The sequence below is a fragment of the Rhododendron vialii genome, chromosome 8a, assembly GCF_030253575.1.
Source record: "Rhododendron vialii isolate Sample 1 chromosome 8a, ASM3025357v1".
Lineage (NCBI taxonomy): Eukaryota > Viridiplantae > Streptophyta > Magnoliopsida > Ericales > Ericaceae > Rhododendron > Rhododendron vialii.
Window position 1 is genome coordinate 12,653,796 of NC_080564.1, and position 61,150 is coordinate 12,714,945.

Genomic DNA, 61,150 nt, shown 5'->3' on the forward strand with positions numbered 1-61,150 from the left:
AATCATTAACCTTAACAAGAGCGTCCTCAAATACTCCACGTGGCACCTTAATGGATCTATCAGCTAATTGCAAGGTAACCAACGTGGGCTTCAACTCCCCAAGCCCCAATTGTTCATATACCGAGTACGGAATCAAGTTGACACTAGTCCCTAAGTCTAAAAGTGCGCGCTCTATGGTAGGTCTCCCAATGACTATATCAATAGTCGGGGTACCAGGATCTTGCATCTTAAGGGGAGCATCCGACTGAAAAACAGAGCTCACTTGCTTGGTGAAAAGGACCTTTTTAGACACATTGGTTCGGCTTTTTTTCTTTTGAGTGCAAAGGTCCTTTAGAAATTTCGCATAAGTTGGGACTTGTTTAATGGCATCTAGGAGTGAGATGTTAACTTTCACTTGCTTGAATACCTCATGCATATCCTCCATAGATGCTCCCCTCTTAGGAAAGGGAGATAGTGCATTCAAACATGATGGGAACGGAGCTTTAGGCACATAGGGTGGCACCTTAGGGCCCGCTGACACGGAAGTGGGTGATGCAAGTGTGACTGGAGGGGTTCCCTCCTTACTCTGTGAACTCTCCTCCCTAAGGTCATTGGGGTCTAAGGGAGCCAAATGCTCCTTCGGTTTAGCTTTCTCTGGTCGGGTGTCGACCTCTTTCTCATTACGCAATGTCATGACTACCTTAGCATCAGCAGGGGGTTGGACAGGCTGACTAGGCAACCTACCTTCTTCCCCACGACTCAGCGCATTGGCTATTTGGCCCACTTGGGTCTCTAACCTGGCGATGGATTGTGTGTTGGTGCGCACTTGCTGTTGGGTGTCATTTAGTTTGTCAAGTGCTTGTAGCACCTTTTCCTCAAAGGATGGATCCCGTGAGGATTGGGGAGGTGCTTGCTGTTGGGTCTGTGAGAGATAGGCCGCAAGGTTAAACTGAGTGTTAAATGGCCTAGGCTGTTGGGCAAAACTATTGCCATTTTGTTTCGTCTTCCATGAGAAATTAGGATGTTTGGCCCAACCCGCATTGTAAGTACTAGAATATGAATCATTACCCGGTTAGGAGAAACCCTGTGCATTAGAGTACCCTTGTACGGCGTTAACTTGCTCCTCCACAAAAATGAAAAATTGTGGGGCCGCAGGACAATCAGCAATAAAATGGGCCGGGCTAGCACATAAAGAACATGCCTCTTGATAAGGTGGAGGCTGTGAGGTGGCTAGTCCCATGCAAAGAAACTTTTCAAACCTTTTTAGTCAATATTTGTACGTTAGAATGAAGGTCAGGAGATGGTTTAATCTCGTACATACCTCGTGGCTTATCAGAACCAGCAGTGACTGACTTGCCTCTCCTCTCAAAAGAAACATTTTGTAGGGACCCTTCGCTCATAATTTCGAACAACTGCCAGGCATCCTCTTCATTCTTAACCATCACAGAGCCTCCACATGAGGCATCAACCATCACACGATGCGGTAGAAGCAGTCCGGAATAAAAACTCTATACTAATTGCCACTTAGGTATGTCATGGTGTGGACACATACAAATGAGATCCCCATAGCGCTCCAAAGCCTCATAGAACTGTTCATTCTCAGCTTGTTGGAAGTGGTGATCTCCTGCTGAAGTCGGAGTGTTTTTCCTATGGGGAAGAATTTCTTAAGGAATGCCGCACTTATTTGCGCCCAAGATGTTATAGAATTAGCTGGCAAAGTACTAAGCCCCTGTTTGGCGTTTCCTATCAAAGTGAATTGAAACAAAATCAATCTCAATGCATCCGTCGAAAAATTATGAATTAAAAGCGTGGAACTGAGGGCTTCAAATTCGGTGATGTGTTGATATGGATCCTCTTGAGATTGCCCTTGAAACTTAAGGAGCATTTGGAGTGTATTGGGCTTAATCTCATAGTTGTTAGCCGTGATCGTGGGTAGTCGTACACATGATGGTGTAGTGTATGCTGCGGGGCGAAGTGTGAGTTGAGAGGGAGGGGGTCAAGTACAACTAAGTCCCTCTGCTCATTAGCCATTGTGACTTAATTGGTCTTTTTGTGAACTTTGCGTCTACTTTCTAAGTCTAGATTAAGAGGAATAAGTTCGGGTTCCAAAGATCGAAGACCAAGCATGCAAGTTCAATACCCCTCAATTGTAAAAAAAAAAACGGGGTACTCCAGACACAGACACTAATTTGCCAAAAATTAGAACAAAACTCACAGTGGGTCAACGAAATCGCTTTATATCACGGCGCTGTTTCTCCTCAGTGATCTTTGCTCGTTTTTTGCCTTGTAACCTGTAGCTAAGAGTACCAAAACTAACAAATAAAATTAAAATAAATAACAATGAACTAAAATAAAAACTAATCGAATTAATGCAACCATGCAAAATGTCCTCGACAACAGTGCCAAAATTTGACCGCGTCATTCCGAGTCAAAAATAAATTTATAAAAGTCAAGAATTAACTACTACTTTGTAGAACAATAGTTAAGACCGAGTATTGTTCCAACGGGGACTGAATGGATAAGTTACGACAAATTCGATTAATTTGTAGATTAGTTCGGAAAGAAAAGATTTGATTGATTTGGTTTATTTGGAATAACCGAATTAAATTAAAACAATGAATTAAAAGTTTGTAAACTATGGAGGAAATATCTAGGGTTTGGAATCCACTCCGACCGCGTAACAACAATATGCATAGGTTAGGTTTATTTATTCGAATCAAAAGGGATTATCGCTAGGGCTTGCAAATCCTAACGATAATCGTCAAGAAAATAATCGAGTTGTTAAAAGGCATAGACTATCCCATAGCACGGACCGTCTCTCAGTAGGATGATTTGGCCATCTAACGGCACGATTTGTCTTACGAGTATAATCTATCTCAGAACTCCAACCACAATAAGTGAAAACCATTGCAAAACTAGATATTTGAATCTATAATACAAATATTCAATCGATAGAAAGAATTAAAATTAATTCATTCAATTGAAACGAAAAGGATTCTGAGTTTTACAATCGATCCAAAAAATAAGCCAAAACCCATGCATAAAAGAGGTTACTTGGCGCGAAGTTTCATCTTTCCCCTAGACAAGGGGTTTAGCCGGCCATGGGAATGGAAACTATAGAGGTATGAATTGATGAAGTCATGATCGGAATGCTAGAAAATCCACCGATGCAAGTCGAGAGCCCCATGTCCAAGAATTACCGCCTGATCACGTCCAAGAATAAATCCGCCCGATCACGTCCAAGAATAATTCTGCCTGATCACATTAGCATCATACTTTATACACTTTATAGTGTAGGGTTTTAACTTTTAAGCCCTGAATTACATTAAGCCCTTTTGGACTTTGGGTAATAATAGATTAATCATGCAACTTTTAGACAATTTGCACTATGACCCCAAGCTTTTTTTAATCTTCTTATTACTCAACCCAATTTGCATATTTTTGCACCCATCAGTCTTTGAGGCCTGCAAACACCATAAAACTCTAAAACGCATCAAGTAACAAGGTAAACGGATAAACAAGGCGTAAATTAGAGGGAGTAAATGGGTGTTTTTCAGCACCTATCAGTATGCCAGGGTTTTATGGAGTACCCTAAGATTTTAAGGTTTTAGGGTACCCTATGGTTTTAGGGTACCTTAAGATTGTAGGGTTTATGATACCCTAGAGTTTAGGTTTAGGCACTTTCTAGGGGTTTTAGGATGCACTTTTCTATTATATAGGGTTTTAGCGGTTTTGGCACTTTCATAGAGTACCTTAGGGGTTTAGGCATTTTTATAGGGTACACTAGAGTTTAGGCATTTTTATAGGGTACACTAGAGTTTAGGCACTTTCATAGGGTGCCCTAGGGGTTAGGCACTTTCAGTGTTTAGAATTTTAGGCACTTTTATACGGTTTTAGTGTTTCGTTAATTAGAGATCCGATGGGAATTACTTTATATTTTTTGGACCCAGAGGTAAAATGCCCGAAGATGGATAATATGACTCTCTCCTCACCATTAACGAGGGGTCCACGTGGATCTATGTGCGTACAGACTTTCATGCACAAATCTTTCGTGCACAAATCTATACACATTTGTATTTGCATCTATCCAATGCATGTGGGTTCAACCCAATAATGAGGCTTTCACCACGATCCAGACACATCTGTGTAATCTACGAACATAAACCTTTCAACATCACAGTCCCTATTAAATTGTTAGCTTTGGTGGCTTCTCCTGCAAAAGAGTGTGAAATGCAAATTTTTTTTTCCTGTCTTTTCTGCGTTTGGTGTTCTACAAGCGTTCTTTTTCACAACCAGTAGATCCAAAATTTGAGCAAATCCAAAGCCATGGGGAAGGCGTGATGAACTAGGTTTGTTAACATGACAAATGTTTTTTCAAAGAGGAGAGTTGTTTTTTCGGGTAAATCTTTTCAAAGAGCAGAGTTCTTCATTCATGAGCTTAATGAAGGGATTCTAACCAAGATAGAACATTTAGGGGTATTCTGCTTTCCCATGAGTCAGAATTAAGTGTTGGATTGTGGTGGAGCAATGAATCAAAGAGACTTCGTTTGCCGGTTTTGAGGGGACTCACTGTCCATCCAATTCGAGCACTACTCAGCCCCGGTAGGCATCCTTTACAGGCACCATATATATACAACACGAAGCCATGAAAAGAACCATGAAGCTAGAGAACACGATCAGTTAGATTGTCAAGTGTAGAATGGTTCCATTTATTCCTCCTACAAGTTAATCTATCTTTGATTCAGGTACATAAGGTGCGTTAAGAAGAGAATACTCCTAGTATGGAGGGTTTCAATACATAAGCACGTATTCAAGGGCTTAAGAAGTGTAACCGAAGTATCGGTTGAAGTGTTGTCCTCTATCTTGGTTGTCAAAAAAAGAAAAGAAAAAGCGTGTTGTGTTCTATCACAGAATCTATAAAATTTTCAATTAAAACAAGTAGAAGACATGTCCAATGCGCTTTTAAGAGTGTCTGATGAGTGCCAGTACCCGAGACCACAGGCCGACTCCGTAGATTCATCATGAACTAGTTGAGTGTTGCATCTCAGACATCACTAACCTTACAAGACAGCCACTGCTCATCAATGGCATGAACAAGCAATGAAAATTGCTTATCTGGGATATAAACTTGTGAACATGAACCCTAAAGACGAGCCAGGAATGCCAACCATCACTGCAACTGTTTATGGTCTGTAATACCGGGAGACACTCGTGGCCAATGGCCGGCACCACCAGATCCTTTGTCCTGATGCCATGTCTTTTACCAAAGGGAGGAGGCAGCGTAGAGCTAGGATGTACAGGAAAGACTCCAGTTACAGCAACCCAGAAAAAGGCTAATTACCTGTCAAATTGAACAAATTATTTTGGATATGCGGTGAAGCATTTTCTAAAAAAAAATCAATGGATGTGTTTATGGACAACATTGAATATCAAGCATGTGTAGCTACTTCTGTGAAGAGTAGCATGGTCTATTATATGTATATTTTCTGTCATTCTGCCCAACACGATACTAGTTTGTTAGTATAACAATAGCAGTCAGACATTACCAGTCATTGAGATATTGCACCCACGGTTCTCTCAACAATTAGGTCTCTTGACAATGACAAGTATTCGGAGGCTCGGATCAAAATAAAAAGACAAGTATTCGGAGGTCTGGTTGTCGGTCGTAATTGAAACAGCCTAAAGAAATATTAAGCAGGCCTCGTATAGGATACTGAGGCAGCTTTGACATCAAGACGGAGATCCAAAATCAATTAATATTAACGAGGCCGCAGTTTAACATCTACTCAATGCTGCACAAACATGGAAGCACTTAAACCTGGATCAGTAAGAAGTGTGGAAAAATCAGACAGTGACTTTTCCCTAAGCAACATACTACAAACAAAAAAAAACGTTGAAATTACAATGTCTAATGCACAGCACCATCAAACATGAGCAAAGCAACATCATTGTTTTTTGTAGGGAATATTATACATCTACTTTTAAGTACCAGAAATTCTGCTTACCCATAAGAAAATAAACCAGAGTTTCCACGTGCCTACACTCTACTTCATCCCCCAGTTTTTTTATTTTTATGAACATATCATACGATCAGATGTCAGGAATCAAAATGGGAGCTTTGAAAAACCCTGCAATTCTCCCAGGTCCTGCACTGACACGAAACACTTTACAATATCAAGAGTAGCTGAAGAAGACTCAGTGACCAATTGTTGAAATGTCAACTTAAGAGGATTTCTAAACTTGGTTATGAAACTCAATCAGTGTACCTGTTCTCTGCATTCTTTTGCTCTACTCCAATGGCTGCATTTGCACTCTTATATCTCCTATTTTTTTTACTATTTCAAGTTTCTACAGTTCATAGGCCAACATTTGATACACACACACACACTCAGAGAGAGAGAGAGAGAGAGAGAGAGAGAGAGAGAGAGAGAGAGAGAGAGAGAGAGAGAGAGTCTACCAGATAATGTAATATTTTATTAAAGCAATAAACGAGAATGTCCATCAAGTACCATATATACGTATCAAGAAAGCAAGAAAAGAAGAGAAAGTGCATCAAACATTGGAACCTACAAAATGATTTTTCCCATAATTTGCTTCTACAAAATTACCCCAAGCTAATTACCAAAATTGAAGCCTGAAAAAGGGTTAGGGACAAGAGGAAATAGAGAAACTCCGAGAACATCCTTCGTGATGGAGACTCTTTAAAATTTCAACCCAGAATGAATGGCCACCACCCCTCCAACAAGATTTTCATATTCAACCTTCTGAAATCCAGCATCTGCAATCATTGAAGCAAACATATCCTGCAATCGTCAACCACACAAATTATACATGGTTAGTGCAAGATTTGAAACTCCATAATAATTAAGGAGAAAATATCGGTCTCTCACTGTTTCTGCAAATTATCAGTTAAGTAGTTGAAGTAATAATGGAGCCAGATTCTACCCGAGCATACATAGTTCAGGCATTTTACACGGAAGGCAAACTTTCCTTAGGGTTTTAGACATAGCCACATAGGACCGTTATGTCCCGTTACTTAGATGCGCTTAAGCAAGCTCACCTAGGTCTGTCTAACACAGTGACGAGTGTACCAGGAGTGGTCAGAATATAGACTTGACATTCCACAACTTATAGATGAATCATTGCTCTCAATAGTACACTCAGGCTCTTGTACACAGGAAACAAAGCACAGCCCAACCAAACAAAACCGAGCCTTAACTCCCAATCAATTGGGTTCAGTTACATGAATTCACTTTCTCCATTGAGTTCTGTCAAGGCCATCTTGTTCCAGATTTCATAGTCCGATTCATTTCATAAGGATAGACACTTATGGGTTTATCTCCAGTAAATATTAAGGGGTGAATCACATTTGGTACTGCGAGTGTACTGCGAGTCTAGGACGCAATACCCTTGCGTACCAGCTAATACATGCAATTTTAGCAAAAACCAACACACTAATACTCAGCTCTGTTGAATCTAAGTTTTCATCCAGCCTCGAATAATTTGGGAACTATGAAGCACCAACACAACGAACTAGTTGCTAAATCTGTTGTACACATGACATACTGTGGAGTCAGGACCATTGAATTTTCTCAGTACTTTTTAGTTGGACACTTCTCTGACACGCATGATTTATAGAGATACAACGAGGGACCTGAACAGGTATGTTTTAGCTCGGTGATCTAGGAGGATTAAATAAAACCATTGAACCTTAGGAATCCGGACTGAATAAAAATCCACTTCTAGGAGGAAAGTAAAGGCATCCACACCAATACTAAAGGAAAACCAATTCATTCCATTTCTTAAATTAATTCAAAGTTCAAACAATATCTAGAGTCGTTTAAATAGGCTCCTCCAGACCATAACAAGATAAAGATAAGACCAATCTAGCTATGTCTCCTAAAAGATAAATCCTAGAGTAACAAATAAATCTACCAAATCATTTTCTACAATAAAGGAAACTGTCTGAACAGATGAATCCTAGTGTAACAACTAACTATCCACCGGGATCAAGCACGAATAGCATGTGGGGGTGATCCTTCTTGTTCCTTATCATATATTATACGCTTTATAGAAGAACTCAACTGTGACAAGTAAGAATAGTGGTCCAGCTCTAAAATCAAGAATATCCAAAGTCTGAATAATGACAGAAAAGAAAATTGTGACGAAACGTCTATTGATGCAGGCTGAGAGTCAATCACAGCAGTTCGAAATCCTGCTTATAACAAAAGAGGACTAAGCTCCGCCGGGTAGGAAACATTCTCCAACAGAAAATTGAGATCGATACCCTATATCCGATGAGAAATCAAGTAAGCATGCTGTTGAAGAATGTCCTTATTTGCTTCATTTATTTCTTAACTCTATTTATTTTATTTAGGGTATTCTTGTAATTCCCTTCCTATTTTGATATAAATATATTGTGGAGTGTAGATGCTAGTTAACGCTTCTACCTCTCTTACGTTCTTTTCTCTCTCTTCCTCCTTCCATTCTTTTCTACAAACCCTAAATTCATATGATATCATTCAACTTGGTATCAGAGCGCCCGATCCAAACCTAAAAAAATAATACGCAGCTTCAGTACATCGTTGTAACTTGTAACATAGCCAGAAGTGCTGATGTCGTCATCTGTACAATGACGTCAGCGTGACGACATCATACTGTATGGACTCGATCGTCGCAAATCACATGGGTTGAATCATCTCCCTCGTGGTAATAATGGTGATTTTTCCAGAATTTTTTGACCTCATATGACAGTCCTACGAATTTTTGAATGTTTTTCGAGTTTTTTGAACCCTATTTTGCGATCTGTGATTTGGTGCATCTCCTGTTACTTCTGAAGTTCGAAATCACTCCTATGGGTGCCGAAATTGATAGCCCAGCATCTAGCTATGGCTGTTACATGTTTTTCCTCCATTTTTAAGCTCGGTTTTGTGGAAAATTGAGGTTGGCAGCCCATATTTTATATCCAGCAGGGGTTTTTTTTGGTTCCCTTGCTGTTGTGGCTCTCTTGCTATTGTGGTAGATATCAGTTGCTTTCTGGTTTGATTTTGGCTGCCGGAACTTATTGGTTGTTATAGATGGTGTTTCGAGAGTTGTTACTTTTCTGATATTTGAATCCTACCCACTTGGAGTTCGTTTGACATGTCTGGAACTGATAGTAAAACAGTGACTGATAGTAAAATAGTGACACAAAGCAGAACTATTGTGACTCCTGATTTGCCCAGATCCATTCCCTCCAAGAAGCTTGATGGTCTGAATTATTTGTCTTGGGCACATGCGGTGAAAGTTTATTTGCACGGCAAGCACCAATTGAAGTTTATTACTGACCTCCCGCCTCCAAAAGGTGATGCCTCATTACCTGAGTGGGAAGAAGAAGATTCAGATCTCATGTGTCAGTTGTGGCATAGTTTGGAACCTCATATTGGGACCACCGTTGAGTTTTGCGATATATCAAAACAAATTTGGGATGCTCTTGCTGAATCCTTACGGAATAATGTTTCTAGAGTTTTTTAGCTTTATGAGAAGATTTGGGAAGCTTATTTATCTTACTGTTACTCGTCCAGATATTACTTATGCTGTGAGTGTCGTTAGTCAATATACGCATGCTCCTCGCCACCCCCATTTTGAGGCTGTGTGTCGCATCCTCCGTTATTTAAAGTGTGCCCCCGGCTGTGGGTTGTTGTATTGCCCCTCTCCTACCTTGTCTGTGATTGGCTTTAGTGATGCTGATTGGGCTGGGAGTCATTTCGATCAGCGTTCTACTTCTGGGTATTGCACCTTCGTTGGCGACAATCTTGTCACTTGGCGTAATAAAAAACAGCATGTTGTTGCCCGTTCTAGTGCTAAAGCAGAGTACCGTGCTATGGCTCATACTGCTTCCGAAATGATGTGGGTTCATTCTCTTCTTGCTGACTTTGGGATCACTGTTCCTAGTCCTATGCAGATGTTTTGTGATAATCAGGCTACCATCTTTATTGCTAGCAACCCCGTTTTCCATGAGGGAAGCAAGCATATAGAGGTTGACTGTCACTTTATTCGGGATTTAATACTGTAGAAGCACATTGTCACTCCGTATGTTCGCTTTGAAGACCAACTAGGTGATATTCTTTCGAAGCCTTTATCTCGTTCTTGTTTCGGACAATTGATCATCAAGCTGGGCATGTTCGACATCTATGCTCCAGCTTGAGGGGGAGTGTTGAAGAATGTCCTTATTTGCTTCATTTATTTCTTAACTCTATTTATTTTATTTAGGGTATTCTTGTAATTCTCTTCCTATTTTGATATAAGTATATTGTGGAGTGTGGATGCTAGTTAACGCTTCTACCTCTTTTGCGTTCTTTTCTCTCTCTTCCTCCTCCTTCCATTCTTTTCTACAAACCCTAAATTCATATTATATCATTCAACTCATGCATTAAGGTCCAATATATTGGAAACACAAACATATTGGCTGTTTGAGGGGCAATACGATTTTTCCTTGAAGAGGTAGCCCAATGAGGACAGGAACAAGGCAAGAGCGGGACTAGCACAATGACAATCTTTTCGTAAAGATTCATACCTAAAGAACCCAAAAATCCACATCTAGGAGAGGTAATATCATTCTATTTCATAAGCTAATCCAAATAATATCCATAGTCCTACAAATAGGTTCCTCTAAACCACAACAATAAAACAAAGATAAGAACAACCTAACTATTTTCTGAATCCATAAAGTCTTGGGTAAGAAATAAATCTAACAATCACTAAATAATATATTTTCTACCGGTAAAATAACATATTGGTGACTATATATGTAACTTCATCGTATAATTAATAAAAACAAGTGTGTTTATACAAAAAGATGGTTTGAAAATTAAACACTTCAAAAAATAGATCAAACAAATATCCGCATAAAGCTAACTGATGGTATGGAACTGGGGGATGGAGATGTCTGCTAGGGATCAGGAGTAGTATTTAATAAGATTTAGGAGGCAAGGGATGAGGGGGAGGGAACTTTCCCTCCAAAATGAAGGGTAAATGTGACATAAAACATTTAATTTGAATGGACGTAGCAAAGTTCCATCCAAAATGCGGACGGAAGGGTGTCAAGTGATACCAATTGATAGATGAGGGGGTGTGGTTGATCGGTTTTAAAGATAAAGGGTTTTAAGTGATAGCGAGTACAAGATGAGGGGGTCTAAGTGATTTTTACCCTAATTTCAATGTTTAGTAGCCTTGTTTGGTTGTTGGTATTATATTAACAATTTATCTTTTGTCCTATGTCATGCAATTTGTCTTTTGTAATTGTAGTGTTAGAACCTACTAGTTTTGGTTGTTTTGGGTACAATATTAATAAGAATTACAACTAAAAACACGTAAAAGTAATACCTATATCTTTTCTTCCTTGTCCATGTCCCTGCTTCTTAGTTTCGGATGTATGGGGAATCGGGGTATAACTTTTGATTTCAAAAGGTTTTCCATCAGTACGCGGAGGCTACACTGCTACAGATGAGTGAGGTCATCAACATGAGAACTGGTGAATGTTGCGGATGACGTAGGAGCCAACTCGTTGATCATACTCTTGTGAACCATACACTTGAGAGATCAAGGCAAATGATGGCCTGCTGGTTTGTCTTCACCCTTTATCGCCTTTCACAATGGCCCACAGATGAAAACCAAAGAAGTTGTAAGAGAAATGTGGAATAGGAAGACCGGCAAGAGGACGGACTCTACTACCCCCTCTTCAGCTTCACAAACTGGCACCAGACCAACAACGGAAATCCAACATCTTCAGCCTCACAACCTCACACAGTGGGGACGATGGAAACCCAAAAGAGTGAAAAGTTCATGGAAATGTGGACTTTTCATTGTACTTCCACATAGAGGTAAAAGTCACTTGCTTAATATATGCTAATTATATCAGAAGGACTAGATAGAGTCACGAGGAACATTAATACTGTCTTATTGTCAACTGTTATCTTTTACCATCCATTCTGTAGGTGGAAGACGACAGAAACCCAAACTGCCTCGCATCACCCATAATCCTTTATAAGTTCTTCAAACCAACATAAGCAGAAATCCAAAGGAGTGGTTGGCTTTGGGATACCAGAATACAAGGTTCTTTCACCAGAAATTGCGATCTCATTGTTCGAGGAACAATATCCTAAGCCTGGTTGACAATAACGGTGTTCGATAAACAGTGCCAGAGGAGATAAAAGATAAGATTCTATGGCATTGTGTGGGTTTATTTGGAACTCCTATTGATAAGAGAGAGGATGCATATCCAGCTTTAAGATCAGCAGTGGAATATAGAGTTTCCAATTCTACGAGGGAATCCCTAATAAAACCTGTTACTGAAATCAAGGCTGCCATATGGTCCATTAAAAGGGATAAAGCACCAGGTCCAAATGGATACAATTTTAGTAATTTTAGGAAGAATTGGGATATTGTTGGTCCTCTCTCTCCAAGAAGTTTGGGGATGCAGTAGTTCACAATATTGGTAGATCCTTGAATGTCAAAGTTGAATCTTTTATTTATCATTGGAATTGGAAAGAGCCAAGGTATAGAAGTGTCATCACGAGGGAAATTATCCCTCAGACTTTAAGCCTAACTCCTCATAACAAGATAGTGTGACTGCTAAATCAGCTTGGCAAGCTTTAAGGACTGTTTTTTCTAGTATTCCCTTGAGCAAGTGCATCTGGTTTCCTCAGCATATTCCAAGATGGGCTTTCATTGAAAGGCTGGTATAGTGGTATTTCTGGGAAGATTAGGGACAAAAGACAGAGTTCTTTGTTGGGGACTGATCACAGATGTAAAGTGTGTTGTGTGATGATGGAGATGAATCCCATCAGCACCTCTTGTTGGAACATTTTAATAAAAATAAAATAAAATACTTATTACCTATCATTATTTTTCTGTTAGAATATTAGTGCATAATTGTTATCTGTTACAAAAACATAAAAGTGATTTATTCCTATCATTATATACAACAATGAATGAGACTTAAATATAAAGACCTCTATATATAGGGTTTTGGACATGGGTGGAACGTGTGTGAAATGAGAGAAGATGTATATACCCTACGAGAGAGCGAAAAAGGTGAAGGAGTTTTATAAACTAATTTCTATACTTTGGGCAACTCGGTTTGTGACTCGTTCAAACCTACCGATGGTCGTGATCATCAGATTAGGAAAGCTAGTGAGCGCTTGGGTTGAATCTTGGGACTAGTAGACTCCGGTTGTACCTTCACGAGGGGAGGAATATTAGCCTTAAGGTAGTGCCTAGCACGCCTCTATATCTCACAGGCTAGCTCTTTCCTACTCTTAATATTTTCGAATTGTCTTATTTCTAGCTTGTTGAATTTTCGTATTTTACGTGCTCTAATAATCTTTGAGATGAATGATATTTGTGAATAAAAGCTCTAACATAAACACCTCTTTTTTATTGCAGACATTCTAATCTGGTTTGGGGTAGCATTTTGTGGAAGATTGCGTTGGCAGACCACTGCTGCATTTGTGACAGAAATTGAATGCATTTGTGCTCACAGGCCAGGGAATTTTCTTGCTCTAATATTGTTTAGAAGCTGTCACTAGCTGCTACCAATTGTTGGCTGTGGAAGGAAACGAATAGCAGGCAGTTCCAGAGGAAAGAGATAACAACAGAGGCCTTGAGTTTTCTGATTGAGGATGAGATTAGAGCTAGCATTTGCTCTGGAAGGTGAAGCTGACAGATGATAATAGACATTTGGTTAGAAAGTGGAGGCTATTGTGCATACTGATGCTCTGGACTATCAATGAAGGAAGCATGGTAATGTGCACAGAAATTAAATTGGGTTTCTAAGCCTGCCCTCTCTGATGTTATTTGGCTTTGATTAGTGGGCATGGTTCCACAGCAAAACAGGTATAGGAGGGCCATTGTTTCAGTGGTATTCTGAGAGCAGTCACTTTGTGCATATTGTCAAAGGTTATGTCTGTCTCCAATCCTCCCCCGCCCATACCCCCAATGATTGGGGACAATATGGGTTCTGTTGTTGTTAGAAAATGGAGGCTACCAGGCAGAATTTTAATAGTTTGATTTCCTTATTCCAGTCATGGTTGGTTTTCTTTTGCTCTGGTGCAGCAATGTCGCTTGCTGTTTTGTCTGAAGTGTAGACTTGGTTAGTTGTATTGTATGGGCTCTGACCCCTGGATTCTAGTTTATTTGCTTATAAGAAATTAATTTACCAAAAAAAAAAAAGAAGACCAACGATAAGCATGTATGTCAGTGGCAAGTGTGTAAGTTTAGTAACAGCAAGATGAGGGCTAAAGCCCTTGGCAATCCAGAAAGAACAAGAACAAAAAGGATTGGAAGAGTAAAAAAATTGTCACGGATCCCAAGAATCATTACCTGAGGGGGAAAGCGACGAATACTCTCAACTAAATATTGGTAAGACTCCCGGTCACCTGCAACGAGCTCCCCAAGGGCTGGAATTACCAAGAATGAGTAGTAATCATACCTGCAGAAAGATGTGTAAGCGTAACACATACAATTAACAGGAAAACAGAAAACCTAAAGAGACAATGAAATTGCATAATGGATAAGAAACTCTGGTCCAGTAAGAACAGGCAATAACTATTGAATTGAATATGACACTGACTGGATAAAATTCATGAGGACTTTTGGGAGATCCCTAGCATGTAACAAATGTACTTGGATCCTTTGGGCCCCTAAGAGCATAGAAGAACACAATGACAATGATAAGATAGAAAACATGATCAATTGCCAATAATTAGAAGGAATACATCATTCGGCAGTTCTTGCGTATAAGCATCACCAAAGTGTAAAAGATACTCACAACTGCTTGAAACCTGGTGCTTCTACATGACTCAGTTCGAGGCAAAGAAACCTCCCTCCGGGTTTAAGTACCCTAAAAATGGACCAGAAGCAGTCAATACTGAACATCATATGTGAATTAAACTGGAACAAGTATGACCTAATAATGTACTATATAATAAGATTAACAAGGAACATATTTCAAGAGGCAAATAAAATTATAATGTATGAAGAAACGTAACTGTGCATGCATGTATTAAATACTGTCATCACTAATAAAAAATAATAGTTATTGACTTATGGTGAAGTAGTATTAGAAGTGCCCAATTTTTGTCTGGACCCACACGTTCTCATGAATCATACATGTTGCTCAAAAATAAAAGCTCTGTGTCAGTTACCAAGAATGCCTTTTGTTGTTTCTCTATTCTAAGTCTCTTCCTTCCCAGTCGTTAAAAAAGAAAACTGACACAGATGCCATGCTGCCTGCACTACCTTTCATTGTGCAGCATTCAGTGTAATAGACCTGGAAGTGCTGCATATCTGTCCCTCTCTCCCCCTATGAGAGCTTGGTTGACAATTTGGGTACACATCATGAAGCATCTTTGGAATAAACATGATCAAGTCAAAAGTTTATAATCCACATTGCAAAAGTTCAGTGGAACCAAACAGAGTAAAAAAAAATTAAGGTGCTCAGGTCAGTGAGTAGCCAACAAATGGAGCAATACAAGTTGAAGTTGGGTTAGCACACCAATTTTTGTGATTTGGTAGTTACCCAAACTTCGGCAGAAGTTCTTCCCCATTTACAAGGGTTCGCACATGGTTTTTTTTTCACCATCCACCAGACAGAAGTCGAGCAAATCTGATAAAGACAAAGGTCTCTCTCTCCCTCTACACACGCATGTGTGATTGGAAACAAATCCGCACCTTTGTGGACTCATCTTCTTTGTCAATGTGAATATCAAACCCCTCATCTCTAACGAAGTCTTCCTCAATCTGCAGTTTAGCGCTCTCTACACACGCATGTGTGATTGGAAACAAATCCACATCTTTGTGGACTCATCTGCTTTGTCAATGTCAATATCAAACCCCTAATCTCTAACGAAGTCTTCCTCAATCTGCATCGGACTCATCTGCAACCATCAACCCCCTTGCTTCAGCCATGTCTTAGAGAGGGGAGTCCAATGCAACACAGATCCCAAACCACACCGGTGCCCGTGTCATGTTGTCCCTGATACTTCCATATCACAGAGATTACCACTACGTCCACTATGATCCATGCAGAGTGGCGGAGCTAGGATATTTTGTCCGCTGGGGACAACTTTTTTCCCCCAAAATGACAATTCATAGAAGTAAATATTTCAAAGTGCTAAGAAAACGAATACTTAACTAACTGATACTTTTTGAATTGGAAACCACCCGCTGGATCATGGAACATGGATTGCATAGAATAGAAAGGACAAACATGGTCTGCCGCATGCTCTACAATGTGGCGGTCATGGATCGCAATATAAGAACTTATGGTAACAACAGGAGCAATTTTATCTTCATATCTAGATATCAAAAAAAAAATAGCATCACCAAAACTAATCATGTTAAAAACACATTTCTAGGGGCATATGGAAATTTTTCATCGTTGTGAAGCTTCACTCTCCCTTGATTCAGTTAATTATAACATTTCCCGACCAAAGGAATTTTTTAGAGAACTTAACCAAAAGCGATCTCTTAAATAGTTGAATTTAGGGTTTTAGAATGTTAGTAATTCATGTTCAGAAGGTGATGTAAACATAAGGGTAACATCACTTTCTGGTAATACCTGTGAAAACCATGAGAAAATAATCAATTTTCATGAAGTGTCAAAATCTCTTACACCTGAAGGCTGGAAAGTGTTTTGAAAGAAAAAGTTAGGGCTCAAAAGCATCAAATGAATCAGATTGATATAACAATGCAACAGAAACAAGCGTCTCATCGTTTACCATTTCACCTAATTCAATCAATTATTGAGCTCTTGAAGTTACATGTCTATGACTCTTGAATAACTTGTAGCCATGGTGATGAGAGTTTGTCACTTCTTGAGATCTAGCCCTGATAGGGATTTCTATGAAGTATATCCATTGGATCACATACTCCAGCCATAGCAACTAATTTCCCATGTTGCAAAAGCCTGTTAGAGACGACATTTTCTACCATAAAGATTGTGGAGCACGGATTTCACGATATTATGGCTAGTTACTGGACGAATGATAGCGTGGTTATGCATGTCGAGAAACACAATTTAAATAGGATACGAAATTATCATGCATCATTTTTTAAATCAAACAAAACGGTCGAGTCATTTATAATAAAAAATACATCTTCTGACCTGAAAAAATTTTCTTCTTCAGGTTATCGATCAAGAAAACAGGTTGGGTGTTGTTCTAGGTTAGGTTTTACCCGCATTCATAGAACAAACTCATCTGTGCGACTGTGTATTATGCAATTATAAAGATAAATACATACAGTTGCACGCAAGAAGGAAGATTCAAGCACAGAATCATTACTTCCTGAGGCATGACCCGGGTCATGTTATCTACCATACGAAACAAAATCAACCTCATAACTGTTCAAATGTCTCAAGACTTCAGTTACTGTAAGCAATGAAAGTAATGTTGCTCGGTGGATGTAACAAGAAGATGTACTTCAAGTCAGATAGCCAAAACTTACCGACTCATAATCAGCAGGTTTCTTTTACTATTTCTAAGTTTTTTCTAACCAATTCTGTGCAACTAACTCTTAGAGTACTTAGTAGTTTCCAAATAGACGAAGTTATTATTGAATATTGATTACCCTTTATAAATTAGAAGTCAAGATTAGGTATAAAAAACATAAGAAGAACAATCGCCCATCGATGTACCCATCTGCCAGCTCAGTTAAAAGTTGTATGCCGGTGGATTTCCATTTGATGAACGCAAAATCCAAAACAACCGAATAACATGTAAATTAGCAGTCTTCCAGCAAACCACCTTGTTAGGTTCATATGTCATGTATATTCATTATCTATAATTAAAGGTAGAGAAACCTACTTAAGTTTAAACATCTAAAACCTAAACACCTATTATCTATTACGCTCTTAGTCCCAATTGCATAACACATGCAGACATGCAGTGCACATTCCAACCAAGGTCAGAGCCACTCTAGCAAGTGGGTTCGCTCAACCCCACTGACTTGCCAAATTCTCAATAAGAGGTATAGATTGTAATCGTATTTACACTTATGACCCCATTGATATTAAAAACCTGCCCCAAGGAACTCCAATAAAATTAGGTCCTTTGCCCTGTTTTTAATGTATCGCCAAACACGCATATCCAATTTTTTCTTACTATAAATAAAGCTTAGCATATGACGTGGACCCCACTGCCCAAAATTCTTGGCTCTGCACCTGATTCCAAGCTTGTCCACACACTACAAAACCAATCACCAAAACAAAAGTAACCAGCAAAGAAAATTTTACATTTTCTTTTTCTCCTTTTAAATTATCCAAAATTGACCATATGTACATAGGGGCCAACATTCTAATCTCTGAACCATGATGAACCCCTAGATGATCGTAAAAGAGCATGCATGGTGGATCAAGACCTCAATCATTTTGCGAGAAGGTACAAAGTTTCAGCCTTCAAGTGTCACTATAAACCACTCTAACCCTAGCCAGATAGCCATGCAAAAGACTGACAAAGCGAGCCATTCCATTTATCTAGCTTCACAATTTATTTAATGGTTCTCTACGTTGTAGCTATATAATCAATGTACTGATTTTAAGCTGCTACAGCAAATAACAACTAGGTCAAGAAGTAGGTGTTACCTGTAGGCTTCAGCAAGAACTTTTTCTATGTGTGTAACATTCCTAATACCAAAGGCAATTGTGTAACCATCCATTGAAGCATCTTCAAAGCATAGAGCTTCTGCATCTCCTTCCACCCATCTGAGGGATCGGAGATCTTCAAGACCTAAGACATCAAAACAAAATGTCGTTCTGAATAGAAACAGGATATATCATCCAGAAGATTAGTCTCGCTCCTGAGGAGAGTAATATATGACCCTCTTAATGCCAACTTCATTTCAAATATTTACCTCTCTCTTGAGCCCGTTTTTTGCCAACATTCAACATATTGGTGTTAATGTCACATATGTATATCTGAGTTTCTTCCTGTAGATTATCTTGAAGAACATCTTGCACCGCTCTACGAGAGACACTATTTAGACTTTCCAGGATCCTAAAAGCAACATCCCCTGTAAAGTAAGAGTATTTTTAACCAAGCTAGAAAAGTGCAATGCAGATAGAGAGGTTTCAAAAGAAGGCAAAACAAAATTAGTTTGTGATAATTTATGTTACATCTTTCAAGATGAATAAACTGATTTGATATGCAAGCTTAGCTGTATATGATACAATCCTGAGATGAAGGATAGCATCACCTACATATTCCAAGACATGTTGTATCTTATCTATTGTTTAATTGGGACCTAAACTTTCACCTATATTCACAGAAATAGATATGTGAACATAAATTGTTCAGCGTATCCCCAACATGTCTCTGTCCTACTTTGTAGACATACCTTCATGACATGTCGTATAGATAAGTCTTGCAAAGTAGATAAAATATACAGGTAAGGGTGAAAATGAAAATGATGTCTTGAAATTTAAATTGAAGTACAATCATTATATGTCTCCTTAACAAATTAAAAATCCCACAAGGAAGCAACACTAAGCAACGGAGGGAGTAATACTTAGGCAACTTGAGTATCAACAACCCATTATGCTAGGTGATGCCATATATTCTGGTACTCGCAACAATAACCATTAAGCATCCAACAGCACACTTCATAAGGTACACAAACTGTTAAGACTTTAGAGTCACCAAATTTGTAAAAGCACAGTGACATCCTTGGAACTACTATTCCCACAACTAAATTTCAATGTCCTATAAATAGCTAGGGTCTAGTCAGGCGATAAACGCCGACTAGTCGCCTGCCTAATCTAGGCGTCGGCCACCGCATAGCGCCTAGGCGGGCCGCCTTTAGAACACTACTAAATTTGATTCATTTCTTGAAATACGAGAACATCAATATTGAATCCTCGTAAACCTTTGGTTAGGATGCATCCTAAAGAAATGAAACCACAAGCCTTCCCATGGAAAAGCCGTTAACAATTTCTATTGTGTACCACTGCCTTCTACAAAATTTCTTACATCCCAACCTAAAGTCTAGAAATAAAAACCTTTTCCCTTTTCCCCATTACCTCACTTCGCTAGACAAATTTTGAGCATTATATATACATAGTTTTGATTTTTGGAAGTACGGAAGGCATATATATGACCAGTAAAATATTCTCTCTTTTTGTACAGGGAAACTAAAATAGACTTGAAATGCTATATTAAATTGAGGTTGGTCTTCACGTCCCTCTAAGAATGCAAAACTAAAATTTTATTGTCCATTTACATGTTTTCAAAAACCAATCAAAGCACTGTCAAAGATTATTTCACATCCAAGTCCCTCTTCTCCCCTTTGTAGATGTACCCTACTACATAAGATACCATAATAAAAACCAAACGACATTGCATGTGCGAACAGAAGAGCTTACCTGTGCCACCAGCCACATCAAGATGCCTCATTCCAGGAAATGGATTTAGTTTGGAAACCAGTCTGGGAAAAGTTCAAGCATAATAAATGCATTGCAGAAAATCGAGGGGTAACATGGTACAAACAGTAAAACTGCCAAGATGCATCACCACAAAGTCTGACCTATCCTTCCATAAACGATGTAATCCACCACTCATCACATCATTCATGAGGTCATAGTTTGAAGCAACGCTGCTGAAAACATTGCCAACCATTTGGCTTTTTTCTTCTTCCCGCACTTCTTTAAAACCTGAAAGTGTAACTTGGGATGTGACCTTGTAACTTGTTGCACTAGAAAAAATTGATTCATCATTCATTTATTCAACTAAAACAAAAAAAAAACAAAAAAAAGGATGACTTTTGAGCATATAAAACTAATGTGAACCAATACCCCGGCATCGATAAGTAAAATCCCCAAACTTGCGTCAATTTTGTTTGTATTTTACCTGGTTAATAAATATAGATGCCCGAAAAAGCACGGCCACCCCACTGAGTAGATACTTTCATGCATAACACAGTCTTACACATGTTCAATTTGTGTCCAGGCAACACCAACACTTGTATGTTTGAGACACCTGTAGAGTCTTGATACAAGCTCGAGAAAACTAAATGGAAGCCAGAGAATTAACCAAAAAAGAGAAGTGGGAATATAGTTATTTCTCGTTTGAGCTTTTTCTATCTGAAATCCTAAATCTTTATGCTTCTTAATCACTTACGAATACCTAAGATTTATAAGTAAGATATTAAGGCTTTTTATCTCACTTCGATACATAAATACAAACATCAAGTAAATTATTTTGTCCGATATTCATCGCAGGAGGTGAAATTAATAACAGCAGTAATTTAGCAATGATCCAGACCTAATTAAGGAATAGATGACAAAACCTATTAATGAGCAAATTACACGTGGCAACAATCCACTGAAGTGCCGCCAAGGATGTTGCCTCATTATTCCACCAGCACCAACCATCCAAGTGGAGGATTACTCGCCATGGCTAGTGTAAGTGAAGATATGCCCTATCCGTAATGGATATCCAAGCAAACAACCAGACAGCAAGGAGCATCCAACCAGGAGAGTTCACAGGAGGTTTAACAGCCAAGGAATGATTGTGTCATGTCTTGTCAACTAATCGGCGAGGAGGCTTGCAGCAGAACAGACACCTGAATAGAACCAAATCTACACACTAAGAAGAAATGACTAAGCCTAACCAAGGTTAATTGATGGGTAACCCATATTTGGTTACCTCTTTATCCATGGCTTCAAGTATCAACAGCCAGGCAGGCAGGTGGAGGGGTCCCTCCCTCCCTCTCGATTATATACTACATTCCCTTTATGCCCCTGCTCTCGGCACTCTTATGCTCGGCTGAGCTCTACTCACCCAAAGTACATTGCTCCGTTGTTGACTTGGCCATCGAAGGACATTCTGGCAAAACCCCACCAGCTGGCGTGTCCCAGGCAGTTTATTGAATTTTGCAAGAGTGGACTGAGTCAAAGCCAAATCACGGTCAAACCTCGAAGTTAACACATGGCAGCCCTGCCACATTTATAAAATACTGGACACTCTATTTCTTCTACGAAATTTGGTTGGTAGCTCGATGCAGGCTATAAAGAACTAAAAAAAAAAAAGTATAAATGGGGGCCCAAGGAAGTTTTGTTTCTGTTTAACAGATGTTGTTAGTGGTGTGACGCATTTCTAGCATTAGGTGTGAGCCTTGTTCCAAGAGTTACTCTTCGAATATTTGGTAGTGTTTTTCTAATTTTCCTGCCACTTTACAGACCAACCTGATATCTTTCCATTAGGATTTGCAACCATTACATCCTCTTCTACAGCTTTAACCTCATAGCCACTTAGTTCTCCAACCCTAAAACATCAAAACAATCTTTAACTTCATCAAACACTGTCTGCAGATACCATTCACATCGCCCAGAAGAACAACGCCTATTTTGGTCTCGTCTCACCTTTTTAGCTAAACCCTAACAGTAGTCCCTCCATTCACTACCAAATCCCCAATATTTCCTAACTGTCCTGCATCAGTTTGGTACGAGAGCTAAAGTTTTGCTACCATGTTCATACAAAATTGGAATTAGGTTACCTGAAAACAAAAGCATACGGTCCTAGTAGTATTTCATCCAGAAAGTTAATCTTCAACCCCAAAATAATCACGAGTATTAGAAGGCAGCGATTCAAATGGCAGGACAAGAAAATCATAAAATTAAGCGTCTGTCAAAGGCAAACACGACACACGATAAAGAATAAGCAAAAACCAGGAGCAAGTTTGAGAGAGAGAGAGAGATACCAAAGCTTGTCGCATGAGAATGTAACATAGAAGCAGGAGTGAACCGAGGCAACAGTTTGCTTCTCAAACTCTTCGTTATCATTCTTAATGCCATAGTTGCTCCTAAACACAATGAGAGTACTTCGTGTTACATGGAGCAAAAGATAAGAGGCAATTTAAGTGTTTAGGAGGTGTTGGGTGGGGATTAAGGTGATCAGGTGTTCCACTGGTGGGTTTTTCACTACGAGAAAAGCCTTTTAAGCATAAATATTAGCAACGAATTACGGGGGGGGGTGGGGGGAATAAAATGTCATTTGGAGTTTCCAAACAATTAGGAAAACAATAGTAAGGGAAGAACAAATCAATGCGATAAACAACAACGATCAAATTGAATAAACAAAAATGCTACGTGCACAACGAAAGAACAGAACACCAGTCACAACGTGCTGATGTCAGCATGATAGATGTCGTTTCGCTTAAAAAAAGAAACAGCAACAGGACTATCAAAATACAGAGAAAATAGAAGAGAGAGATAGGGGCTCCCACCACCACCACCTCCGGCGACCACAATTCCACTTCCCACCACCACACAACCCAACCCCGGTGCTCCCCCACCTCTGCTGACCGCCGCCACCTCCGCCAGCGGCCATCGACAATTACCACCTGAAACCGCCCAGTCACAAAAATCCCAAATCACACCCACCACCGCCAAACATCCACCACCAAAGAACCACCGCTACACAGCCACAAAGCCGAATTCATACCCCCAAAACCCTCCAATTTCAAATTTCAGAACCCAAGGCCAGAAACCCCTGAATTCAAAATTAAAGCCCTAACCTGAATACCCTAATCCAAAGCAAGGAAATTGGAAACTCTTACCTCTAAAACAGTCCACCGCCCGCAGCCGTTGCCAATGAATCACCACCTCCACCGCCCGGGGGGGGGGGGGGGGGGGGGGGTGGGGATTTCGGATTCTCCAAACGCAAAACCCAAAATCACAAGAGGTCAACGTGAAAGAGTGAGACGAGAGAGAGAGAGAGGTGGCCGGAGTTGGTGTGAATGAGAATGATCAGATAAAGAGGGGAGAGGGGTGTTCGGTCGGGTGGGGGGAGGGAGCGGAACGACGTCGTTTTGTGCTGACGTCAACACATTGTTTTATGATTATGTCAACACATTGTGGCTGGTGTTTGTGTTATAAGTGAATTCATGATTGGTTGCATTCAACACTTTCCTCCTTCACCACTACCCTCCACACAACCGCCACTATTATTGTCGTCACCACCACTCTACCACTATGTCCACCACCACTCTAGCCGTCACTAACCATTGCTCCTATATATACCCCCACCCACACTCCGCCACTACCACCACCATCACCGACCTACCGTCGTTTCCACTACCTTCACCACTATAACAAACACTCCACCACCGCCGCTACCACCACCACTATCATTACCACCATTACTTCACCACCAATACCACTCCCACCACCACTACTCCACCCAATTCACCACTACCACCTCTATCAAACCCACTCCACCACCATTCCACCGCCACACTACCACAACCAGCACTCTACCACTACCATAAATACATAGTGACCATTAGTTTAATTAAAAGAAATTCATGAGTGATTTTATTCAACTCTTTCCTCCTCCACCACTACCCTCCACACTGCCGCCACTATCATTGTTGTCACCAACACCACTCTACCACCAACACCGCCATGTTCACCACCACTCTAGCTGTCATTACCGCCATTGCTACCATATATACCCCCACCAACACTCCGCCACTACTACCACTGGTACCACCACCATCACCCCTACCGCCGTTAGCGCGTTGTGACAGGTGTTGTGTTACGAATGAATTCATGAATGGTTGCATTCAACCCTTTCCTCCTCCGCCACTACCCTCCACACTACCCCCACTATCATTGGCGTCACCACCACGACTGCCACTCTAGCCGTCATTACCACCATTGCTACTATATATACCCCCACCAACACTCCGTTGCTACCACCACCACTATCACCCCTACCGTCGTCAACGCGTTGTGACTGGCGTTGTGTTATGACTAAATTCATGAATAGTTGCATTCCGCCCTTTCCTCCACCACTACCCTCCACATTGCCCCTACTATCATTGTCGTCACAACCACATCCATTCTACCACCAACACCACCATGTCCACCACCACTCTAGCCATCATTAACCATTGCTACTATATATAACCCGACCAACACTCCCCACTACCACCATTATCACCCCTACCGCCGTCGCCACTACCATGACCACTTCACAAATACAACAAACACTCCACCGCCGCCGCCACTACCACCACCACTATCACTACCACCATTACTCCACCACCAATACCACTCCCACCACCACCACTCCACCCCATTCATCACCACCACCTCTACCACACCCACTCCACCACCACTCCATCGTCGCACTATCACAACAACCACTCCACCACTACCATAAATACATAGTGATCGTTAATTAAATTAAAAGAAATTCATGAGTGATTTTATTCAACCCTTTCCTCTTCCACCACTACCCTCCACACTTTCGCCACTATCATTGTCTTCACCACCACCGCTCTACCACCACCACCACCATGTCCACCACCACTCTAGCCGTAACTACGACCATTGCTACTATATATATACCCCCACCAACACTCTACCACTACCACCACCACCCCCACTACCGTCGTCACCACTACCATCACCATTTCACCACTCCAACAAACACTCCACCACCACCACTACCACCCCACCACCACCACCAGCACCACCACCATAACCACCTCTACCACACCCACTCCCCCACCACTATCACTCTACCACCACTCCATTGCCGCGCTACCACAACAACCACTCCACCACTATCATAAATACATAGTGACCGTTAGTTAAACTAAAAGAAAATCACAATAATTAACGAAAGTAACATTAATTCATTATCCATACTATAAAGTATTGCAATGGGTGTTTTTGTAAGGAATGTTCTGAGTGTGACTAGTGACAAGAATTCATTGGGTTGTGATACAAGCTTTGAAGTAAGGCGTGTGAGAACTTTATCTCATTTGGCATAATCCATAAGTCTTTGTTTAAAATTTAAAGTTCCATATCTTGCTATATCTCATAAATCTATAAAATTCTGAGAACACTTACCGACATAGTACACTCTCCGTCCATTTTTTTATGCTCCAGTATTTCACTTTAGCCTGTCCCTTAATAAGTGTCTATTTTAAAAAGTTAGTGAGTAAAAGTTAGTGCATTTTTCATTTTGCCCTAAAAAGTAGATTCTATTTTGAAAAGTTAGTAGGTAAAAGTGTAATGATGATGCCTTTACAGGGGTAAATATATAAAGTTATAATCGCTCTGTCCCTTTTTAAGTGTCCGCTACGGTTCTACGCGTCATTTCAATGGTTTATATCTCTCGACGTATATTATATTTAATATTTTTAAAATCATTGTCTTATAAAAATAATTGAGATCTATCAAACAAGATCCATATTACATATTTTTGAAAATATATATTGAGAGATAAGCAATCGAAAATGGCACGCAGAACCATAGTAGACACTTAAAAAGGGACGGAATGAGTAACTTTTAAAGTGTAATGATGATGTCTCATTAAAAAGTTGAATTTACGAAGTGGAATATTTAAAAAAGGATGAAGGGAGTATTAGTTAACACATTTTTAGTCATTGGCTACTAATAACTTAATTTGAAATATTAGTCCTTGCTAACCATTAGGATAATGAGATTCTAAGTTGAAAGTTTAGTAAAATTCTAGTAAGCAACCAAATAATGTCTAGAGCATCTCTAAGCCAACTAGGTACTTGATCCCATTGGCTTTTATAGCCAGTCAAAACAATTTTTGGAGTTGAGTTTTGTTCACCTCCGCTTAAGAAGGTAACATTACCCTCCTTTCTATTAGTTGAAATGGTGTGGATCCCACCACAAAGTGATATCATGCTTATCAAAAAGTGTAGTGCACGGGTGGGACCAATAAGAGGGAGGGTAATGTTCATTGCACTCCAAATTTTGTGCCTTCCAAGGGGAGAGGCAACCCAAGCGGCAAAATGCCTCCTACCGCTCCTGCACGGCAGTTGTAGAGAGCCAAGTACAACTCAACAAATGGTACCGCTAGATTTTATTTGGGACCTTGTAGAGCAGAAACTTGATTATGAGAGCCCTAGAGCCAAAAAATAATTATGACCCTTTAAGATAAAATGATCAGAAAAATAAAATTGTACCTTTTTTTTACTTTTAGCTAGGTAAAGTAAAGAGTAGGGTTGGAGATGCTCTAACAAGCACTAAATGTTCATTGTAACAAGCAATTTTTGTCGTAATTTTGATACTTACTGTACATACCCATTCGTAACTAACCAGAATAATACGTCATAAAAAGTCATAACTTATCAACCAAAAAGGTATGCGAGAAATCAAACTAAAAAGTGTATAAAGTTCGTATCTAATCGTAATCAGACATAACTTCACTATCTACGGAACACACTTTTGCGTTACTACACCCAAAAATAAGAATCATAGGCGGGAAAATGCATAACATCACTAAGGTATACGCTATATGAATAAGCCCAGTAAAAATTTTATTCTGAATATTCAGAGGTAGTGGGAGACTTCATCGGCAGTAACTCCACCCTTTTTTCTTAGCTTCTTTATTGCTAACTTTGTTTGTAATTTTAGGAGAAGAAATCATTGACATTCAATTGTGGTTCCTTCGTAGAGAAGAAAATGATGGGCCTGTGCTAGATATTTTTTCATATGCTAAAATTAACAGTTTCTATCTCTTATTTTGATTTAATATATTTCTATCAGGATGCGTTGTATCAAAATAAAAAATGATGTTCAATGGTGGGAACTCGGACTTTGTCGGACAAGCCCAAGTTCGGCTCCCTATAACCCCTAATTAGCTCTAAACATACTGCTAACACCACCTAGCTTTGGTCCCGAAGTATGTCTGGTGGGATCCCATACAAATAATGGTGTGGTGTGACGGTTTAGAAGATGTGGCGGAGTACCATATCTATATGCACCTCCAATTCATGTACAAAAAAAATTACTTCCGATTGCCCGCTTAAAATTCCTGTGTGCACGAGTTATTGCTAGTTTGTTTCAATTCAGTGTATGATATGTTTATTAAACAATTTTTCAGCTTAAAAAATTTAGCATTCAACTTTCATTACTTAATTTTTCAACTTTTAATTTCAGTTTTCAGTTTTATCAAACAAAATTATATGAATGAGTTTAAATTCTTTCCACCAGCATACATTCATTGCAGTAATCTAAACTGAACCTTCTAGTAGGGCCGCTGAGTAATCTATCTACCCAAAAAATCAGCTTGTTTGGACATCATTAGGCATATCAAAAATTAAATTTTGGTTTATAAAATATACGGTCATTGACTACTGAAAAAGACTAATATGAAAAAGGAATTCAGATGAAACAATTCCAATTTGGGTCACTCAAAATCTCAACCTTTAAAATCACTTGAATGCAACTCCAGCAATGTCACATACCGTTGAATACATAATCAAACCCATAGATAGGAATCAATACATACACATTACATGTACATCAACGGACCACCACAGCAGCAAGAGCCGCATGGAAATTGAAACGAAGAAATCAAACATGCAAAGTCAAACAAAAAAAACCCTAATATGGGGCGATTCAGAGAGATTTTAACATATTTGAAGAAAGGTCTGACCTTGGAGATTGAAAATCCACGGGGAAGTGGTGAGGGAACTTTTGTATTTGGGGTTACGAGGAGTGAAAGTGTTGGTGATGTCCGAGCCTGCAGTTGGGTCGTCTGAAGAGAGACAGAGAATCACACTTCATTAACCTGCACGATGAACACTGGATAAAAAAAAAATCAGAAAATTGGTCTAAAGTCCAAAACTAGTTGCTTAATAGGCCATTTAGTCTGGGCTAGGTTTTAATACTGTTAAGGGTCCATTGAATTAAAAGTTTTACCGTGTAAGGTCCATGAATGGACAAAAATGCCCACCTTAGCATTTTTAAGGCCCGGTAGAAAAAAAAGGGTTTATAAGTCGTCATTTCAATCTCTCGTTTTGTTCTTCATCGTGATTCTCTCTCTCTCTCTCTCTCTCTCTCTCTCTCTCTCTCTCTGTTGTGCCGATGTGGTGGCGACGTCCGATCGTCAACAGTGGAAGCTCCCGTAGCTGTTCCTGTGGTGGTTTATTTTATGGGCTTCCGATTGCAACCATGGCCGGTGGTGTGCGAGGAAGATTTATGCAATGAGGGGGGCAAGGATTAGATAGGGGAAGAGAACGCTTAGATTCGGAGAAGAAATAGAGCTTCAATGACAATGAGTAAGATAAAGTAGAGGGAGAGTGCCAAAAACCCGTTTTTCACGCACAATGGGCGTGAGGTTGAAGAAAGCCTTGAAATTATCCGGTGTGGTTGAACCTTCAGAGGCTACAGTGCAACATACTAACTTTAGCTTAATTGGGGTCATTGGACTAGTCTTTGACTTCAGATTTGACCCTACCCATCATTTTTCGACATGTAGAATCCATATAGTACATCTATTTTTTCACATTCTACTTTAAGAATTCCGAACTTAAACAAGTAGTATTTTGCTAGCAGTTTATAGAATATATTGGCGCAGATAGCCTTATCTATTGCTATTTTTAGAAGATACAGAGTATAAATTAACGCAAATAATGTTATCTGTTACTTTATTTTGGAGAGAGAAAAAAAAATAGATCGAAAAAGATAACGTTCAGGTACTTTTTTCACATACTATTTTATATATTGCCTTTCTTTTCGAACACACAAATGATCTACCTTGTGAAATAAAAAATAATTTGGAGAGTGCCAAAATCACTTTCTAATATAACTTGTGAGGCTATATAAGATTTCACTATGAGTAACCACTTGGTTGTGAGAGTTTATTTAACTTTCAGACAAATGTGGTTAATTGTGAAATTCTGGATTATGTGGTATGCCAATATCATCAATAGATAACCACAACTACCAAAATATGTTCTCTGAATCTTAATAACATCACACAGATAGCTGTGGTTAACTGTGAAATTTTGCACTATGTTATGCCAACAATATCAATAGATAACCATAACTGTCAAAATATGTCAAAATATGTTCTCAGAATCTTGATAAAAACACAGAAAGATGTGGTTAACTGTGAAATTTTGGACTGTGTGGTATACCAACAACATCAATAGATAACCATAACTGTCAAAATATGTTCTCTCAATCTTGTTAAGAACACAGACAGATGTAGTTAACTGTGAAATTCTGAACTGTGTGATATGCCAACAATATCAATAGATAACCAGAATCGTCAAAATATGTTCTTTGAATCTGTGACTATATCAAAAAATATGTTATTTGAATTTTTTCAAAAGATATAGAGAATATATTAACATAGATAACATTATCCATTGCTTTATTTTGAAGAGAAAAAAATAGCAAATATAACATTATCTGTAACTTTTATTCACATATAACATTATCTATTGTTTTATTTTGAAGAGAGAGAAAAATAAATTAGAAAATAACATTATTTGTGTATATTTATTTGACAAAGTAAAACATATAAGGTTATCTTTTTGATTTTCATGTGGCTTAAAGAAACACTATCTTGTCTAAATACCACAATTTTTGTTCTCTTGGAAAAAATTTCCAAATCTATCAGAAAAAAAAAATGTTAATTTCTGATTGTAGTTAACCTATTCAACCATCTACATATCAAAACATGCTCTGTCAAAGTAAGCAAATTTGAGTTAATATTTCTCAATATTAAAGTGAACCCATAAGAAAACATTCAAGCCCACTGCTACAACCATCCCCTCACGTGACACTCACACTCACACACACTATCACTTTCTGTCTCCCTCCTTTCTCTCTCTCCTCACATTCCTGTATCGTCTCCTCCGACAAAAATCTCAAACTAGCCCAAATTGGGACACTTCCGGCGGAGTTCCTCCTAAATCGATCACTGTCCACGCCGGAAATCCTCCACAATTGACCGCCGCTCACCGGAGACCCTCCTCGTCGATGTCCTGCTGCTGCCCATTCCTCGTGAATACATCCGGCATTGCAGCCAATTCCTCCCAGAAGCTCGTCGACTCCATGCTCACAACACTGGTCACCGCCGGATCTGGGAACGAAGACCAATGAGGGAGGAGAACTTTCAAATTGGTTTTTGAGATATCACCGCCAACGAAGAATTTTTGACGCGATTGCAGAAGGGTATTTTTGTCCCCTATTGCCCAATTGTCCTGGCGACTGTACGGGAAATGTTAATGGACTAATTATGGCATTGAATCCTGTACTATGTCCTCCTCACCGAAGCGCTAAAAATGGGGAGTTTATAAATGTAAGTGCAAATTTATTGCAGGTAACGTTTACTAAACAAAGACACAAAATTTTATAAGAATTTGCTACATACAATCCAACAAATAATCAAAAACTTCCAAAATTACTCTCGGTAATCTCTTTTAACTCTCCCCATCCCCCTTTTCTCTCACGTCGTCATATTGAATTATAGAGTTTGAAATTTTTGCAGCATTTTATGTTTTAGAATATGATATTGTCAGTAAATTTCGAACTCAAGAGTTTAAAATTTTTATAATTTCAAGTTTTAGAATATGATATTGTGTATAGGTTTCAAACTCTAGAAACTCTAGAGTTTGCAAACTCTAGACAATATGGAGGAGTGATAAGTTTCAAACTCTAGAGTTTGCAAATTTGGCATAATTTCAAATTTTAGAATCTGAAAATATCGGGACAGAATCAGTTTAAACATGGAGGAGTGATTATTGTCTACAATATTCAAACTCTAGAGTTTGAAATGTTGGCATAATTTCAAGTTCTATAATCTGACAATGTCGGACCAGCACCAGTTTAAAAATAGAGGACTAATTATTGTCTACAATTTTCAAACTCTAGAGTTTGAAATTTTGTTAGAATTTCGAATTTTAGAATATGACATTGTCGTCAATTTTCAAACTCTAGAGTTTGAAATTTTGATATAATTTTAAGTTTTAGAATCTGACAATGTCGGGAAAGAACCAGATTAAAAATAAAGGAGTGATGAGTTACTTATTGCTGTGATTTCAGCTCTGAAACTACAACATCCATGGCTACATCTTCCTTGTCAACTTCCATTTCCATTGCAATCCCCAATCAAAATGCACATTGCTCTCATATGGTGGGTCAAAGACTTCTTCTCTACCAATAGAGAGAGAAGAAGCAATGGAGGTTTCCATTGAGAGTTAGGAGGTGTGAGATGAGAGTTTAGAGGCAACTGTGGACTGGGTTTATGGTGGGAGGTGGGAGCTCCTGAAATGGTGATGGTGAACCTAAAACAGAAGTAGGAAGATGAAACCTGGAAGAAGAAAATGAGATTGAAAATATAGAGGGAAATGTGGGTTATGGGGTATATGTTTTAGATGTGGTTATATGTTTGTGGTTGTATGTAATAAAAGTAAGGGTATTTTTATAACGGCATTTTTGTCCGAATATTATTTACTTAAAAACAAGTTACATTCGGTAAATTCGCAGTTGCATTTATAAACTCCCGAAAGGCAAGGGCTGGTTGTGGAAAAATTATTCAGCATCCTGGGTACCGCCCTCGTCGCTACATATTTATGTAAGAGTTTAAACTTTTAGTAGGGCTATAAACGAACCGAGTAGCTCGCAAGTTTGGTTCGGCTAGTTAAGACTCGATTCAACTCAGCTCATTTAGTAAACGAGCCAAACTTGAATTCGAATTTTCGGCTTGTTTGACAAAAGCTGGGCTCTTTAAGGGTGGCTCGGCTCGATTAAAGAGACTCGTTTAGTAAATAACTCGGCTCGGCTCGATAAATGCTCGGCTAGTTAAGGCTCGAGCCAAGCTCGACAAAGCTCGGCTCAGCTAGTTTACGGCCCTACTTTTAGGTGGAACCGCCCCGAATCGAATGAGATGGGTTTTCCAACTTATTTTCAGGTACAGTGTTGGGGTCAGGGTTAAAATTCCAAAACCCGACCGGGTTCAGGTAGGGTTCAGGGTGGAAGTATCCTGCCACGAACCACCCCGACATATATTTATATACTGAGAAATGTTACTGGTACAGCAGAAAAGGCACAGACGGTGCGTACAACACGCTTTTGGGCCTATATCGGGTCCAATAAAAATAATCAAAGCCACTCATTTTGTTCAATATACTTTGCTTAAAGTCTCCGGAAAAAATCAATTCTATTCAACATCAATAAGGACATTAACGAAGCGTCCAAATTTGCTTATAAAAATTTCGAAAGTGATTTTGGACGCTTCGTAAAAGCTCTTATAGATGTCGGATGGAGCTGATTTTTTACGAGGACCTTAAACAAAATATATTGAACAAAATGAGAAGCTACGATTATTTTTATTACACACGATACGAGCCTAAACGCACGTTGTACGCGCTGTCTGTGCCATTTTTGTGTACCAATAGCATTTCTATTATATACTCCCGTTGTCCCCATTCTTTAATCCCTTTTTGTTTTTGTTTATTTGATGGAGGTCAAGAAGGTAACTTCACATACCAACTCACCTAGGCAATTGCTGATTAGGGAGAGGTAAAGTGAATCTTATAAACACACACACACACACACAAACCCAAACTCCCGACCTTTTTGGGATTCTAACTTAATAAGAAAACATAATAATTGCATATTTGATCACTTAATTTCCCAATTTTACCATTGAATCCCTTCTTCTTTTTTGGTTAGTAAAACTGATTTTTAGGAAGGGTAAAATGAGAAATTCCTTAACTTTTAGCCATTTAGTTCTAAAGTGGGCAAAAAAATTGGGATAGCAAAAAGTGATAATTGGACTAAAGAATGGGGACGGAGAGAGTATATGATTATACTTTTATCCTAATTAATTATTATTTTACTTAGAATTAGTAATATTTTTACCCTAATACTATTATCATTATACTAAAAAACCTTATTCGAAAGGGAAGTCTTGAAAAAACTATCCAAAGTTCCTGTTTTCTAAAAACACACACACACACACTCTCTCTCTCTCTCTCTCTCTCTCTCTCTTTCTCTCTCTCTCTCTCTCTCTCTCTAACTTCTCTCAAAAATATTTCAAAGTTTTCTTCTTTAAAAAATCAAAAACAATTTCAAGAAAGCCCCAGTTAAATCGGAGAACTTAAATACAACCAAGGCCTCATTTTTTTTGTGATTTCTCTGTTCATTTCAAGCAGCAAATCTTTTTGGGAAGCATAGTCCAAGTAAAGAAAAATGTATAAAACTTGGTATTTCCAAGTCTTTCCTAGTTTTTCTTTATTTTGAGGGAGATCAAGGGCTTACACCAGTTCCTCATACTGGTTGTGAGTTCTTTTGATCTTAATTTAACAACAAGAGCAAGAGGAACACGAGAAAATGAACCTTTTTTTATCATTGGGTCTACTCTTGGGCACCTAGGACCATTCCTAGGCGCCCAAGAGTGTTGTTGCTTATCAAAATTCTGTTTTGCCACTATGTGTTTCATTTCATGTGAATTTGTAGATGCTAGGTGTACACTTATCCTTCCAGAGCCCAAATATGTTTATTTTCTATTTGCAAAGAAGTAATACTTGGATATTCAGGACCTATTCATGTTTGTTCAAGTCCGATATTGAGTAAACTTGCATAAATATTCTATTACTCTATTTCTCTGCACTTGAATATTCTGTTTGTTGTCAAAAGTTGCCTGTTTGTTCAAGTCTGATACTAAGCAGACTTGCATAAATATTCTGCTAATCTATTTCTCCGCACCTGAATATTTTGTTTGTTGTCAAAAGCTGCCAAGTCCCGTATTGCAGGTGTGAGAAATCTTGGACGCCCAAGACCACTGTTGGGCGCCCAAGAGGGATTCTTGTAGCATTAACTTCATTTTCTGTCCGACCTTGGGTTTTCAACTTTTTAAGGGAACTAAATGATTGCTACTTATATGTCATAAATTTTCAAAAATACCTTTCGCCTTTGTTCGGTTCAAAATTTAGAAAAAAAAAAATTTCCAAATTCACTCATTACCTCTATATCCAATTATTACGCTCATTTCTCTTTCCACTTATTATCCCTATCTCTAATCATTATTCTCATTTCTCTTTCTATCTTTCTCCACTTATTATGCTTATCTTCAATTATTACCCTATTTTTTTTCTTCACTCGTTACAAAAAATTTCAAATTGTGAACCAAACAAAGCAAATCATCATTTTGAAAATTTAGTACGGCAGTAACTCATGGGAAAATCTTTGTCTGATTTGCATTCTTCTAGATAACTCTAGGAGAAAGGCTTTACAGTAGTTTAAAAAAACTGGCGCTAAATTAAGTGGAACAAATTAGAATAACTCCATTAGACTATTTGGTGGGCACAACTTAGAATTAAATTTGAAAGTTTTCCTCCTTGTAAACATTTCCTTCTCTGGCAGAAAATTTTCCACTATAAATGAAATCCTACCGAAAAAGGAAAGGTTATATTGGTCAAAATATATGGCATTCTTTTTTTTCCCACTCATGTTGTCTAGCCAAATAAAATTAGTGCGAAAAGATGAGAAACTATTTTCTCTTTTATTTTGTCCATCTAAATAAGATGGGGAGAAACCACGCTCTTTTCTATATTTTTTCACTAATAAGTGAAACCACACCCATTTATTTTCTTTTCGCACCTAACAGCCTGTTTGGGAGAAGGAAATAGAAGGGGGAGATATATAGGGAATATACATATCCGGGGTGCCAGGGTAAACATATCCTCCTGCAGTGGGACTATTTTTGCCCACCCCCACCAATTAAAATTTTATCCGGCTTCACACTTCAACAATACACCCTCCACACTTCACAATATATTTCAATTGTTGAACATCGTCTCTCTCTCTCTCTCTCTCTCTCTCTCTCTCTCTCTCTCTCTCTCTCTGTGCCCTGTTTGATGACACATGCAGAACATAAAAATAGACTCTGTAAAAAGAAGAAACAAATTTCAAACCCATTTCGATCAAACAAATGGGTAAAATAGAAGAAACCCATTTCGAACGAACCCATTTCCATCAAACAAATTTCAAATGCCGTGTTTGATCAAACAAACTTTTTCGACAAACAAATTTCAAGAAATAGAAGAACCCAGAATACTCGATAGATGAGGTAAAATAGAAGAAATCCAAAATTACAATCCCATTTTTGAAAATTGTGATACAAAGCCGTCGGGAGGAGAGTTGCCGAAGAGGTTGCCGACCAAGATATTGCAGAAGTCGGCGAGTTGGTCCGCGTTGATTGTTTAGTGGAATCCGAGATTCAAAAAGAGATCTGTAAGAGTCTGTCGGTTGCATGATGATCGGCGCTGATCATGAGGAGGATTTGGCGTCGTCGGAGGTATTTGGCATCGTCGGAGGTAGGACGAAGAAGAGGTAGATGAGAGAGTATAGAGAGGTTTAATTTAGATAAAAGCGGGAAAGGGATTTATTTGCTTGGGGAAAAATAGAAAGGGCCTAATTGGTATTCGACACTTGTTTACATTATCCACCCCATTCCTTTTCTAAGAGCATCTCCAATCCATCCAAAATAGAGGATGGATGTAACACATTGAGGGGAGATTTTGTAATTTATTTCATTTTTTCTTTACTTTTTGTATTTTTTGGGAGAATCTTTGAGGGACCCACCGTCCTTTTTAGAGTTTTGGAGGAATTTTGTACTCCAAATTTACTTGTGATCCTCCATTTTTAGAGGACCAAATTTACTTTTAGAGGACCAAACTCTAAAAAGGACGGTGGGTCTCTCAAAAATTCTCCCAAAAATTACAAAAAGTGAAGAAAAAAGAGAATAAATTATAAAATCTCCCCTCAATGTGTCACGTCCATCCTCTATTTTGGAGAAATAGAGGTGGATTGGAGATGCTCTAAAAGAATCTAAACAAAGTAAGTACAGTATTTTTTAAGGGTGGCGATATTGCCACGACATCATTTGTTAGTACCACGAAACTATCCATCATTTGGACACTTTTGTCCTTTTTTCACGTTTTTCATCTCTCTTCGCAACCTGTGCAAAGCAAGGTAGCAGAAGTATAACCCTCTCTCTCCTTCTTTACTGTTTCGAATTTCGATCCATATAGTACCAGAGCACGTTCGCTAGAGTTGAGAGAAATTTTCCAATTGTTTTGATGGGAACGACGACAGAAACCCAACCCAGCTCGAACTCGGATCTCTATTCAGATCGATGGGTCTGAAACAAAGTCCAGATCAACTCAAAACCCTAATACAAAAAGCGGGACAACAGCAACGGCCTTGTCGTTTGCGGTATTGGCTCATGGGGATGATCAAAGAGGCAGATTATTAATTGTTTATTGAATTGATCCCAAACGTATATGGATAAACTTGTGTTTCATACTTTCATGTATGTATAGAACCCCAAGTTCAATGAATCTACAATCCAATTCATTGTTGAATGAAGTAGCGTTGTCGGATATGAGGATGAGCCGATGAGGTTTGCTGTGATTATGGTGCAAGACAGAGAAAGGATGAGATTCAATTCAACCCATTTGCTGTGAGTTCTAGTGAGAGAAAAAGTTAAAAGAGCAAAGAGTCACTGCGATCGAGTTAGTGAAAAAAAAAGTTAAAGAGCAAAGAATCTAGTCAGATGAAGAGACGGAGGGCAAAAGTGTCCGAACAGTATATAGTTTCGTGGCACTAACAGATGATGTCGTGGCATTATCGCCACCCTTTTTTAATCTCATATCATATTCTAAAATAATCTCTCCTCCAATCATATTCACCTATTTATCATGTCTTATTACTAGTGAATATCCGTGTTCGAAGGTACGACGCAATGCATTTTAAGCACAGTATAAATGAAGTATCTAATCCCACTTTTATTAGTTTTTTTTTTTGAATATAATTGTTGTTTTTAACTCGAACTCACATTAGATGAATTTCGTGTATTTGTATATCACACTCCATGTGAGAGAGGATTTTCCCTTGCTCCCAACAAATCTACTTATTAAAATTCCAAATTCATAGAATAGTCTAACACAACATCTATATTATAAAAATGGGGTAATTCCATTAGTTGCATCGGGACATAGCAAATAAGAACTCTTGCAAGATACTTCGACCAACAAAATTGTAGCCACATGTTCAAGAGATAGGGAGTTAGAGAATTCGGGCACAAACCTCATGGACAATGCCGTCACAGAGAGGGAATGAGTGAGGGAGTTAGGAGAAATTGAGAATAAACCTCACGGATAACACTGCCGCTAAATGTGTGCACTCCGTCGGAGGTAAATCAACGTAGAGAGAGATCGCGAAACTTGCCTACTTCTAACGTAAAAAGAGTTTGGGAAAAAAATGGCAATATATAACCTTTTCATAATAAAAACGCTTACAGCGAAAAAACTTTCCCACCATCAGTAGAGCGCCTTTGAAGCTAAAAAGAAAGAAAGAAAAAACTCAAAATTAGAACAAACAGCGAGATAAATAAAGAGATCGAACATGAGATTCGACGAATAAGTCAAAGATCTTATAGATAGCGCAGTAGTTATTCATTCGAAGTGGTGGTATGCAAATCCGGTGTGGAATAGTCAACGTTGGTAAACACTGACAGGTAAATGCGAGAGGAATGCTTTGAGTAAATACTTTGGTCAATTTGAAATCAATTATTACATACTATATAATATAGATGCCCAAATCATGGAATCAATTAATTATGGCATTTCTTTGGCCAATAAAATTTGAACTTAAACTTATTTAGGAAGTCTAAATCGAAATTTCCTTATTACGTACTTTATAATGTAGATGCCCAAATCATTGAATCAATTATGACATTTCTTTGGCCAATAAAATTTGAACTTAAACTTATTTAGGAAGTCATATAGGATATAAAATTAATACTGAATTAGGTTTAGGGAAATGGAACAAAATTAAATCAAAATCAATTGAAAAAGAAAGAGGATATGTTTAGTTTCTCTCATATGAGGGAAACATGTAAAACTTAAAAGGAAATCCTCTTTAATGCTAGCAAAACGTTTAGAAATATTCATTCGATCTGACGACTATAAAATTAACATGAAGCACTAGCAAAACGATTAGAAATATTTTGATTGAAAACCGCTATGTTTTATAACATTTATAACATAGTAGATATCTCCTATGGCCCCCCCCCCCCCCCCCCCCCCCCCCCCCCCCCAATCCAAACAGGCCTCTTTATTGAAGACATAGATATAGCATAATAGTATTGAAGATGAGTTTTTAGATTTTTTATTCAAATTTTGAATATAAATAATAAAATGGGTAAGGGTAAGATTCTCATAAACTCCACGATTTTATTATTATCTCCGAGATAAAGGTCTCAGTACTGAACTCATACTTCTGATGGGTAAAGGCGGGGGCTGTGTCCCGAGCAAGAAGAAACCGTCGTCGATAGCCGCTGATGACTCTCCGACCAACGCCCCGCTGCTCCCAATCGACAACAACGCGGCCGAAAACGCCGCCGCGCAAACCACGTCTCCCCCGTCCATCTCCAAGCTGAAAATCCTCATCGTGTTCTACTCGATGTACGGCCACGTGGAGGGGCTGGCGCGGCGGATGAAGAAGGGCGTGGACGGCGTCGAGGGGGTGGAGGCGGCGCTGCTCCGGGTGCCCGAGACGCTGCCGCCGGACGCCTTGGAGCAGATGAGGGCGCCGCCCAAGGACGACGGGATACCGGAGATCTCGTCGGCGGCGGAGCTGACAGCGGCCGACGGGGTTCTCTTTGGGTTCCCGACGAGGTACGGGTGCATGGCGGCGCAGATGAAGGCGTTTTTTGACTCGACGGGGCAGCTGTGGAAGGAGCAGAAGCTGGCAGGGAAGCCGGCGGGGTTTTTCGTTAGTACTGGGACTCAGGGAGGCGGCCAAGAAACCACTGCGTAAGCACTACTTTTACTGTTCTGTTCGCTATAATGTATGCATGTTTGTGCTGTGTGTATTCTGTGTGTAATCCTGTTAATTAATGTAGGTAAACAAACACCATATGCGAATTGCCGTTCTCTATGGTTTCCTGCTTTCTCTAATTGCCCTGCTTGATATCTTTATATTTGTTACTTGTGGATTACTAGGCATGTTAGTCTTCCATAAGTCCTACTGTACTTTACCGGTACCTGGATACAAAGCGGCCACCATTGAATTAGGGCAAAATAACATTGATGAGTTTACAGTATATTTTTTTGTCTTTCAGACTAATGTCAAAATACTTGTTTCTACTAAAAACACTGAAAATGCCATTTAGATAAGGGAAATGAGCTGTCTTGAAGATTGGGTATTTTTAGACTAAATACCAATTACCGACAATACTGTTTCGTCAGTAGCGTGAACTCACCCATAGTTGTGGTAATTTGAAACTATAACATGATGTTGGTTCACTTTTTCTGTCTTATGAGATCGTAATTATTAAGAGCGAGAAGCGCACTGGGGCGCAAGGTTTGTTGGGGTCTAGGTACGAGGCACAAGGCGAGTTGGGGGACCTTATTGAAGCGAACCATACTTAGGCGGAAAAAAATACTCCCTCCGTCCCATAATATTTGTCCGGTCCGCAAAACGAGGATTACAAAATAATGCATTTCTTTCGAGAAAAAATTTAAATTTTTTTCATAAGTTAAAAGAACTCGTCGAGATCTAGTAAATTGTTGAATTTTTTTTCAACTTTTCTTACAAAAATAGTATTATTTTTACGTATCCGTTTTGCGGACCGGACAAATATTATGGGACGGAGAGAGTAGCAAAATAGGATATACTAGTTGACACCAATCTTTCAAATAATAAACACTAAGAAAATAAAGTTTAGAAAGGATATCATGTAAAAAAACCACCAAAATCATCTACCAAATGCCAAATAGTCAACAATTCTTGCATAGAGAAGAACTAAAATGTCAAAATCAATAAAAGACAATCATCCAAAACAGAGGCTGAGAGAGATTGTTTGGTCCGAGTCGTTCGATTGAGAGATTGACGCAGTGTATTGATGTGTGACGATAGTTTAGCCCTCAGGGTCAAGACTTTAGTTACATTTTTTGCCATTAAGCAATAAATTTTGTGAGAGTTGAAAAAGGCTCGCCAGGTGCACACCTTGCGCCTTTGGATTCCAAAAGGTGCGCACCCCTTGGTCTCCCAGGCTTCACCTTCGTCAAGTTGGCTGGCCTGGACCCCTCTAGGTGCCAAGAGTCAGCCTTGATGATGCTTGAGCCTAGGTGAGCACCTAGGCATGCTTTTTATAACTATGTATGAGATCTTGCAAAATTCTAGAGCACCTCTAGGCCACAAATGTTGCATGGATTGGTTATGGTCTCTCTTTTCTTTGCATCAGTTTAACCCAAGATTATGGGCTCTACTATATTTGTCTTCAAACTGTGTTGTGAAATATTCCTTGTGTGCTTTCTGCATGTAATTTGATATTGTATTTGCCATAGTTTCTAGAGGAGTGCTGTGTTTATGGTATATTGGTATTGTGTTTTTACTGGAGTCCTAGGTTAGATATAAAGCACATATATGCTTTCTGCAGCTTGGACAATGCCCTTCTATGTAAGGGAAGATATTTCTAATCACATTTGAAGGGCAATCTCAGATGCCACTGATAGCTTTCCTTTACCAAGTTTATTATGAAGTATGCCTATCGTACCTCCTGACGTAATCACTCTGGAGTCTGGACTCTGCACATCTCATCAATTAACATATAGTATCTTGAAGTTTGAGCACCCAAAAGCAGTGGGGTAATTATAAGTACTCTGCAGTTTGCATTGATCTCTTTAACCTAGAATGATTCGACTTTTACATCACCCTTTTGCATGACGTTGTAAACTACTTGGAGGGAAAAATTTATGATCAATCAGTCTTGAGTGCCACTAAATACATTGTCCTTTTGCCTGTTTCTTTTGGATGGAAGAAAAATGCGGCATTTCCCAGAGATGTTACTTTACATATGTGTTTGGATGAGTAATTACTTTTATGAGGCTGAATGGGTATAAAGACAATTCTAAGATCCCAGCTATAACATGTGTCTAGGCAAGATGTTGGTTAAGGTTGGTGGCTCTGGTGCACAAGGTGTTGGTTTCTTATATGCTTTGTTGTTAATTTCAATCACAACCTAAAAAGCACTGCACAGCATGGACACGTATGACGTGACATCGACATGGCGACAAACATTTTCAAAAAATCACAACAGCAAAGCTGGGAACGTTTGTACTTAAACATAAGACAAGATAATAGTAGCTACTTGTTTCTTTCCATGACTAATATATTCTTGTTTCAGAATGTCAAAAGATGAAGAGACCATTTTATACAAGGAAAGCGTGCACAACAAGACCTAAAATCTAGTTAGTAATTTGTTTCATAATTAAATTGGACGTTTTGAAATCCAGAACTTGCAAAGTTAAAGTTTTCATTTTATCATTTGATCCCAAGTTCCTTTTCCCTCCATTTTATCATTTGATCCCATGTGTGCCCCAAGTCACAAGGGTGCTATTCTACAAAGCCAAAGCAATTATCTGGGCCACGTACAGACAATTGTCCCTCTAAGAGTCCCATTGGACAATGTCACTCTCTTGGAAATGTCTGTAACTCTTAGTTGGCAACTACTGTTGGAAATGCTTAAACCAAATTACAAAAAAAGAAGAAAAACTGAATGAGAGCATTTTGGATTCTGGCAGCCATGGAAGGGTTATTTTGGAAAACCTATTTAAATGTTTAATGTGTTTGGCATTCTAACTCTTGCTTTAATGTGTTTGGCATTCTAACCTATTTAACACTCGTTTCGTTTTGTTACTTATCTCCACCTTTCTGTCAAATTGATTATGGACTATGGAGGATCTATTTGAGCTCTTACTTTTAGATCCATGGATTATCTTAGTAGTTGGAGTGGTCCGAATGAATACGCAAATTCAGGTACTTCTTTGAAACAAGGATGGTTTTCTGGCCTACTACAAACGTAAAAGCTATCTTTTGACTGTTGCATTGACAACTTTAGAGGAAAAGGTGTGGGCTTCAAACAGATCTTTGTCAAAAGGGTAAAGGATATATATATATATATATATACACACACACACACACACACACACAGTTAGTCTCCCATGAGGGGGTCCTCATTTTAGTTAAAATGCGGACCTCCTCATTTCTCCTATTTTCTGATCGAATTTCGATGACCCGAGCCGCTCAATGTGTTTAGAATGTGATTTTAATGGTACCCGCGAGAAATCGGCAAAAAAATGACCGGGAAAGGCTTAATTTGAGCAGTTTTTATTTGAATCGTTCAATAAAAAACAAATAAAAATTGCTCGGATGAAGTCCTTCCCGGATTTTTTTTTTTGCTAATTTCTTGCGGGTACTCTTAAAATCACTTTCTGAACACAATGAGCGGTTCGGTTCATCAAAATTCGATCGGAAAAGGGAGGTCCGTATTTTATTAAAATGAGGCGGTCCTTATGGGAGATGGATTGTATGTGTGTGTGTGTATATATGTGTGTTTGTATATATATATATACACACACACACATACAGTCCCCTTTTACTAATGGCGTCCTTAACTTGCTAAGTTTAGGACCTCATGAGTTTGACATTGTTCCCAATTAAATTTTGATGATTCGAACCGTTCGATGTGTTTAAAACGTGATTTTAAGGGTATATGCTAGAAATTAGCAAAAAATAGACCGGAAGAGGCTTGATCCGAACAGTTTTTCATAAAAACGCTATAAATGCATTTTTCTGAAAAACTATTCGGATCAAGCCCTTTCTAGTCATATTTTTTGCCGATTTTCTGCGTGTACCCTTAAAATCACATTATGCACACATTGAACGGTTCGGATCATCAAAATTTGATTGGGAAGGGGAAGTCTTTAACAAGTTAAGGGCGCCCTTAGTAGAAGCTTGGCGTGTGTGTATATTTAGCATGCGTGGAGTATACTAAATTGAAAGCTTCTAGTTGCTCATGATACATCTACATGGAAATATGGCACATAATAAAAGCGGTTCCATTTTTCAGTTTCCCTTAATTTGGAAAAATAGCATTATAGCCACAAATTAGGTTGACAGTTGACACAAATCCACCAGCCTATGCGAAGGAAACTAAAATAGTTTGCAAGACGCTAACTAAAACCCCTCCAAACAGGCGGAAGCATAATACAAGAGAACAATCAGCACTTCACTACAAGTATAGCCCCTAAAAACAACCTATCATCTTCAGGTAGCCCATTTAATATCAAAACCTCCTCATTTCCGAGGATATAACCCCATCCAGGCATTACAGAGATCTGCTACTGAACTTTCGAAGATCATATAGCCTTCTCCTTTTTGTGGTATAATAAAATAATTGAACATCACTAAGAAGCCAATAAAATTAGGTTTCTAGTTTTGATAAGTAAAGATAAATGGCAAGTGCACTCACACACACACACACACAAAAAAAAACAAAGGAGTGAAAAGAACTCTAGAATATTCAATTTCCTGACAGCCTCTGTTACAGTGACCACGGGAAAGTAAATCCTTCATTGGAAAGAAAAAACTAAAGTTCAAAAACACGCACCCACTGTTCACAGTTTGCTCCTTATCTCAGTAGTGCCCTTCCTCTCCCTTAAAATGTTCCACTGGAGACATTGAGGAATCATCCACCAGTATCCTTCATTTCCTTTGTACACCTATTTGAATTAAGACAATGTGTTTGTACATCCCCATCCATCCCTCATATCCGACATCCTTAAAATGGAAGTCTTAGGATTTTGGAATAGAAAGAAAAATCCGAAGGAGCTATGAATGGAGCTTATGGCGATGTATGGATTGAGGCAGTTGGGGGTGAAATGAAGAGTTTCGGGGATGGGTTAGTTCTCATCTTTTTTAGATTGTTTTTGTGAAGGGGAGGGGAGGTATGCGGAGAGGTGAGGAGAGAGGACCCTATTTTCAAAATTATAGGATACCAAGGGAATGTGAAATGTATAGTTATAGATCATGAAGATTCATGATAGGTCTCAATTTAAAATGGTTGACAGTTAATTGTCAAGAAAGTCATATATCGCCCCTTTCATGTCATCACTTGGGATGAGCGTGAAAGATGGGAGAGATATCTTCTTATTACTTAAATTATTGGTTTATAAGTAGTACGATAGGTGGAAGTTTTATGGTCAACATTGGCAACAAGGCCCAATGACATTGAGGGGTTAAACAAGGGGATCTAAAAAAGGTAAAGGATTTGGACTCCGAAATGCGGTTTTTCCCATTCAAAGAGAAAGTAGGAAGACAATGGAAGACCATTTGGAACTCCCTATCACAGTTCAAATCCGAAAGAATACAACTTCCCCACTTGCATTCGATTCTTTCTTCACTGATAATGGTTTTTCTGGTAAAAAAGAAAATAGGATTCCTGATTATTCAGAACTTAATCAAATCGCAGGCACGCAACTTGTCTGATTTTGTCCAAGGACAAACAAATCTTATCATTTCTAGGAACGACAATGGATGTGTAGATACTTGCTACGAATATTTAAGTAGCGGGTAACTTTGTTAATTGGATTTTTCCGAGGTTCCCACTTGATGTTGACACAGGCCAACCCATGCATTCAGTGGTGGAGCCAGGAATCAGTGTTAGTGGGGGCACCTTTTCAACACACTTTACCAAAAAAACGTGATAAGCAATGCTACTATGCTAGAATAATAAAAAAGGTGTTGCTAAAAATTATAAAAAAGCTAACATGTTTAAACCAATAAACCAACTAGAAAGCAATTATCAAAATAAACCAATTGCCGATGTTGTCTTAGTGAATCAAGTATAAGAGTAATTCAATTCATAACAACTAAAAGAGTCAATGTTTAGCTCTCTTGCTCCAACTAGAAAGCACATCTATTTGTTTTTTCAAATTTTATTCCTAAATCTCCAAATTTGAATGGTGTTGTGAGGTCTTTCAACAGGAATAAAGAACAGTTCTATTGACAAAATTGTAAAAAGTTGCCAAAATGTCATGCATAAATGACATTCCATGTGGTTTAGGCACTTTTTAATTTTGGACATTCTTCATTAGATAGTTTCAAATAGCAAGTGGTGACTATTTTTCTTAGTAGACATCACATTTCGTTGGTGTAGTGAAATTATTTTAATGTTTAAACCAAAGTGGAGAATGAATTGATATAAAACATTTATTAGAGTGGTTAAAACAGAATAACTTGTGGAAAACAAATTATAAGTCAACTCCAAAATTTTAAAAAAATGAAAGCATTCAGTGGGGGCCCGTGCACCCACTCGTCCTATACTCCTATGTTCCCTCCGCCACTGGATGCATGCATTTTTTTTTTTCCCTAAGCAATCTAACTTGCTCTTTTCGCTCATTGCAGCATTAGTTGGAGTTTGGACTAACTTAAACTTATTTTTCCAACTGGTGACTTTTTTCGTTTTTGGTCATAATTTTTTACTTTCTAGATTCCTCTCCTCGATATGAATGTTTAATCCAAAAAAAATTAAAACAACTAACAAAAGTTCATAAAAACAAGGCAAAAAGGTTAGGTGAAAGGGGGCCTGAAGTTAAATATGCATGTGCTCATTCTTTCTTGTTTATCTGCATCATCTTTGCTTATAAACTATGTCACTTAGATATATCAGGAACACTTCTTTAACATTGTTGAGAAGGACTGTGACTGATATTAGGAATTGCATCAGTTCCTGGAGGAGTATCAAAGTTTCCCCAATAAATAGACTTATGCTTGGTGTTAAACATCTCTGATAGGATTTTTGTTTCTTCATAGCTGTGATGCCGCTTGTAGTAGTTCTGCTTCTGGTCTTGGAGCATTTGCTTGTATAGCCTGTTTTGGGTCTGTTGTGGGCTGTGTTGCTCTGGGTCCTGTTGTTTTGTGTAGTCTGTTTCTGAGTTTTGTTTTGGTTAGGGTGGTTTTGTTTGTTTCTCAGGGGTATGCTCTAGTGTTCTTGTATCCTGTTTTGGTTTGATATAAAATTTAACGTACCCAAAAAATAAAAACACTTATTGAACGCTCCAATCACATCTAATATCTATGGGATGAATGTCTTCATTGTAACAACCTTTTCAATCCTTTGAAGTGCAACTTAAGCCTCTATATATGTTTTGAAACATTAATAAGATGAAATTATGCATCATGGATGGTACAATGTCTTGCATCCTTCAGAATTTAATTGTTGCGTGGGTGAGTGTAGATGCTTAAGTTATAAAACATCTGGCTTTTAGTGTAGATTATAGTTACGTTGGATATGTTCCTCATTTATGACACATGATAAATTTGTTTAAGTTTTTAAGGTGGCTGTCCTCCATTTTCAGAAAATTGGTGTGTCCCTGTCGTGTCGTATTTGTGCAGTGGGTTTAATATTGCAAGTTAGTGTGACATCCTCTCTTTTTTCGAAATTAGTGTAACAAATCACCTCGATATTGTCTCCTTTGGGATAAACTTTTGGAATCTTTAAAATGCATTGTCAGTGAAAAAGTAGGAAGAAATGTGATCTCACATATATATATATATATATATATATATATATATATATATATATATATATATATCTGTAACATCCTAATTGCAAATCATCTCGATATTGTCTCCTTTGGGCTAAACTTTGGCATCTTTAAAATGCAGTGTTAGTAAAAGTAGGAAGAAATGCAATCTTCTCCTCAACATTTCTACCTAGCCAATGTGTGACATGATCTCACTGTTGCTCCATAGGATCATACGTCGTATGCTGCAATCTGCATGTAGCACTAGGTTCTCACTTATGAGATCCAAGAGATGGCTCATGCAACATCTAGAGGTAACTCGCACCACATGTGACCCATACATACCGGAAGGTGGGCCGCTCTATGACACCATTTATAAGATCATCATCCCAAACCATAATCTCTTTTGGGTTAGGTATGGCTTTGAACTTGTCATTAACTTCGAATACATTCAGACATTGTTCACTGGGAGTCAATGCTCCAGCACAGGCAATTTGATCTTATTCTTTACAACAGTCTACATTAAAGAGCTGACTCAAGGCATATCTCAGCAGTTCAAAAAAAAAGAAGGCATATCTCAACTAATTTTTTGAACCTTGGAAGCTCAAAAAAGCCTGTCGTGAAATAAAACAAAAGATTAGGTTTGTTTTCAGTAAATGTACTTGTGTTAACAAATTTTTTGAAGAAGGTGACTCACATCTGCCATGTAGACATCCACAGCCGGGTCTTCTCCCATGCGCATGAGCTTCCACTGTCACTTAGCTCCTATGCTGCTTGCAAAATGTGCCTCCCATCACTCCAGAGTAGTGCTTCGTCCATCGTAACAAGTGCCAAACCTGAATCGTTACTAGCAAGGGATGCAAAACTCACTCACTATAGCCCAGGAACTTTTCCTACCTAGTGGACCTTGGACATTGAAGGGTGGTGTTTATCTGGTTCTCTCCTGGATCTTGGGTTCCAATCTGGGTGGAGCTTAGCCTTCCCTGAGCAAGATCTGCAGGACAGAACTCTAAGGCTGCAAATGAGCCGAGCGGCCTGAAGCTCGGCTTGAGTTTAGCTCGTTCAAGCTCGACCCGACGTTTAAACAAACGAGCTCGAGCCATATATCTTAGCTCGTTTTGAAAATGAGCCGAGCCTGAGCTCCCTGTAGTTCGGCTTAGATGAGCTTGCGAGCCAAGGTATTTATGTATATATAAAAATCAATATATAATCCATGTGTCAATACTTGGTAGCACGGCTAAGGAAATAAGTTGAGGGAAGTGGGAAGCCTTTATATAGCTAATTGAAGGACTGGTGAGTTCCTTTCTTTCCGATGTGGGATATGCACAAGTACTCCAAAGGTTTCCAACAAAGCTTGCTACGAGTCCCACATGGAAAAACTTCAACAACATTGTATACAAAATCTGCTATACAACTAAAGAACCCAGCCTCGCGTCTCAAACAGTTGGACTTACGCCTGCCAATCGAGCTTCGCAAGCTGAGCTCGAGCTGATCGGATAAATTACGAGCCTAGCTCGAGCCACAATATTACAGCTCGTCACGAGCTCGAGGCAATCATATTTTTGGTGCCTTGCCAGCCGGAGTCAGCTGGTTGGCTCTCTGATGCCTAAGTCACTCAGATGAAGGAGAGGAAATTACAAAGTTCTTAGAGTGAGTAGTTACGTTGTACCTCCCTAGGGTTTAGAATTGTACTCTATAGAGAGTGACTTAGCTTAGGCTCTAAGTAAGCTTGTGCTAGGCACATGCCCTGGTTAGCTCTATGATGCCTAAGTCACTCAGATGAACGAGAGGAAATTACAAAGTTCTTAGAGCGAGTAGTTACGTTGTACCTCCCTAGGGTTTAGAATTGTACTCTATAGCGAGTGACTTAGCTTAGGCTCCAAGTAAGCTTGTGCTAGGCACATGCCCTAAGCGCTTCTTGGACTCTCGTCATGCACGATGCACTGAGTGCCACGTGACGGCCGCATGACCGAACTTAGGGCTGTTACTCGAAACCGGAAAATCAATCGAAACCGGAAAAACCGGACCGGACCGAATTTTTTAAACCGGTTGAATAATTTCGATCCGGTTCCGGTTTATAAAATTTTATAAACCGGAAAAATAATTTCGATCCTGTTTATGTGTTTTAAAAGCTGGTTGAAACCGGACCGGTTATATATATGTATAATACATACATACATGCATACATACATATATATATATATATATATATATATATATATATATATATATATATATATATATATATATATATATATATATATATATATATATATACATAGGGGAGGGGTTGAATTATGGGTTTTTGGTTGATATTTTGTGGCTTATATTGGTCTAATAAATATATTTATTATATAAAAACTATTTTTATGGGCTTAATTATGTTTTTATGGGTTTTTTTTTTTTATGTATTGGGCTCAAATTGATCCTTTTTTGTTGGGTCCAAAAAAAGGGGTTGAATTATAGATTTTTGGTTGATATTTTATGGGTTGAATTGTGAATTTTTTGATGTGTTGGGTCAAAAATATGGCTCATGAATGAAAACCGGATAAACCGGTTTATCTCAACCGGTCCGGTTTATCTCAACCGGTCCGGTTTATCTCAACTGGTTCCGGTTTCTAAAAATCTCAAACCGGATAACCGGTTTCGACCGAAAAATACACCCAAACCGGTCGAAACCGGACCGGTATCACCCCTAACCGAACTGACGTGCGGACTCTGTCTTGATGCCCAGCCCAACTCTGTGAATCCTGGCACTTGGGCTTATGCGTGACCGACTGCACCATTGCGTTGGCCCAACGCATGCGGTTCAGCCCAAGTGCTCGGCCCGTTGGGCTGCTGATCTGCGAGGCGCAGTTGACATGATGGTTGGGCCCACTATAGACATGATGTTAAAAGCTGAGACACGACAGACTCAAATTCGTGAGATGGATAGTTTGTCATTTGGAAGTTCTTTTTTCCCCCCTTTTCTAGTTCAATTTATAAATCCTTGTTTTTCCTGTTGATTGTTATTGAAAGTCAGTTGTTTTGCCTTCTAATGAGTCATGAGTAACACGGCCATCTTTGCTTAAATTGTGTTCTTGCTGTCTGAATAAAATCCTATAAGACATCAGAGCATTACAAGTAGTAAGAAGTAGCAAGTCGCAAAACTTGAGGACTAGATGAAAGGATGCTTTAGAATGGGGAAGTGGTTTTTGTCGAGGATCCTATTGCAATGAGAGGGAGCCAGAAAGAATCTAGGGAGGGGGAGTCATGAAACGAGTAGATCACTTATTACTAAATGATTGATGTTGGAACGAAGGAGAAGTTATTACCCTTGGCGCAAATAAAAGACAAGGAATTTCTATTTATTTGGAATATAGAGTAAAAGTCTGTATTGAGATTCGAGAGTAAGGCTCCAAATTGTCTTCCAGATTTGTAAAGACTGGTCATTCATGTGATGTGGAGGCTCTAGGTAGTTTGTAATATTTTTCCTCTCCGCCTTTTAGGAATGGCAACGGGGCGGGGCGGGGCGGGTATTGGCATACCACGAGCTGAACACAGCCCCGGCTGGATATTTTTTGGGTACCCCCGTTCCCGCCCCACTCAGCTCTGTAAGAAATTAAAAAAATTGTTAATCTAAAAGCAAAGTAATAGAAAATAGTTATAATAAAGTGGTAGTTTAGTATAATGGTGAAAATAATGGTAAGAATATAAGTTTTTTTTAGTATGATGATAATAATATTAGGGTAAAAATATAATTTGAAGTATAATGATAATTAGATTAGGATATAAGTATAATTTTATATATAAAATATATTTTGGGGCGGGTTAGGGGCGGGGTACTTTCACCCTGAACCCTACCCAAACCCGGCCAGGTTTTAGAAATTTTAACCTCGCCTCTATACCCGAAGATGAGGTGGAAAACCTGCCCCTTTTGTGGCAGGTTCAGGGCAGGTCCAATTGCCAAGCCTACCGCCTTTCTCCTCACCATATTCGATTGATGGTTTAAGGAAACTGGGATACTATTTCATTACTGGGCGTGACAAAATTTCTCACACAAATCATTACCACCTAGTTCTGGAAGGGCAGAAATCACGACCAATTTTGTTATTTGTTCTACTTGCTAGAGCATGACAGTATGATTCTTTTTAAGATCCATTTGGGGGAGTGGATATAATGGTTCTGCTTGTTATTCATCTTTATTGTTATCTTTCCTTTACTGTTATTCTAGTTGCGTTGATTGAATTTATAATTCGGTAAGAAATTCTTCTCATATATGTATGTCAAAAGTGCCTCGTCCTAAAATTAAGGTTTTCCACATTTTTCTACAGTTGAAGTGGAGGATAAGTTGTGGCAATTAGAGACATGAATTGCTGTACTTTCGTCGATAACCCTGCTTCAGTTGTTTTCAATCTCAAGTATTTCCTTACTCTTTGTTGCAGTTGGACAGCAATCACGCAGTTAGCTCACCACGGAATGCTATTTGTTCCGATTGGGTACACCTTCGGACCTGGAATGTTCAAGATGGATTCCATCAGAGGGGGCTCTCCATATGGAGCTGGAGTTTTTGCTGGGGACGGCACAAGAGGACCAAGTGACACAGAGCTGGCACTTGCGGAGCATCAGGGCGAGTACATGGCTGCCATAGTCAAGAGGTTAGCTCAGAATTGAACGGGTACTACTGATTTCGGCATTTTTCTGTCCATCCAAACACACACGTGATTCTTTTTCTTTTACCCATCCGAATATGTTTGTTTGTTCGTTCTGAGGCTGGTTTTTCCATGCCCACTTGTGGTTGGACGATGCCTTTATAGTAGTGTTGTCATACTTTTGTGCATCTCTTCGTTTGTTGTGTCCTTTTTTCCCCTCCCGAAAAAATGCTGTACATGTTGGAAATTCTTGTGCTGGATTTTGCTGTTAATAATAGTCAATCCTGTTGCATGCCTTCTCTTTATCTGTATGTATTCTTGTGCAGGATTGCTATCACTAATATGTACACGTAGAATGGTGTCTATTTGAACATAAACTTAAAGAATCAACTTATAAGGTCTCTGTTTCAATTTCGATGTTCTTAAAATCGCTAGGCGCTAATTGGGCAGAAGAGGGACGCCTAGTGCCTATCGGCTTACTATTTGGCCAACCGGCTAGAGCCTAGGTGATGTCCAGGTGGACAAATGGTTGGCGCCTAGACCGATTTTAATCTAGGCATTGGACTCCTGCCTAGGTGCCAAATAGTCGGCCACCTCGACCAACTTTTAGAACACTGTTCAATTCTAATGATATTTGACGAGAAAAATAGATTTTAATGATTGGAAAACATATAGTACAAATCTAAAGGAGTCAGTCAGAGTGTGTGTAGAAGTTTATGGGTCAAAGTGCAAATGAGGGGCAGTTGTGCCCACTGGGCTAATGCTGTCGCTGCCACTGGACACTCTTATCGTTTAACTAGAGTTGAACATAAGTGATGCGTGTGCTAGTGAAGTTTTTAACAAATATTGTAAATCAAGACACAAAAGGAACACAATAGGGATAAACGTACAAGGATTTTGGTGTTGAACGGAACCTTGTAAATGCCTGATTTGATAGTTATGAGACTCTGTTTACTTGAAGGTTTGGGAGTCTTACTTTAAGTGCTTGGCAAGTTTGCATATTTGGCGCGCAAGTGTTTTTGTTTAAATATTGTGCCCAAGTATCAATATTCTTTATTACTAATGATACTTCTTTTATCAGGTTATTACAAGTAATTAGCCCAAGTGTAAAAGTCCCAAACCGATTAAGTCTCACCGAGGTTCACGACTATATTCAATTTAATACGACAGTTTCAGTGAGAATAATTAAATCGATACAATGCTTCGGTAAATCACCTTTAAAATCCATCAACCCCAACAGTTTAAACTTAATGTCAAACAATCCGAACGGCCACGACTAACTTGTGTTGACTACAAATTTTAAAGGCCATAGCCAATACCTGCAATGCTGTTCATATTTCTAAATTGATTTCAAGAAGAATTGGAAAGGATTGAAGAAGACTGTATTGAGGGGGGTTAAAGAGGACAAAGGGTTTACCGAATAATGGCAAACTTTATGAAAGCTGTTAGGCCCAAACTTTATTTTCAACCGTACTAGCATAAAGCTCAACCCAAATCTTGGCCCTGTCCAAAGTAGCTCTTTTTCTTAAAGTTCTAGTCTGGGATTAGTGAGCTAGCAGCACTATAAGCTGTTTTAAGGAAAAGCATGGTTTGGCCCTTGCGTATTAGACACGGATCAGGCTTCTTTGCAATCTGTTAATCAAAATACTACAAATTTCCACACGAATGTATTTTAACCTTAACAAATTCTAGCGTTATCGCGGGTACTGAACTTGTAATACTATTCACCAGGTTGGTATGTAATTTTGTCAAAGAGTGGACACGAAAACTATACGAAGGGTTGTTGGTGATCAGGTTCATAAATGCATTTAACTCTGGCTTCTTCCAAGTAGATAATGTTGACCTGAGGAAACGTTTTATTTTAATAGCTTTCTTTCTACACTTGGGATTTGGGCTGACATTAGTATATAGGAGTATTACATTGGCCAAGCAAACAAAATATTATGACCTAAGTATTACATTGGGAGTCACTGATTAAAGATTACACTAATTTAATGAATTGAATAGCTTTGCCCCTGCATTTTCAATGTAGTACGTCAAGACTAGTGTTGTCCCATGCACTTATTAGTGATTGTGCTTGGTACCTCATCTAGGATACAATATACAACTACAGGAGTGAACTTATGAAAGCACTTGCTAAAACCATTAAATGTGAAACCCCCACAGCAGTTAATAGAACAAGTTTGTAAGTCTTGATAGTTTGTATGACACATTTGAAATCAAGTCCAGCCATGTGAACGACGAAATATTCGAACTGAAACCCCCACAGCAGTTAATAGAACAAGTTTGCAAGTCTTGATAGTTTGTATGACACATTTGAAATCAAGTCCAGCCATGTGAACGGCGAAATATTCGAACTGTTTTCCGCGATACTTTGCGTTTCGATCATAAATCATCCTTTGCAGAGACGTGTCCTAAGTTGTTCTCTTGAAATGGTTTGCGTGTTAGAATCCGGTTAGTTAGCTGATCTGAGTATGACATTTGCTTTAGCAAGACTATAGAGGGTTATTTAACCATGAAGAGGCTAGGATACTTTTGTTCGTTCTTTTTTTTTTTTTTTGGAACAGCACAATAGGATATTTATGTCAAAGAGTATAATTTCAGAATCCACATTCACCAAGGGAATCAGTCCACATTTAGAAAGCATATCCAACTTGTCAGAGGCCACTTAGCTTAACTTGAAAGCATAATGAGGTGTAACCCCTTAACTAAAAGCTTCTGAGTTATTGTCTTTGCAAAACCAACACATTTTCCATTGTGAGGCCATGGACCACCATTAGATGCCCAAAAAGCTGTTGTCTCCGGATCTAGGACACCCTGGAAGACCAACCTAGCTAGGTGAACACTTTAATATGCTTGCCAAAATCCACATTGAGAAAGAAGATGGCTCCCCCTACCGAACAACTACCACGTGTCCACCCAAGGAAAAAAGAAAAACCCAACTGAAAAAAAAAAAATTTTTTTTCTAGGAAGACCCTAGAACAAAAGTTTTAAGTGGCCGCCATGTGCTAAAGGAGGCAGCATAGAAGATGTAAGAAAAAGAAAAGAGAGCTTGCATTCTAAATAAAGAAAATGAAGATATCAAGTGGAAGCTGGGAATGCCACATCCCCACTTGTCATTAATCCGCATCTTATAAGGATTTTTGATTTCTTAATTATAGAGTTATGCAAGTGGTTAAGAGTAGTTTAATGAGTTCAGAATCTTTAATTGTATTTAAACCTGTAAGAATATGGCTAATTAGGTGTTGGGAAGATTTCTTTGCTTTAAAGTTTGGAGAACCATCCTTCTTTAGTGTATTGTGTGGACCTTTTGTTTTTAACCCTTTTCTGATATTTGATTATCTTGAGGGCTTTCCCTCCAATAGCAAAGATAAATGGCCTTATCTTTTTCCTGTGATTTCTTTTCATGCATTTGACTATCATCTTTCTTACCTTTTGGTAATATGAGTCTTGATTACTCTCCTCCAAATACCACACCAACCACACTCGTTGCGAGCAAAATGCACACAAAAGAAAGAACTTTTTTTTTTTTATAGTAAATTTGATCGCAAAAATCTCCTGATATCCGGTAAATGGAAAGCATGTTACGTGTCATCTTTAATTGAAAACTTATTTCTTTCGGAGTCCAGCGGCCTTTAGTGGTCTCGATATCCTTGAAACGAACGAATCACATGAATTGCGAGATGTCAGCTTAATTTTCATTTTCCACGAATATTAAAAAGCAAGAAGAGTTATCTAGTAGTATTATTAAAAATCTAATTTTGTACGGTAAAGTGTTTCCTCGAGTGTACAGAAATAGGTAGATATCTCAACCCTAAATAGGTTGAGTGTGTTGTCACGCGATTGGACAATGGAATTGTGGATTACTGTACAATCATCTTCCTCGATTATGGAGCTAGCTAATTATGATTTAATTAATTTTTAGGATAGGTCACAGTCTCACAGCCTACCCAAGATAGTAACATTAGCAGGCTAAAATTAAGGCGTAAACTTTGGAGGTTGTTGAAATCCAAAAGCAAAGCCCTTTTTGATTAATTATCTCTTCCTATGTCATGGTGCGCAACCACGCGTGTATTAGAATTTGTAGTTTCGAGAAAAATGGGGCTCCCAATCACAGGAGAGAGAGATAGAGAGAGAGAGATTAGGCGGGGTTCGGTTGGTATTGGAGGAGGAAACGGGGAAGGAAACTGTAATGGGCATATTCAACCCAAACAAAAATTGACTCTACAATGGATAACATTAATTACTCCTAATTGGCTGTTAAATTGCCATTAATTAAGAGGAGAAAATCTTGATCTGTGATACAAAGTAGTAATACGCATCACCACGCAATATCCATGAAGCTCCGGGCCTTGTTTGGTATTTTTTCTTTTTCTTTTTTTATTTGTAGAAAGTGCAATACTAGTAATATATCTTTTAACCGGAGCTAGTATTTGGCCGCATGATTGTGTAACTGAGCGCGTTTAAATGGAGAGAGATTGTGAGCTCAATTCATATGAAAGGGAACTTGACACCCTTGTTGGTGGGGTCAGGAAGAAGTTTGTTTTTCGACGAATGTGTGTTTTTTTTTTTGTATTTTTTTGGCAAGTTTCTCATCCATTGGTTAAAAGATTTAGATCAGTCTATCAGTATTTCTTGTTCTACACGAAGAATTCAATGTTTTAAGAGGACATGTTATTAATGCCCGTCGCAGTCTCACTAGTTTGCTGAGATATTCAGCATAATTTAGCATTATCTCTTATCGTGTACCTTTAAACTACTTTTAAATTTTCTTGATGGAGATAAAAGAAAATTCACTAGAAAAGATTTGATTTCATGCCATGAAAAGAGTCCAATTGTTTTTATTTTTTCATTAATGTTCGAAATCTGCCTGACAAATACAGCAAGCATTGGCCCGGCTCTAGATTGAGAAGCTGATATTGATGTGCAATTATATAAGAAAGTGACATCATTAATTAGGAATCTAGTCTTCCCTAGTCTAAGAAAAATAGGAGCATGGCTCCGTTGAACAACTGCGCCTGGATTGATCGATGACCAGCGGTGAAATGGAGTCCCTAGTCTAAGAAAATAGGAGGTCAAAAATCATATACAGTTATTCATGTATATATAGTGGGCCGGCGCACTGGTTCCAAAATAAACGGATCAAATTAGCCAACGTGTGCGTGTGATTTTCAGATGCTTAAGCCCAATTATTGGAGATTACCATTAATGGAGATTAAAGAGCAGTATATACGTATTTGGGACCACGGCACATTTAATCGATCAGGGTGATGAATTTAATCTGATTAATCCCGGAACGGAAAGTTTGTGTTTAACTAAGCTAACCATAGCAAGCATCATCATCATGAGAGAGAGAGAGAGAGAGAGAGAGAGAGAGAAGTTGGAAAACAGGAAACAAAGAGTGGAGCTGTCGGAATAAACTTGACACCCAATTACTTTAATTTATTTAAGCACTCTCTCTTTGCTTTGCATTTTTAATTAATCAATGATCAGAATTCCAATGATAAAGCTGACTCTACTTAACTTAATTAAAAGCACATGCGGGGAATCCTTCCCCATGCCATGCGCACCTTCCTCCAACCCCCCCCCCCGGTCTTTATTCTTTTATTATTAACGAAAACCCGGATAAGTTTGTGTTTATTTCGATTAATTTTGGAGTCCTAAAATCAACAATCGAACAACCTTCCAATGCCCAAACGTTTGAAAATGATTGGTCTTTGTGAGATTTGAACTCGTGACTTTCTAAGACCAAACTATCTTAAATTGCTTTTTCATGCCTACGTGTCCACACCCAAGACTTACCCCAATTAATACTACTCCTATTTAACTACTACCATACAAAGTAAAGGACTCAAATCAAGCTTTAATTTTCCAGCTAGCTTAGGTGACTCTCTCTAGCTCCCTCTCAACCATTTCATCCTTATCCACTGTTACCACCTTTGTCTTTTTACTTAAATCTGGTTAAAATAAACCTCAAGTAAGTTAAACCCTAGGGCTTATCCTTCTTGCTTAAGAAAACAAACAACTTGATATTAGAAGACCTTCTAGATGAGTCTGCACCTCGAGACTGGAGAAAGCTACTATCTAATTTACTAGATCAATGTCACGAATCCATTGGCCACCAAATATTAAATGTTGGAGACACCGTAATAACTGAACTTAAAGTTACCTACTACAAGATCATACGCAATTGACCCAAAGCTGTAGCTCAAGCGATCATACACAGACATCGTTAGGTGTATGATCAGGTCACAAGTTCAAGTCGATGGAACGACGTTGGCCTGCTGTTGTACTCTTAACTCTACTAACATTTTAATATCGTATGGCGAAAGAAATTAAATTAAATCATTTCAAATTTAAAAAAAAATCATAAATGCCACTCTCTGAAGAAGTCATTTTTGTGTCCTGAATTATCATATCGTCTTTTATCTCAGTCTCTTAGATACACCGAAATTCTGTAGCCCCCCCCGGAAGGTGAATATTAATTTTTTTTAATATGTCGAAAAAGTGACACATTGAGTCCCATTTTATCCCGTGTGGGCAAATCACGAGTAGACGACTCAAAAAGTGCAATGACAAGGGCTGAAAGCACGATTAGTACCCTTTGAATCTCCATTCTCCACACAACCTCATGCCACTCGAAGAAATGTCGAGCGCAACGGTGATATCATTATATATACCGTCAAGGACGGAACCATAATTTTACCCTAGCAGTGGCGAAATGTATACTAAAAAAAATATAGTAATGGCGAGACTATATAAGTTCGGCATAATTTTTTTTTTTACATATAATAATTGCATTTTTTAAAATTTTAGTTGTGGCGGTCGCCGCCACTAGACCCCCCTGATCCCATCCTTGTATACCGTTATACATATTACCAATATAAAAAAAAAAAAACCCAGCAATTGATATTGAGGAGTACTATTACGGACCGTGTCTCCTAATTCCTGGAACGACCACTTATCATCAGACACCTCATCATGCCATATTAATTGGTTGCTAAATAGGACCCTCCAATGACAACCACTGCTTAGTGCAGTTGGTCAGTTATTGCCTCTCCTTTGTAGAAGGTCTTGGGTTTGAGCCCCACAGAGAGCAGGCCCTTTAGGGGACCAGGGCTATGGATAGCTTCTGGTCTCCCCGTGCTAATTCTAACACCCCCACTAGCTCCTGCTGATATATATCGCCGTGGCAAAAAAAAAAAAAAAAGGACCCTCCACTACTTGTGGAGATAAGACTTTACTCTATAAAGGAAAAACGTGAATTCTCTGCGTTGCTTTAACGATCAAACGTACTTCTGATGGCAAGGGAACTTAAAATGGTATCGCATGAAATGAATCTGCCCCATATATATCTCATCATGGCTATCCAAAGCTAGCTGTCCGGCCAGACTCTCCTGAAATGTGCAAAGGAAGGTGGTAACCAACTTTGGCAGGCAGTGCATTATGCATAACTTGTGAGCAAGGGAAATGTTATTATGTGGGGCCGGGCCGGGCGGGTTTTCATTTGGATAGATGTGAATGGCAATTACCAATTGGGCAAAATTGAGAAGGTGAGTCCTTGAAGGAACCGATTTATATTCACCTTTTGAGGCAGGCCGGGCTAGCTACAAATTAACAACATGCATCCATCTCTTGTGAATGTGATTATCACCTTACGGCCCGGTTACGTATGAAACTTGTACCGCGGGACTGGTACTGCTGGCACACGTACGTAACATGCATTGTGGGTTGATTTGCATGTGTGGCGGCTAGTGCAGAGAATGGTGAAAGAGAAGGTGGAATAGCAATTAAAAATAAGAGAGAAACTTAATTATTTACGGAAAAAGTTTTGGACGGTCCGGATTTTAATGAAATTTTTCTCGAGGGAAAAGTTTATACTCTTTTTCGGAAAAGTTTCATTAACATCCGGACGGTCTAGAACACTTTTGGACGGTCGCGATTGGCTCCGTAAATAACTATTCATGGCTCCGCCGTTAAAAAGATTTTCTTTTAAAATAAATGGAAATCAGTAAATGATCACTTTCTTATAGACTAATAGAGAAAAAAGAAAAAAAAACTTCAGCTTGCCATGGTAAAATTCAAATCCAGAAGTTAACATCCTTATCTACCACATATTTCCATTGCGTGAATATACTTAGTACTGAGCCCCACAATAATGTATGGTAGATAAGAATCGATGTTGGGGCACCACTTGGCGTTGCCCCAAGACCACCAAAAAAAATTTCTCTCGATCCTTATTTCTTAATTATATTTGCGAAGAACCTTATACTCCCTTTGTTCCTTTTAAAATGTCCACTACGGCTCTGTGTGTTATTTTTAATTGTCTATATTTTTTAGCTTGTATTGTTAAAGATATACAATACTGATCTTGTTTGATATTATAGATCTCAATTATTTTTGTAAGACAACGATTTTAAAAACATAATATACTTTGAGAGATATAAGTCATTGACGCTTAAAAAGGGAGACTTAACAATTTGTCCTTGAAGCCTTGTACACTTATGTTTTCATCCTCCCATTTTTTGCTACTTACGTTTCCGCCCTTCCACTATTTTTAATTCCGTCATGCCCTTTGATTGTTGTTGTCAATATATATATATATATATATATATATATATATATATATATAGATAGCTTTGATTTTCAGGACGAAATCATAACCCATTCCATCATCGAGAGATTCGGGACGATTCTGGCTGCCAGTCCCCCAAAAACTAAGCCTATCTGTCCTGAATTCGTCGACGTCGAGAGTATTCAACATTATCCATCTGTAATGGAACCCCTAAATTCGAATTTATGGCTCCAAAATTCCTTATAACCTTCGACGGTGGAAACCCATACCAGTCCAAAAACCTAATCTAGTCCATCGACCATTCTTGCGAATCCCGGTGGAGGAAAACGGCGAATGCATTCCCCCGTTCTTTCCGAATGGGGTTTCTCTGGAAAAGTTCAAGACGCTACAAATCAATCAAGTCTTTCGTGATTGAACCCACTGGCGAAGAAGAAAGGGGACAAACCTGACATGGCTAGATCTCATAAGTCTATCCGTCAAACCCCTTTTATTCTTCGGATTGATTGTTTGGTTTTGTCTGTCGGAGCTAGGTTACGTGTATACCTCACTGATCTTGTAACGCCCCGATTTCTCAAGGAATTTCGAAAGCATTAATCCTTAAATATACTGAATTTTATAAACTATTAGGCCCTTATTTATCCTTATACAAAAATTACAATTTCAAAATACTACAAAAATCTATGTACATTTATTTAATAAAAGCAACTCCAGAGCGACTCTAGTTTTGACACAAATTTCAAGCAACGTTGGCCCAGACTCCGTT

General features: G+C 38.7%; 2 protein-coding genes, 1 long non-coding RNA gene and 1 other non-coding gene across 7 annotated transcripts; 3 read left to right on the forward strand and 1 right to left on the reverse strand.

Moving 5' to 3' along the window:
* Positions 1–6,433: 6,433 nt before the first annotated feature.
* Positions 6,434–28,594, reverse strand: LOC131336681 (2-methoxy-6-polyprenyl-1,4-benzoquinol methylase, mitochondrial-like). Of its 4 annotated transcripts, none has more exons than XM_058372601.1 (9): positions 28,443–28,594; positions 22,714–22,815; positions 20,539–20,665; positions 20,378–20,439; positions 18,871–19,029; positions 18,602–18,746; positions 14,789–14,860; positions 14,341–14,449; positions 6,434–6,782 (listed from the first exon to the last, which is right to left on the reverse strand). In XM_058372601.1, exons 2-9 carry the CDS (start codon positions 22,805–22,807, stop codon positions 6,681–6,683), a joined length of 870 nt encoding a protein of 289 aa, XP_058228584.1. In that variant the 5' UTR covers positions 22,808–22,815; positions 28,443–28,594; the 3' UTR covers positions 6,434–6,680. The 4 variants fall into 4 exon arrangements, 3 of the variants coding, with proteins under 3 accessions (XP_058228584.1, XP_058228585.1, XP_058228583.1); XM_058372602.1 differs by lacking the exon at positions 28,443–28,594 and adding an exon at positions 20,862–20,990 and having other exon boundaries at positions 22,714–22,791; XR_009202905.1 differs by lacking the exons at positions 6,434–6,782; positions 28,443–28,594 and adding an exon at positions 16,154–16,316 and having other exon boundaries at positions 14,372–14,449.
* Positions 9,613–14,172, forward strand: LOC131336682 (uncharacterized). Its single transcript, XR_009202907.1, has 2 exons — positions 9,613–11,840; positions 13,405–14,172. It is a non-coding gene; the product is annotated as an uncharacterized LOC131336682 (long non-coding RNA).
* LOC131299353 (small nucleolar RNA snoR100) lies at positions 13,746–13,853 on the forward strand. Its single transcript, XR_009190740.1, has one exon. It is a non-coding gene; the product is annotated as a small nucleolar RNA snoR100 (small nucleolar RNA).
* Positions 28,595–38,939: 10,345 nt separating the features above from the next.
* Positions 38,940–52,117, forward strand: LOC131336688 (probable NAD(P)H dehydrogenase (quinone) FQR1-like 2). The gene is made up of 2 exons (XM_058372613.1): positions 38,940–39,624; positions 51,606–52,117. The coding sequence occupies exons 1-2, from the start codon at positions 39,092–39,094 to the stop codon at positions 51,832–51,834; spliced, it is 762 nt and encodes a 253-aa protein (XP_058228596.1). The 5' UTR covers positions 38,940–39,091; the 3' UTR covers positions 51,835–52,117.
* The last annotated feature ends 9,033 nt before the right edge of the window (positions 52,118–61,150 follow it).

Coding starts and splice junctions, on each gene's coding strand:
- LOC131336681 (XM_058372601.1), bottom strand. CDS start 22,807: ATGGCATTAAGAATGATAACGAAGAGTTTGAGAAGCAAACTGTTGCCT. Junction 19,030..20,377: donor TGATGTGGCTGGTGGCACAG/GTAAGCTCTTCT, acceptor CTTACTTTACAG/GGGATGTTGCTTTTAGGATC. Junction 14,861..18,601: donor GTTCTTGCTGAAGCCTACAG/GTAACACCTACT, acceptor GTCCATTTTTAG/GGTACTTAAACCCGGAGGGA.
- LOC131336688 (XM_058372613.1), top strand. CDS start 39,092: ATGGGTAAAGGCGGGGGCTGTGTCCCGAGCAAGAAGAAACCGTCGTCG. Junction 39,625..51,605: donor GGCGGCCAAGAAACCACTGC/GTAAGCACTACT, acceptor TCTTTGTTGCAG/TTGGACAGCAATCACGCAGT.